This window comes from Schistocerca americana, chromosome 2 (assembly GCF_021461395.2).
Source record: "Schistocerca americana isolate TAMUIC-IGC-003095 chromosome 2, iqSchAmer2.1, whole genome shotgun sequence".
NCBI lineage: Eukaryota > Metazoa > Arthropoda > Insecta > Orthoptera > Acrididae > Schistocerca > Schistocerca americana.
Genome location: NC_060120.1, coordinates 566,973,171 through 567,045,259, shown reverse-complemented (window position 1 = coordinate 567,045,259; position 72,089 = coordinate 566,973,171). Strand labels below are relative to the sequence as shown.

At 40.7% G+C, this 72,089-nt stretch overlaps 1 protein-coding gene across 1 annotated transcript; it reads left to right on the top strand.

The window, feature by feature from the left end:
* Positions 1-21,182: 21,182 nt before the first annotated feature.
* LOC124594180 (ankyrin-1-like) lies at positions 21,183-43,145 on the top strand. Its single transcript, XM_047132537.1, has 2 exons — positions 21,183-21,290; positions 41,930-43,145. The coding sequence occupies exon 2, from the start codon at positions 41,943-41,945 to the stop codon at positions 43,143-43,145; it is 1,203 nt and encodes a 400-aa protein (XP_046988493.1). The 5' UTR covers positions 21,183-21,290; positions 41,930-41,942.
* Positions 43,146-72,089: the final 28,944 nt, after the last annotated feature.

Here is a 72,089-nt window from a genome sequence, read left to right as displayed (position 1 = left end):
TATTTTCTCGACAGCGGAGAATCTCCATACATCAGGTTATGCAACTATGTTATGTCACAAGTTCAAGCCTGCCCATGCAGAGTGTTTGTGACTGAGTTCATGACAGTGGTTTGCAAATGAATGTAAATAATTAAGTATAGAGAATATTCTGTGTTTTGTGAACAAAAATGGCAGCAGAAATCATCCACAAATCTATGCCGTCCACTTATAGAATTTTGGTATGTATTATTGGCTGAAACATAATATGATATCTCTAACGGAATGACTTCCTTCACACCAGTCAGTATCGATTCCAAACACATCGGTCATGTGAAACCCAACTAGTACTGGCTTCACATGACATCACGATATGCAAGATTCAATGCAGTCAATCTGGTGCAGTATTTATTGACTCATAGCGAGTCAGTTATGATAAAATAAATCAGAAATCGTTACAGTTTCTTGATACATACTTTCAACTTACTGTTCCCGGTCAGACGCCATATGTTTATGTAAGTTGTTTCTTTGATGTCCATTTAATACCTTTTACTACTGTTTTGTTACTTTCTCGTTTGCATTACTTCACGTTTACAATGTTTGATGCACTCTCCAAATACCAGGGCTTGTCTGTTCTACGCTTTCGCAATCCTCGAGATTATGGAACAATACTATTCTGCACTATTATTTCAGTATTAACCTTGTCTTGAATATCATACCGAATGTAGTTTATCTGGCAAACAATATTTTCAAACTTTTTCTGGAAATTGTGTCCTACTGTACATTTTAGCACACTTAAGCGACATATTTGAGGAACGTTATATGATGTCACCCCGAAATTCTGCTACTCTATGCGAAACGATAAGGCCAATAGTACGGTATTTCATGGCACTGTTCAGCTGTCAGATGATATTGTCAGTCAGTTCAGTGTACCATGTATCTGACACCACTGAGAGCTGTATCTAAGAGCAGCTTTAGTTATGACTGATGGGTTCACAGTTTGTCTGTGACTACTGTGTGCTGCCATTACACAATAACTGCACTACTTGGAGAATTACCAACTGTCAGTAACAAAGACAACCTAGAACACTTACCTAGTAATAATGAGAAAGACTTTACGCTATTTTTTTCTCGCCTCAAGTAACAAGCAATATGAATTTTTATATATAATGATGTTAAGCACATATAGGAAGACAAGTCATTTTCGTACTGAAATTATTGAAAATATTTTGTAGTACTCTGTGAAGTACAACTTTTTAGCGTAAGTCTACAGCAATAAGATGAACCAAATTTAATAGAAGAAAAAATCATTCTGACCTATTGCATCTTACATTAAGCAATGGATCTATATTTTTATTATTTGTTTATTTTTAATATTAAGCATGAAGAAATCTATGATTCATGGTCATACAATTTGCCAATGACATACAAAAGATTTGAAAAAAACTCATTTATGAAAACATTGAACTTTAAGGTTAGAGACGAAAACAACAATCATAATTACAACAGTAACATAAAGGAGCACCAATAATTAGCAATCATAACAATAAAATAATAGTAATAATAACAATAATAACATTTATTATTATTATACAATAAGAGTATAAGGTTTTGATTCACTGTACAAAGCATAATATTGGGAAAGGAATGGGACAGGATGTCAGCTACGACCTGCAGGAATTGTGTCTCCTCTACCTGGGTAACTTTCATGAGGATTATCTGTTAGCTGCGACAGAGGGCAGCAACTCAGTGGTACCAAAACTTAATATTTAAGAGTAACTTTATTAGAACAAAGGTGCCACAGTAAGAACCAGTTGCACTGGTAGTTTCAAACTGCGACATTTCACATAATCGCAACTCTGTACGCACTGCTAGTTTTTGTTATTATGACTACAACTTACTTGCCCAGGAGAAACACTTTTGATTGAAAATACGTATACAGTTGAGCTTCAGTAGTACTTATTAGCACAGAGACAAAACTTAGATATGTAGCAGCATTTCACAAAGAGTTTTATTTTACCAAGTTATTTAAGTGATTGTAATTACAGAGGTCACTTCAATTTTTTTCTGAGTGCAATGATGCTAAACCAAGAATTTAAATTTTCACTTGATGATGCAGAAGAGACGTGAAGAGGCATCATAGCTGACAATTTTTTTTACATTTAGTAAATCCATATTTGTATGAAATTTTCCTGTGTGCAGCAAATATATTCCATGCTGATGTAAAAGTTTTTCAGAAGTGAAGGCTAAGCACTAAATAAGATGATAGGAGCATGTGACGTACAGTGGATGATGAATGTGGTAATATGTTGTGAAAGGTGTTAAGGTCAGCCACAGGGATAGCGCAGTTAACATTAGTAGCCTGAAAAATAGCTCTATTCATGTTGTGAAGGTAAAAAATAATCAACAAGTTTTTAAATGAAGGACCTTGTTATATCCAGCAGGAAAAGATACAAATAGAAACTGTTCGCCTGTCTTTGCAACACTGTACCCCATATATTTAGACACATGACAATATCTGTTTCACCAAGAATTTAAGTAACTACTTTTCCTAGATTATGTGAGTTTTATCTTGCACATCACTTTAACATACATATATCATATGAGATGACATCAAAGAAAAACCTGCAATCACTAGTTAAAACAAAGTATACACAGGAAATGCATTAACAGGAATTCTTGGGTATTAATATTTGTGAAAAGCTATGTCTGGAAAACTTGTTTGTATTTTGTTTTATGTTGCTATTAAAGTATTCTTACTGCTCCTGAACAAAAAATATTTTGGTCTGAAATGTTTATTTCACAAGTTATGTACAGCTAAGAAATACAGAGAGGCACCCGTTCAAGACACTGGACTGATTTTAGAAGGTTCTTAACGTTCAGACCTTTTCGAGCTGCGGAATTTATTCCCACCTTCTCTTCAGGTGAATGTTGGACAAAAATCTTCCCATTCCCTTTCATTTTAATGTGGGTGGGAGGTTAAGAACATTAGGTATGTTTGTGTTTGTAAGTTTTCTGATTGTGGAGACACAAAAGAATTATCTTATTGAGTAAGTTGTCCAAGAACAATGAGGTAGGTGGCAACAACAGAAACAGCAGACAGTAGCAGACTTTTGTTAATTGGCAGCAGTCCTGATGCAGTGAATCTTATTTGTGGCCCATGCTTTGTCTGCAATAAGAAGGCCTCTGACAGAGGAGCCGATTCTGCCATTCCCACTGACCTGCATAGCACAGATGCAGTTTGAACCTCTTGATCTTCCAGGATGGAGCATGACAAAGTCATCAAAAGTAGGTTGAAGACATGATGTACTAACTAGTATGTACAAAAACTTAGGGATGGATACATCAGTAGGCTCGCCACCTATGACCAGTTCACAGATACTGTAGATGGTCCCCAGGACACTGTACACCACATGGAAGGTGACTGCAGGTGACACGTGTGCCTGTAGCAGCTCTGCAGCGCGCTGCAGCACCAGGTGGGCGTGCTGCAGCCGGCGCAGCCTGCCGCTCTGGTTCTCACACCGCCGCTTCTTCTGCCAGCCCATCAGCAGCTGAGACAGCCGGGGCTCTCCCAGACAGGACAGCGACTCTACCAGCTGAGCGTTCAGTGTCCGGAAACGGGACCACAGCTCCAGTATGGGCACTATGAACTGCTGCATCAGTGCCACATCACAAAGTGTGAAATAAACAAAAATCAGTAGTTCTATTACGCTCAAGCTTCGAAACCCATCAATGGGCATTATCACTAATGAAACATTAGCAGTCACTAAAACTATTGAAATAATTTTAACCAAAAGAGCACCTACCTTATTAGAAGGGCAAATTAGACTTGGAGTTTGCATTTCATCAACAAGATTCAATGACAGTAGGAAATTATTAATATGCTTTAGTCTACTAACAGAACAGGTGAAGAAAACACAGCACAATCTGAGATGATAGATTATTTTCAATAGTACATCGGTAAATACTATTATATTTGGGGTGTCGTAGGAAACATGTTGATGTGTGAAATAAATGTCCAGGAAGCTACAAGTGATGGTGACTAGAAACCATAGCAATGATACACTCAAGTATTTTCCTAACCCCCTCGAGTGTTTCTTGCTGCCAAATTGATCCAAAATACAAGATCTAGGGATAGTTCCTAAAATCAGCCAGAATTTATAAACTGCCGTTGTGCAAAAGCGAAATTTTACTTTTTCCATTTTAGTTCCAAACAATGACGTTTTCTTATGTGAGACACAGACGTCTTACACGTGGGTGATGAAACAGTAAAATCCTCTGGACTAACTAATCTCATATTCAACAGTTCAGCTCATATCTCGCACGGCGTGATCATTGAGAACTATGTATTTGCTGTAGGCACACAGTGTTGCATAGCAACCACCTTTAGAAACAAAAACAGTATCTGAGTGAATTAATGACCATGATAGGACTGCATCTACTAAATGAACTGTGGTGCAAAGATAATGAGATCCTCCATATTATTGAACAGCGTCTGTAAGTAATTGAGTTCTTCATATCCTCGCGGCCCATTGATATCCCTCCGTTTGTATTCTCTCAGTTCATCATTGTGACCTACGAAATTCAATACCTAATCGGAAGAAATTGAAGATTCAGTTAGAGGTACTAGTTGTGACAACAAACAACCCAAAAGCGTTCCCTCTCAACCACGACTGAGAGATACACAAGGGTGAGTCAATAAGCACCTGAAGAGCGGAATGATATGTCCCAGCGTCCTTGTGTACGTTACTGGCACGTGTAGAAACCACAAGATTTGTTTCCATATGTTGCATACCAATGGTGTGTATGGCAAACTCCCACATGAACCAATTAGGCTACATACTTTATACCCATTTTATTAATGTTGACAGCTGCTGTGTTTTCAGCAACCTAACTGCTTGAAAATTACTGATGCTTAAAAGCGATATTACGGGAATTGTAATAAATAGTACAGTCGATGGCGAATATGATGTCATTTAAAACATAATTTAATTTATTAGTGAAAACTGTTTGACTATCGTAAAATTCGTTGTGTATGCAAGTAGCAGTATCGTGCATGTAGAAGAATTTAAGGGCGGGACTTTTCTGCGAGAAAAATATGTCGAATGAACAATAACTACGAATAGTACGATTGCGCACCTAAATTTGACAATGAATAATCTGTCAGTCGTATACCTTTTCAAAATCTAATAAAAGTATTTATTCCTGTTCTTATCACTGACATCAACTATCAGAAAGCGACAGTGGAAAATGGTCCTAACTTTTATATCCTGTGTTTCGATAAATTTCTTGAACTTGTGCCAGGGGGGTCTTACCTCATAGCTGATGCTATAGTATGCAGTGATCGTTCCTTTTAACACATTATTTTCTTGAACTCCCTTTGTAAAACGACTACTCAGGTTAATAACATAAAGAAACTATTGATTTAAATATGGCTGAAACGGAATATACGCTGTTGTTAATAGAGCTACATTTCGTAGGAGGTTAGTGACACATGTCAGTTTGAGTTCAACTAGTAAATGATCTCTCCAATTTTCTGAAGATGTACGATAAAGAAATAGTAAAGTGACAGCTGCTATAAATTATGAATGCGAGACGAACTGCGTGTAACAAAACTGAAAGTCTATTTAAGAAAATTTCATAAACGCTTTTCATTGGGTGAGTATGATGAGTCTTAAAAGGTATGAACAGTTAAGCCTTGCACCAAGTGAGCTTAAAACAACACATCTATGGAGTGACTCGTGAACCTCGTACACTGTTAATATCACCTTGAAATTATTGTGGCTATCTGAAAAAATTACAGTTCCCGACTGGTCAACCAGTCAGAATAAATATAAGTCCCTTCCGTTCGCCAAGTCAGAAATTAACACCTGACAGCGACTAACTCAAAAAACATTGAAAAAACTCTACCAAGATCTACGCCTATGAGTATTGTACCGGTATGTGGGGGCAGAGTAACGAGAAATTAGTAAGATACTAAGGATGTGGTCATTCATAGGAGTTTTGAAATACGAAGTCGGAAATTATATGTTAATATGTTTATAACATATTCATATATTTAACAGACAGAATATAAGGGGCATCTCCAAGGACGACATGCATGCCACCAACCACTTGAAGGAGCCATCGGCGGCCGACCTCATGTGGACCAAAATCCAATAATAGGAAAAGAGCATGACAATAAAGTGTGTTCTGCTGGTTCGGGGGGTGTAAGAAGAGAGTGTCGTTCTCGGACTCACACACTGCTTGCGTCTTCCGGCGCTACAAGTGACACTTCTCACACGCATCCTGTTGGTTACCACAGAGGCGGACAGCCAAAGTGTGACGTGCCATCAACCCTAAATGGAACTACCCACTTATAGTCTCAAACACAGTCCGACTACGGCACGTGGGCCACGGAAAGCGTACCGAGCATGGACTGCACAACTACATATGATACAAAGTTTTAAATTTTCACTAACTCATCACAAACCTTCATTCTCCATATTGTAAGTTTTATTACACGCTACCGCGGAGGTCTTAAAAACTGGGGAGAGGGCAAATATTAGGATACATTCAAAATAACGATGAGGGGGGATTACTTGTAAGGGTTACAAATGCGTAAATGTATGAAGATGAAATTTACATTCAGTACTGCAAAAATATGGGTATTACAAATAATTTGCTTTAAATTTGGGGCGTCTGGCCTAAATCGTCGCCGCTGTTATCCTGAGGTGGCGAAGCCACAGACGGGTGGTGTGCACAGGCCATGGAGCTCCAGGACGGTTGGATTGCAGCGTTCCTAAAAGCAGTCAGATCTCACGAACGACGGTTGTGTTAATTATCTGCAACACTGGCATGGCAGGCACAAGAGGATGTCTTGGCCGGCCGGGCATAAAACAGGGTGACCTTGTTTTTGAGGAAACAATACCTCTTGAAACAAAGGGATACACTTTAGGAAGAACTTTCTTGTATGAGTTTACAAACATTTAAACTTTTACACAGAAAACCCTGTTCATATCTAATTAATTAAACTGGGGAGTATTTCTTATTTCCATGTTACAAAAATCGAAATTTGTAAAATAATTTAAAAGATTAATACAGAAAATTGAAATAATGTTACTTTACAGTACAATTCAGATATCCCACGTTTAGTGGGTTATGCAGAATAAGAATTCTATAAATGATGTGACAAGAGTGTATTATTACAGACTTCATTTCGACGTAATTTTTAATGCTTAAAATGAAATTTACTTTCGTCCTTGCACATAGGAGTCAAAAAATGAAATATTTGATTCATGTATGTGTTAACCTATGAGATACAAACAACAGCATAATCATATTTTGCAATACTGAATTTTGTGTATTTGCACACATGAATAACATCTGCATTTCAATAAGTTATCCAGTAATGTAAGGGTCTTAATATATTGATTTACAATGAACAAACTAAATCGAGAATGAATGCATATTGGAAACAATTGAACTGATACTTAATCTCACGAAAATGAGAGCCAATGTCAAGATTCGTTAACCTTCATCATAAATTCTCAAAGACGTCATAGCGAGTGTGACAAAGATTTTGAAGAGATTGTGTTGACAATATGGTATGTCTTCAGTTAGACGTGATTAACTAGTTATTTAGTCAGGAACAGACAGCCTGTCACAATACTACAGAGTGGTTAGAATCAAAGAATCTTTTGTAATTCAAAGCAACTCACCGATGCTTCTTTCTTTGTATTTGATGCCCTCTACAATTATTTTGATACTATAGAATGGTTTATTTCTGAAATGCAGTAAAAATGGCCCCAACTGTACGACAGTTAGTGAGACATGTTGTGATTAGAATGGGGTACTCATTAGCAGGTCCAGCTAGAAATAACTATTAATATTTTTAAGAAGCGGACAGATTTACACTACAGTTAAATGGAACAACTCACAATAATATTCAGTTAATTGATAAGGACATGTTATATTATTTAACAAAGAATGGTTGAAAACAATATGAGCGCATTACACTGAGCATACATATGTTTTTTTTTTGTCTCAATGAAGTGTCTCTCTTTCAGTCTTCGAGGATGACTCATAAATGTTTACAATGATGCAGGTGGCTATTACAGAACTGTACGTTTTTACACAGTGAAGTGTTTTCAGGTCAAAATTACTGGTGAGATAGATGAAGACAACTGCATGAACATTAGAACCTTCATTAAAATTATTAAAACAATTTAAAACAGCTGGTTGGTATTGAATTACCAATTGCTCGATGTTACTGGAAACTTTTTGTTTTTCCATTACGTGTTTCGGGTATTGCTCATTTTCAGATGATCTGCTAAAAGATATTAACAGAGCTTTCTTTTTAGAAGTATAGACAGATACACGAGAGCAGTAAATAAAATTTATGTGTATAAAAGAGCCAAATTTACAAATGGTTCAAATGGCTCTGAGCACTATGGGACTTAACATCTGAGGTCTTCAGTCCCCTAGAACTTAGAACTACTTAAACCTAACTAGCCTAAGGACAACACACACATCCACGCCCGAGGCAGGATTCGAACCTGCGACCGTAGCGGTCGCGCGGTTCCAGACTGAAGCGCCTAGAACCGCTCGGGCACTCCGGGCGGCCACCATATTTACATTACAGAAACTTCTTGAAGAGTACATACCATGAAGAATCAAGTGCATACAAAGCCTCAGAACCGTTGTCAGTTGTGAATGAACACAGCGTGAAGACACATAATATTCATAGAGAGACTTTTTGTAACCTTACTTGTATGTTTCGTGTAGACTGCTGAATATAGTGGCTACAGCTCCACACAGATAAGCTCGCTAATGCAAGATGGTGTGAGCATATAGCTTCCATCATACATCTATGTGGAAATGTATACTAGCACCTATACTTTTATGCTATCTAGCGTTAGCTATCTTACCTGAGCGGAGCTGTAGCTGCACAAGTGATGTTACAAGAGTCTCTTCATGGTGTGTTTATTCAGAATTGACAACGGTTTTTGAAGCTTTATAGTCACTTTGTTGTCAATGGTATGTTCACTTCAAGAAGTTTCCCTAATGTGAATTCGGCTCTTGTAACAAACTCTGTTACTATTTTTAGCAGGTCATCTGAAGTTAGGCAACAACTGAAAATCGTAATGGTAAAAGAAAAGGTTCCAGTAAAATCAAGTGACCGTTATTTCGCGATCTACCAGCTGTTTTAAATCTTTTAGTAATTTTATTGAAACTGGCCGCACGGCTTCTATAGTGACCTTCAGTGACATTATAAAACCTACACATGATACGTTAGTTTCCAGATTCTAAGCAAACACATGTGTAGTGTCTTTTGACTAACGAATCAGGTTCGTTACCTACGCCAATTATAGATATAATGAACTCACATGATCTACTAACATAATGTGGAAATGCGAAATACAGTAACAGCTAAACAGAGCTGTATCACCGATAAAATGCCAATAAAATAATCCATTTACAAGCTTTACAACAGCTGGTAGTCACCCATTACATCAAATGTACATGAAAAGTGACCGTGATACCACTTTTCAAATAGCACGTATGACTGGGATAACTGAAGTTTTATAAAAGGAAACGGCCTCCTCTGGCATTATTGTGGCGTGATTGTACGACAGAGGATTGTTAACAACATATACAATAATGAAGCAAATAGGTAACTGAGTCTTAAGTACTGAACACAAGATACGAAGTACAAATATTTAAAGCATGATGCTGCAGTTTCGACATGCACGTACTCTCTATTCATGATAATCACCGGCCAGTTGTGGCGCAGGGACAACTTCTCTAGGGGAGTTCTACACTCCCCGACAGTAGCCATTTCTGTACAAGATTTCTGCAACTGATCATAGTTACAGCTCGGATATGAAGGTAGAGACAGAAACAGAAGGTGTTACTGCGAACATGTAGTAGTGTTGTTGGCGCACAGTCTAGATCAGGCTCATCCAAGAATTGCGCCAGCGGGCGCGCCCGCGCCCCGCGGGCGCAAGGCAGTGTAGTTCAGCGCCCCATCCGCGACCGTGTGTCGCTAGTGTCGCCATAGGAGCGAGAGGGAGAGAGGGAGAGAGAGAGAGAGAGAGAGAGAGAGAGAGCTGCAGAACGAGTGAGACCGCACAGCACTGGTCTGCGCTGGACTGTCCCGCGGTCAGATCTAACGTAAACAAAATATTCTATTTTAGAATTAATTTTATGTAAGGGATATAGAGTCTCAATCTTAGTGTTAGTTTGCTGTTTTGTACGTAATAATTTTAAATGACCAAGTTTGAAAACTTATTAAAATAGAATTAAGGTTATAGAACTCTTTAATTCTTACAGTCAACATTGTTAAAGAAGACAATTAACATTTTACATGTTTTTCTTTTTCGAGGAAACGATTTTGTCTAGGCTTGGTACAATATTCCGTGAGACTGCTAACCTCAAAGAATTGGTGAAATTTTTATCGCCAAGGAATGAACGGTTCTTAGTTTTAGCAAGCTTTAAAAGAGAGAAAAAGCGCTCACAAATATATGTGGTACCAAACATTGAGAGAACTTAGGCCGCGTGCGTGTGCAAAAGAGGATATTTCTCTCGTGGAAGACAATTGTAAAAGTCAGCCAAAGTTCTACACATAAGAAAGCGGTCCTTCAGGCGGATATGGCACTGCAGGTCAATCAGCTCTAGTTGAAGCACTTGTGAGACGTCCTCTGCCCGAAGGGAAAACGGGCGAACAAATATATCTATCGGCTGGCGTTTGGGCGGGCTGCACGGCCAGCTAAGCGGCACGGCTCCGCCAATGCACCAACACACGAATTCGCCCGGGGCGCTGGCTGCAGTCGATCGCGGGCACTAGGGCCCCAGGGGCACAGTTTGGACGAGCCTGGTCTAGACTGATTTATGTATTCTCACGAGCTATTAGTCAGTCTGTTGATTGCAGCAAATGGGCAGCAGTGAAACTGGGTGACGCCAACCAGTTATTGTGGCAACGCATCCGGAATGGTAACTGTGTCAAGTAGAGCAAAAGTGAGTTTAAGCTTATGTTGAATGCGTATTCCAGATGGGATGAGGGTCTAATAGTAGCGGTAGTTATATCACAGCTAGAGAGTGAATAGGGCAGAATACGATCAAGAGCTGAGTGCGGCATCACCATCAACAACAGTAATGTAGTGGGAGGTCATGGTATAGCCGGCTGTGGCACGCTGCAATAAGCACACGGTTTTGCTCTACGTCAGTATGGCTGTGCCAGGCTTCTGAGGCGGGGAAAGGGGAAGAGGGTATATAGAGGCAGTTGATTCATGCTGGCTCCGCGTGAATGGGCAGGACAGAGAAAATGGCCACGGAGTGACCGCAATGTTTGCAGTATCTTGCACGTATCTGCCAGAGGGGGGAGAAATAGGAAGGATGTGACTGTCTGTTGTTGTTGGTGTGGTCTTCAGTCCTGAGACTGGCTTGATGCAGCTCTCCATGCTACTCTATCCTGTGCAAGCTTCTTCATTGTCCAATACCTACTGCAACCTACATCCTTCTGAATCTGCTTAGTGTATTCATCTTGGTCTCCCTCTGCGATTTTTACCCTCCACGCTGCCCTCCAATGCTAAATTTGTGATCCCTTGATGCCTCAAAACATGTCCTACCAACCGATCCCTTCTTCTAGTCAACTTGTGCCACAAACTTCTCTTCTCCCCAATCCTATTCAATACCTCCTCATTAGTTACGTGATCTACCCACCTTATCTTCAGCATTCTTCTGTAGCACCACATTTCGAAAGCTTCTATTCTCTTCTTGTCCAAACTAGTTATCGTCCATGTTTCACTTCCATACATGGCTACACTCCATACAAATACTTTCAGAAATGACTTCCTGACACTTAAATCTATACTCGACGATAACAAATTTCTCTTCTTCAGAAACGATTTCCTTGCCATTGCCAGTCTACATTTTATATCCTCTCTACTTCGACCATCATCAGTTATTTTTCTCCCTAAATAGCAAAACTCCTTTACTACTTTAAGTGTCTCATTTCCTAATTTAATTCCCCCAGCATCACCCGATTTCATTTGACTACATTCCATTATCCTCGTTTTGCTTTTGTTGATGTTCATCTTATATCCTCCTTTCAAGACACTGTCCATTTCGTTCAACTGCTCTTCCAAGTCCTTTGCTGTCTCTGACAGAATTACAATGTCATCGGCGAACCTCAAAGTTTTTACTTCTTCTCCATGAATTTTAATACCTACTCCAAATTTTTCTTTTGTTTCCTTTACTGCTTGCTCAATATACAGATTGAATAACATCGGGGAGAGGCTACAACTCTGTCTCACTCCTTTCCCAACCACTGCTTCCCTTTCATGCCCCTCGACTCTTATAACTGCCACCTGGTTTCTGTACAAATTGTAAATAGCCTTTCGCTCTCTGTATTTTACCCCTGCCACCCTCAGAATTTGAAAGAGAGTATTCCAGTTAACATTGTCAAAAGCTTTCTCAAAGTCTACAAATGCTAGAAACGTAGGTTTGCCTTTTCTTAATCTTTCTTCTAAGATAAGTCGTAAGGTTAGTATTGCCTCACGTGTTCCAACTTTTCTACGGAATCCAAACTGATCTTCCCCGAGGTCCGCTTCTACCAGTTTTTCCATTCGTCTGTAAAGAATTCGCTTTAGTATTTTGCAGCCATGACTCATTAAACTGATAGTTCGGTAATTTTCACGTCTGTCAACACCTGCTTTCTTTGGGATTGGAATTATTATATTCTTCTTGAAATCTGAGGGTACTTCGCCTGTCTCATACATCTTGCTCACCAGGTGGTAGAGTTTTGTCATGACTGGCTCTCCCAAGGCCATCAGTAGTTCTAATGGAATGTTGTCTACTCCCGGGGCCTTGTTTCGACTCAGGTCTTTCAGTGCTCTGTCAAACTCTTCACGCAGTATCTTATCTCTCATTTCGTCTTCATCTACATCCTCTTCCATTTCCATAATATTGTCCTCAAGCACATCGCCCTTGTATAAACCCTGTATATACTCCTTCCACCTTTCTGCCTTCCCTTCTTTGCTTAGAACTGGGTTTCCATCTGAGCTCTTGATATTCATACAAGTGGTTCTCGTCTCTCCAAAGGTCTCTTTAATTTTCCTGTAGGCAGTATCTATCTTACCCCTAGTGAGACAAGCCTCTACATCCTTACATTTGTACTCTAGCCATTCCTGCCTAGCCATTTTGCACTTCCTGTCAATCTCATTTAAGTTCACAGAATTGTTTCATCAAGACGAAAATATTGTGCATTAATTTATTCCCGCCTACCCCGTATAGGATTGACACCAAGAGTGTTGGGACAATGGGTGTGCAGGTAGACGAATGGATACTTCACATTCACTGTGTTTGCCACAGCAGGGCGGTGTGACACAGCCACACGAGCCAGCGTACTCCTATCTCATGCAGGAACGGGATAAGAGGTGGACTGGTCGCCAGCGAGCACACTTTAAAGTCCTTGTTGGCCCAAACTCACTGTAACGAAACGATTTTGTTTTGGAAGAAAAAGAAAAGGACGGATCGGGAAATGACCCCTAGCAGTATCAAAACCTTGACTGGGACACAGCACTTCAACCTCAGATAATTATGAGCAAACTAATATATAATTGTTACCCCTCTAGGAAATATATGTATTGAAAAAGAGTATTTATGAACACCCAGTAAGCAGTCACTTCTAGATAATCCAGATTTCTTTACATCTGTATTACTGTAGTTGCCTTACATAATGAAGAAATCCACACAGAAGAATATATTCTAGAATATGCCCCTTTAGCAGAGCCTGCGGACTTATTTTCTTCCCAACAAATTTTAGTTAATTCACTGTGTTTTCTTCTTCTGTCCATCCATTTTTCCCTTGTTATTTCTTTCGTTTAGATATGTTTAAATTTTTTGTTTTGGTTTCACTTCTGAAGTGTTTTCTGTATTCAATTTCTTCTTATGAAATGCTCAGTTGTTGGAGGTTGCGGTATAACTGCAAAAATGGGGATATAAGAATGTTGTCACTAAAAGGAAAAGAAATGAAAATCATTCGCCACTTCGTAATGTTAATGTTCTCCGGGCGGGAAGGAGCGCCTGATCCCCGGCACTAATCCGCCCGGCGGATTTGTGTCGAGGTCCGGCGAACCGACCAGTCTGTGGATGGTTTTTAGGCGGTTTTCCATCTGCCTCGGTGAATGCGGGCTGGTCCCCCGTATTCCGCCGCAGTTACACTATATCGGCGATTGATGGGCAAACAAGTTCTCCTCGTACGCTTACACCACCATTACTCTACCACGCAAACGTAAGTGTTACACTCGTCTGGTGTGAGACGTTCCCTGGGGGGGGTCCACCGGGGGCCGAACCGCACAATAACCCTGGGTTCGGTGTGGGGCGGCGGAGGGGTGAAGTGGACTGCGGTAGTCGTCGTGGAGTTGTGGACCACTGCGGCTGCGGCGGGGACGGAGCCTCTTCGTCGTTTCTAGGTCGCCGGTTAACATACTATACAATACAATACAATGTTAATATTCGCTGAAAATTAAGTTATTGCAGTTTGGCGGGTGTAACTCAGTATCTTCATAATAACAATTAATGTCGTCAGCTTATCTTGCTCTTAATGCTTCGCTGCACATGAGATTTTCTGGAAGGGAAAATGGGCCTGAGAACTGTATGATTCTCAGTAATCCTCTATAGATAGTCGTTGTTTCAGATGTACTATTTAAAACGTGTTTAACAGTTCAGTTCGTATAGACACGTTACATGTATCCACATATCTTTGCAGCCACACTCAATATCAACCTCGACAGACACGAAATTTTTGTCTACTGCTGTTCACACTACTGCTCCTGTGGCCTCTAATCTGTATTGTCGACATACTTCCCACGCCTCACTGAATGTTTTAGACCGTTCTACTTCGGATTTCAGCCTGCTCACGGCTCCGACAACAATCAGAGCTCGACAACTTTCCTGGAGGACTGTAAATTCAGTAACTTTGTCACGAATACTGCCAAAATTGACTATTAAAAATTTTTCTTTACTCTGCATGCAGTCTGATATCGCTCTCTGTGCACTAACTGGATAATGTTCATCAGAGGACCTTTAGCTACCGCCTAGCTTAAGAAAACGCCATGTGCTCCCCCCAAATACTCTTCTACTCTAGTAGCTGCTTTCTTTGGGTAGTGACTGATCAAGGGGGGTCCTATAACTCTCCATTCGATAACGCAGGTCCAGAAACCTGCAGCCAAGACCATCACAGAATCCTACAACCAGTAAATGAATTATCATCCTCGTAGCAGACTGCTACTTGATTAGTCAACAACTGCAACACAGTGGTTTCGACATATTTGTCGCCATCGTGGCACTGACTAACCCAATGCTTCTTCAAATACAGGAACATACGGTACTGACTGGACGCAGTATGAGGCTATACGGAGGGTGGTCAAATTGTTGCCAGCCAGGTGATACGATCTGCTACTGAGTTCGATTAGCCGTATGTGGAAGGAAATTGTCATGAAGCAAATGGTGCCCTTAATCACAATGCCCAACTTTTGTTTTGGATTGCACGGTGCCGCTTTTATAAGGTTTCACAATAAGCTGTATAATTTATGGTTTCACCATGAGACTAAAAATCCACAAGCCACACTCCCTTCCTGTACCAAAAAATAGTACACATGATTTTCCGGGATAAAATTTTTTTATTTTTTTTTTAAACTTATCATTCTTCGCTGATGTTGAATGCCTCCATTCCAAGGATTGCTGCTTCGATTCAGGTGTAGCGTAAGCCATCCATTTTTCGTTGCCTGTGACGGTTTAGCTTCCAAACTCGTCGCCTTTCTCACCGTACCTCTAGGAAAATGTACTGGCTAGAACTTTGCTTGTTATCCACCTAATTCAGCATTTTTGGTATCCAGCATGAGAATAACTTTTGATATTTTAAACATTCTTTAACAGTTGCGTGAAGCACATTTCTTAATACTTGAGAAAATTCATCACATAACACAGAAATCGTCAATTATCTGTTCTCTTTCACGTTTCCGTCAACTTTCTGCACCAAATCGTCAGCAATGACTGAGGTCGCCCACTTCGTTCCTCGTCATACACATTCGTACGGCATCTTTAACTCTTTGATTGCTATAAACTTGCTCGCAGCATTCTTTGAAGAGCGCGGCTTTGTTGTCACCCTATACCACTGAATACTCTGGAATACCGCATTTCGGAAGCTACCGGCATACTTGTTCTGCAGCACGGTCCGGCTCCCCAGTGCTGACTATTCCTTGAGCGTTGGGCCGCTCTGGGTTTCACCGTCCTCTATACAAAATAAATACAATAACTCCAACACCTTAAGTTTTTGACTTTAAAACTCCTTGGGTTTTTAGTAGGAAATTGGAAGCCCATGACAAAAGTGACTTGTCACTTCGGATTCATCTTAAAATTTTAGTGTTCTTTCACAGTTAATCAGCCATAAGCACGTATGTAAATGCGCTTATAACTGTAATTCCTCAAGGAAAGAACGAATCAGTGAGTGATATCGCTGTAATGCATCCTCAGTCTTTGAAAACTACAGTGATAACTTTTCGACTCCACATTTGATGCAGCTCACCAACAGTCAGCGACGCGGTTAAGAGGCCATGTGTGATATTAATGAAATATTTATCATCCGATTTTAAGAAAACTATTTGGTGAAAAACTCTTTTTCTTCCGCATCTTACAGTATGATGCTTTCCCTCGATAAAGGACTGAATTTCTTTTCGTTATTCGTCTTAGATACTGTGCTGCATCCAGTTAAATAAGATATTAAACGGAATTGCAACACTTTTGCAGAGGTCAAAAGACATTGAGTAGACTGTGCTTACAGCTCGTTACAACCTTTAGTTGTATTATAGCTACTTCTAGTGGTAGCTTGCCAGCTAGTCTCTCCAGCAACGCTACTGTAATTGCCTTTCACTACATTCATGGTATCTTCCTCTGTACAACCACAATAGAGTGCTGTTTTCTCAGTCAGAAACAAAGATGAAAACAGCAACTACAATAAAATCACATGAGCAAACTCACACACGCTGAATGTTTGAAAGCTGATGGAAATGTAGATACTTGGCCGCTCTACTTGGCGACTAAGTGCCTCACATTTTCACGCGTCCAGAGCACGCAGAGAGACAAGCGGCTGGCCTAATTCCCTGCTGTGAGTATCGCCTTCTTAATCATTGCTGCAGCAATCTGTATCACTTCTTAAGAGAGCAAATCATTCTTCTTAAAAGCAGTTGTGCAATAAAGTGTTAAAAACAGCTACTAAATGATAGTTGCCACTTCAGGCTTAACAATGTGACTATTCTATTCAAGAGTTCAAAAATGCCTAAGTTAACATTAAAGGAAATCAGTATCCAAAGACACAATGACGCATCGAACCACGGCCACTACTAAACAAAATCACTCCCGTCTTGCTTATTCTTCTCCATCATCAGCACAAGTTGTTGTACTGGAGTACACGCAGCTAAGGCAGAAACTAATACTTACTATTATACAAGCAAACTGGAAGTGAATAATGTTGAAAATACTGTGAATGCATTAGACTGAAAATTTAACTCTGTCAGAATGTGAGTGCTGTTTGTATGCATCGCCTTTAAACTTGCAGAGCCATTACGAAACACAGTTCAAGAATGTGTGAACCAAACTAAAGTTCTTCTTATTTATTTGTGCTGAAAACTTAAACACTGCATGTATCTGTAATATTAAAACTAAATGAACCTTTTGTTGTAAGCCAAAACAATCCTGTTACTAAAAAAATATACTTATAAGCACTTCATAAATGCTATCTGAAGTGAGAAATAAAGTTATGAAAATACCGTTAGCTTCTAATTGTAAATCTTTGTTCACTTTAGCATCACACTGATAAACAAAATTTAAGAAATCAAACCACGACATCTCCATCACTAGAAAGGCTAAAAATGTGTGCAATCTTTAATTGTTTAGTTACATGACTTTAAATGAAAACAAACTACTGCATTTATTGTCAACTTTAAAGATATGTATACTTTTAAGTTTGCAGGAAAAGTTAGACAGTGAAGCTACTACATTTGCTACAAGCAATGAAAGTATGTGTACTTAATTACAGTTTCGTTTAACTGAATTTTAACAAAGTAAAAATTACTTCACTTGGTATCAACCCAGTTCATAATAGTATTGGCACAGAAACTTCCTGTGTGGGATATTAACAGATTGCACAATCTAAGTTGTCTTGACTTTTAAATCTGTCCCAACAGCACTTTAAATTATAGCCTCTTTCATAGTACACACTATCATTCGTAACTGTAAAAGAGTACTGGTATCAAATTGTTTCAAGTACATCAGTGCCACAAGTAATAAGCTCATTATTCACACACACACACACACACACACACACACACACACACACACACACACATAGTTACTCATTGGGATAGTAATATCACACAAATATTACTATATACAATGTTTAGATCCCGTTTTGGCGGTCGAAGTTGATGAACTTTGTGCTCAGTTTGAAATTCCTCAGATGTATGCTCTCACATTATACATATCACGTATTTCTTCTCTAGATGCACTATTATGTACAATCAATATTGGGCAAAATGTACTTGACATAAAACTTCCTTTTTGGGCTGGTAACTGCAGTTTACACCATAAAGCATCCGCATCTTATCTGCTTCAATCTTTTTCTCCCCTCACATTACATAATAGCGGCATCCTTATTAGAGTATAAGGCACTGTACATTCGACCACATCACTCATAGGAGGACTGTTACAGACTAAACACTGTGACTGCGTACCCCACAGATATTAATCATAGCTGGGGTGAGATTCAGTGTGGTGTAAGGAGACAGCCCATTAGGAAGGCGAGAGACGTGATTTCAGTTGTAAACACACGACCGCAAGAGCCTAGGAGACAGTTATGATTGAGGCTCGCGAGTTTGGCAGCTAAGATCGATTTGCCAGGAGCACGAGTAGGGACAGTTCAGACTTCTCTCCACAGATGGCGGTGTCTTCACTCATAAAAAGGCGGAGGACAGAGACGCTCTGCTCTCCGACGGGAAAGACCCAGGGGGCTGAAGGGGAACGATGGAGACCTTCCCACGGCCGCATCTGCGAGACTATGTGAAAAATAAACTTATACAGAAATTGATAACTATTGGTCCATATGCGTAACTCAGGATTTAGTAGGCTCACTTTAAGCAGTGAAGATACACTCTCGAATCTGCATTAGTTTCTGAGTTATTGTAAATTAAATATAGCGTATTTATTCTGAACCATAAAAGCAAATAACTCGGCAATGGATTGTGCAATTACAACTAAAAAATTATAAAAATCCTACAAGTGACGTCTGCACTATAAATTAGGAATTAGTGGGAAATTATTAGAATGTACAATTTAAATTATTTATTAATTCAAAAATATCCCTAAAACCTTGAAAAAGTAACGATAGCCACAAAAGAACGTTATTTATAAAGGAACTATGTCAAACAGAAAAAAATGAAAGCAGCATGAGACACCTCGGAAAATATCCGTATATGCAGATGTACAACAGATATCTTTAATGTTTGAATTATAGCATTGTCTTACTAAGTTGTTGATTTGATTTTAGCGGTCGTAGACGGTGAGTTTGTAAGGGCGACAACCATCTTTAAATAGATAGTTCGGCATAAACTGGCCTTAATGGCAGTCTCTGTAGCTGTGTTTGATAGGCGGTAACATAGCCGCCGTTTATGAGCCCTGAACTCTGAACTTTGCGAATTTCGTGGTGGGTCGTTTGTAAAAATTTGTGATTTTTTTTTTTCGGTTTGCGTGTGAGGAATTATTCTCAGTACCCAACCTGTACTTAGAGAATTTCCTGGTGTGTCGACTGCAGTTATAACAAGCTTGTGAGGACTTTATCAATTTTAGATTGTTGCACCCAGTTACAAGTTGGACTTAGTGTAATTTTAGTGGGAAAGCAGTATTGGACTTGTATTTTGAACTAGCGCTGTGGAACTTTAACGATTTTCTTGCAGAGACCTCACGGGATTTATAGCGAATTCCTAACTGCCTTTTTTTTTATTTAAATATTTTGGATACATTGCGATGGATGTGAGTTGGCGTCCTTATACACAAAACTCAGCTACGCTATGAAATCCAACCACATCCTAAGGAGGCTTATTGAACTGTACTGTACTCTGGTGAGTGTGGGTGATATTTTCGATTGTTATCACATGGAAGCTGGTTTACAGAGGAAAGATGAACTGTCTGGATCTTCATTTTTAGCAAGTTTTTACTATTTATTCTTCACCCACCGAAGTGGTAGCAAAACTTCGTGGTACGGTCACGATTGTATTTTATGATCATAAATTTTTTGGTGTGTTTTTGCACCATTCTACTGCTAGAAATTTAAGTGAAAGAATACGCAACGAAAGTAGAACTTTATAATTGTTACATAACTTGAAAATTACCTTAAACGGGTTTGTATAGAAGTTTTATAAAATATATGACCAAGCAGACGCAAATACATGTTGCATGTTTTTGTATTTACTTAGTGATTTACTGCTACAAACTGTCAGTGGTATCTCTCGGTATGATACTTCTATGTCCTTCACGTCAATGATTCGACATTTTTCAGTGTCTGAAAGATGGCAATACGCTGCAGATGCACGTAATCTACTCTGGGCATGGGCGTTGCTATCCCCACCTGAGAGGTTGTAGAAAGCTAGCCTCACCCAATACCCGTCATGGACGCACACCACTCTTCATATGTAGAAACGACTATTTTCTGTATTGCATATCTTCTCACATAAAAATGAACTTTTAATCATCACGTCCCACATGGAAGTAACTACTGTAGCTTCAGCTTGATAGCGTTCGGTCAAGACGTTCATTGCGTGGCACTTCCCATTTCCGTCGGTCTATAATTTGCAATGAAATGTAAGACCTGGGCTATAACATCCTGTGAACATATGAAACATATCATAACTGACCCTGCACTATCTAACGTCGCTTAGGTACCGGTCACAGCATACTTCGGTGCCAGCAGAAATTATCTTGCCATATCACTTTCATTCCAGAGACTGATAAGATAGATACTTAGCAGCTATCTTAATCTGTTGTATCTTTTCGCAGCTCTGCTTTACGACAGAACGGCAGTAGCAGGCGAGCGATACGGCTGTAAACATATATGTACACTACACGACATGTCGTGAGAACAATAATTTTGGTAATCATAGCTACATCATCAGTTTCCCAGATATTAAATTGGGACACAAAAGAGCGACACGGAGAGGTGGCACACTGGTTACAACACTGCGCGCTCGTATCAAGAGGAGTGGTATTCAGATCCCTGTCAGGTATTTGAGATATGTATTTTCGTTTAACTGTCTTATATGGTGTGAAACACGTCTACAATAATTGTTTCTAATAAGTGCTACTGTGTGCAGAATTTTACGAGCTCATCTAAGTACTGCAAAGAAAAGCAGATGAAAAAGAAGAGAAGAGTTCATTTTGTTGCTCAAAGCATGCTTTTTTTCTGTTGAAATAAGTATGTTATTATGGCGCGAATCTTCAGTCTGTCAAAGATAATATACGTAAAATTTGTGGCGACAAGGGTATGTAATTTACGTATGTACTGACTGAGGAATCTTATCTGAGAAGTATCCGCTTAATGAAATCCAGATATACATCAGGTAGAGGGTAAACAATGAAGAGGTGGTGAACAAAGATGACGGCTAAACATTACTGAATAATCAGAAATCATGTGAAATAAAATGGTGTTCACCTACTGAGGAAAAAAACTATAAAATTAGGATCATGAACACAGGTAGAATCTCTCATAACCAGAGTGAACAAGCAGTTATTTGCAGACAAAAAAATCGATTGGAACAACATGAGAAATCAAATGTAGCATCCTATCCACATCTTTAACAACCTTCTTTCACCATGCTTACGAAATGCTTTCTCTGGCTAAGAAGAGTACTGCATTCTAAATATTAAAGCGTGGATATTAAGCAAATCACAAGTTCCCTAACCATATTCGCATCTTCCTATACATCATTAATACATCGCTTATAAACATATAACATAAAACCAATTAAGTGTACCAAAATAAAATTTCCGTAACGCTGTGTCACAGCCATATTAAAATTCCTCCAATACATCATTCATCTTCAGTTCAATATAAATGTACCTAAAATGTTTCATCACTGCTCAAAAATACTGCTTTTGCCATAATTCGACTCAGTAGTCCGTACAGTTCTTCCAAAATTTTGACATCTCCTTCAAAGAAATGTTACCTGATCTGAACAAGCGTCCAACCTCCGTACCTGTCAAACCATTTCTTTATGTGTTCATCACTTGTTCCATCTATATTTCATTTTATTTTATTCTCTTTGCTATACCTCTAAAAATAACATGCATGAAGCATAAAGATTGACACATAATCTGCAACAGTGAAATAAACTGTATCATGACATCATGACATACATGTGAGGACGCAGTACAAGAAACTGTTCCCTTTGCATCGTCAATATATATATATATATATATATATATATATATATATATATATATATATGAATGGAATAGTATAATGTCATCCTACAAATGTGTTGTCTGGTTCCACTTAAAATTCGTGAAGAAGTCCCCTAATGATTCCACGAATGTTGACAAAAATATAAGAATGCGTTAAAAAATCTACTGTAATTTATGTTTGTCACGGTCAGATGTGGCTTTGCAATTGTCTACTTTAGTCTTCATTAACTCTAAAATGTTTGTTGGCTATTAGTCATCTTTATTTGTGTAAGTATAGTTTGCGTTATTTGACTCTGTCGGGTGCCAATCAATGGGATTGTTTCAAGGTAAACCGCGCGGGGTGGCAGCGTGGTCCAGGCCGCCTTGTCACGGTCCGCGGTCCTCCCTCGGGCATATGTGTGTGTGTGTGTGTGTGTGTGTGTGTGTGTGTGTGTTTCCTTAGAGTAAATTAGTTTAAGTTAGGTTAAGTAGTGCGTAAGCTTAGGGATAGATTATCTCAGCAGTTTGGTCCCATAAGACCTTATCACAAATTTCCAAAATTTGAAGGTAAGAAATGTGGTCTGTTGATGTCCTATTACTATCTAGACAAGTTTTGTTCAAAGTTTAATTAAATCTTGGCATTGTTGTTGTATATCGATATGCAAGAATTGTTGAAATCAAATACTGCTTTGTGTGTGTTCAGAAAATACCCAGTATTGCTTCTGTTGCAAGCAGAAGTACGATCAGAAAGTTTGGAGAAAAAGTGTCATCTTGTATCATGAATTCCAGATGTAGTTGTGATTTGACATCAATTCCGTTCCTGCAACAGAACATTTTAATTTTAATTTTGTGTAAGTATAATGTAGGACAATATTCGTCTGATTTACATTTCTTGAATGCTGAATCACTGACAACTGTGACGGAAAACCGGAGTCTAAAACTGTATTTAAAGTGTGGGTGGCAAACTATTCCGTTGTTCTTCTTTCTCTCGTAATGACAAATCTCTAATGTCTTCTAAACAGAGCATATTTTCAATAATGTTTTCCGAATCAGTAATATCCTGTGTTGTCTCACCGAGCGCATCTTCTGGTGTCTGCAGTTCTAGTCAGCTTCTACTTCCGCTGTCGCATATCTGTGTGTTGGATGATGAAACTTCAGCTATCTGTACTGTTCTTTGTTGTTCCGGATTATTCAGATAATACTGATGTGGATGGAAACTGCTGTCTGGTTCATTTAAAGAACGATTTTGTTGGTTACTAAAGTTTCCTTTTCTCCAGTTTCGTTATTCCTGTTTCCATAACTGTTATTTTGATTCCGGTATTGTTGTCTGTTGTGTGAGTTTTGATGGTATGATTATTGTCTGTGATTGTGTTAATTACTATTCCTCCGTACGAAATTATTTCCTGAATTATTATTGTGTGTGTGTGATTTTGATTATGACGGTTGATGTGGGGAATGGTTCATGTTGCCCCTGTGTTGAATGTCAGCTGGTTGTTGCGATGAAAATTACGATTATGTTGGTAATTGTTCTGATATGATTCATTAAAGTTCTGTTGGCTATAATTTGGGCTTCGATATTTTCTGTCGTTCCAAACAAATGGTTTAGTCTGCCGTCATTAAATGACCCTAACTGACCTCTGTTTGTTCTGTTCTGGTAGTTACGGTTTTTTATAAAAATTGTTATTCTTGTATTGAATGTATGACTGCTCAGTCTCTAGTAATTGTAAATCGTCTAGGAAGGTGTGAAAATCGTCTTTCTGGTATACTGTCAGTAGCGAAATACGTAATGATCTTGTAAGTTTCGAAATGCAAGGTTGGATTAACGCTAATGGGCTGTAAAGTTCTAGCAAATGTTGGTTTTCTTGTATCATGTGTTCAAAAACTTGTGTGAACCTTTGAAATCGCGAGTTTTCAATGTTTGGTAAATTTAGAAGTTTGTTCTTGACCTTAAGCTGTATTGTCTTAGACCTGTATGCTGCAAGGAATGCGCTCTGAAATTATTCAACTGAAAACCATTGCGGTGCAATCTATCTCATTCTCACTGCTAGTCCTCCTTCCAAGAAACTGCAAATAGATTCAAATTTGTGTGACCAAGTAGACCCAGTCTAACGGATGTAACTCATGCTGTAAATTTATTTACTGATAAAAAGTGTTTGTACTGCGTATTGTAAGATTTTTTTCTATTGGAGTAAGTGCGAGAATGATCGTGTGTTTCTATAAAGTCTCTTCCTCTCAAAGGTTTACTTAAATGTTGCTGTTGGATATTTTCTAATTCGCATTCGTTTTGTTCACTTCTTGTTTGTGCTGCCTGTTGAGTGCCTTCTGTCCATGTTTAAAATTTTATAACAATTGGTATTCCTCTGTTTCTGTAAAGTGTACCGGTTGACTTCCATCTGATTGATTGTCCGCATTTAACTGTAACTGAGTTTCTACTTGAAAGGCCATCACCCTCAGTTTTCAGTGCCTCGCACTGTTCTTTCATTCTGGTATCGAGCATTTTCTTGTCTGTTCTTTTGCGTGACTTCTTTTGTTCTTTGGTTACTGATATTAGCAACTGTAAAAGCTTTGTCTTGGCGGTATGTGTCAGTGATGGCTTAAACCCTATCGTCTACCTCAGCATATCTTTGCCAGAAACATTGTTCTAACTGTATGTGTGTTGCTGCAATTTTCTCAGTGCTAGAAGCTACAGTCTGAATTCATGTTTTAAATTTTTTCGTTCAATTCCTTTCAAGTAATTCTGCGTTTCCTTATTTTTTTCTTTTGTTCTTATTGTTCGTCTTGACTGGATTTGAGTAAAGTGCCAAATTCTTTTGCCTCTTTATTTCTAATTTTCTTGTAATAATTGATGAAGCAGAAGACCAAGGTCATTGTTCTGCAATGAGTTCGTGATGTGTGCTGAGTGATGAACCAGCTGTATGACTGTAGCGTCTGAAAACATATGCATTGTTTGCGTGCCTTTGGTTTTCAACGGTGCTGAATTCGCAACATTTAATCTCGAGTTTTGATTACTCTCAGAGAAAGAAATGTTCGTATTTGCAATTATTTTGTTCTCTGGATTTTGAATCGTCTCTGATTCATAAATGTCGGTATTAATTATATCCTGAACGTGCGGACGGGACGTAGCAGCGTCCTGCATAATCGTATCTTAATTAGGCTCTCTGTTATTATCAGCTATATGGTCTGAAATCACGTTATTGTTGTCTGCTGAATTTTGCACATCACTTTTCTGCGAGTTGATTGTGGTATGCGTCTTACTACTTCCAATGTTTCGTGGCACGTTAGGAAAAAAAAAATTGATACAATGTTCAGATCAAATCATCAAAAATGTACCTGTTTTACTCTCTTACGGTTGGAGAGAAATACAATTTGTTAGTAAATGGCACAGAAACAAAGCAAATTGGATCGAGGGCAGTACACTATAAATTTCAAAATCAAAAACATTCCCGGCTTGACCCCCCCCCCCCCAAACAACTCTGAGGGATCTACGCCGAATCGTCGTTGAGGAGTGGAACAATCTGGACCAACAGTGCCTTGATGAACTTGTGGATAGTACGAATACATTCATGCATCAGTGCAAGAGGACGTGCTACTGGGTATTAGACTTACCGGTGTGTACAGCAATCTGGACAACCACCTCTGAAGGTCTCACTGTATAGTGATACAACATGCAATATGTGGTTTTCATGAGCAATAAAAGGGGCGGAAATGATGTTTATGTTCCTCTCTATTCTAATTTTCTGTACAGGTTCCGGAACTCTCGGAACCGAGGTGATGCAAAACTGCAGAACTTTTTTTGATGTGTGTATTTGATTACTTGTTTTCTGTAAATATCTACATTGTGCAGATTACAGTCGTGTCTCTATAGTTTTCCTTTCACTAATATGTAAACTGTTTTGTCTGGACCACGGCGAACTTGCTTATCAGGCACCATTTCATCCTGCGCCACTACTTTGATTTCCAGCTGTCTTCTTGAGTTGCCTGGCAGCACAATCAACAGATCACCAGCGTATGTGACAATTCATTCAACGAATGCATATCAATTCATTTCTGTGTGGAGGGGCTCTATGGGATATTTCCAAAAGATGAGTCCATAATTTGTACCCTGCTGGCCTCCATTTGTGAGTCTCTTGATCACCTTCAGTTTCCGATTCGACATTCATTTCATCTTTTATTAGAGTAGATTCGTAGATTACTATACTGAGTTACTGGTGTAGTTCCCGGAGTCTTGTAACTATCGAATGTCACCAGAGGTTGTCAAAATCTCCTGTGATGTGTACGAGTGTGGTTATTAAATGCGTGCGGCTTACACTGTGTACTAATTTGAGTGCCCGTAAGTTGTATCATCAATCGACCAGCTCGTTCCCCAGAACTTTCACCCACTGAAAACATGTCACAGCACGCCACTGTAGTATGTCAGTGTACCCAAGACGGCTTGGCTTGAAGAGCACCAAAACGGAGCGCAGATTATGATGAACACACCGCTGTGATCTAAGGGTTCCACAGATGATAACCAAAAGGGTCCTGCCATGAAAAGAAATGGAACACTAGACCATCAATTCTGGCTGACAGGGCGTATACCAGGCGACAGTCAGGATGGTATTCCCCTGTTGTCCGTGGCATCTCCAGCCACGTCTAGGCCCAGAATGTCATTGACTGGACTGTAACAGTCTTCAGTGATGAGTCACGCTTCGAACTGAGCCACCTAGCGAGGTGGTGCAGTGGTAAGCACACTGAACTCGCATTCCGGAGGACAACAGTTCCAACACGCCTGCAGCCATGCAGATTTAGGTTTTCCGTGATTTCCCTAAGTCGCTCCAGGCAAATGCCGGGATGGTTCCTCTGAAAGGGTGGGTCCGATTCCCTTCCCTGTCTCTGACACAATCCGAGCTTGTGCTCCATCTCTAATGACGTCGATGTCGACGGAATGTTAAACCGAATCTTCCTTCCTTCCTTCGAACTGAGCCCCGATGACCTGCGAGGACGTGATTAGAGATGGCCTGGTCAGCGGTGGGATACCAACCTGACTGTCACCCACCATATTGCCCGATCGCCAGAAGTTATGGTCTGGGGTCATTTCATTTCATAGCAGGGCACCGTTGGTTGCCATACAGGGAATCCTTAGAGTATACCGGTACGTAGACAATATTCTACGCTCCATTTTGTTGCCTCCATGGCAAGCCTCGTGGTCTTACATTTCAGTGACATAATGTCCAGGCGAACGCGACACGTCTTCGTGTTTCCCAAACTCCACCCTGGCCTGTGAGGTCCCCGAATCTCTTCCCGATTGAGAACGTTTGGCCAGGGCAGGGCCATCTTACCAGCTTGTGATTTTGAAGATCCACCAGATGGACAGAATCTGGCATGACATCCCTGAGGAGGGCAACCAGTGTCATTGTCAAACAATGCCAAGCCGAATAGTTGCTTGCATAAAGGCCGTTGGTGGATTAACGCGTTATCGACTTCCTAAATTGTTGAATCTGTTTCTCTTGAATAAAACATCCAAATTTTCTAAAACTATAATGATATGTGTGTCTGTACATGTACATCACATCTGCCGATCTCCGTACCATTCGTGTAATTCCTACGTGGTGTGTCGTTTTCTTTTATTTTTTTGTCTTTGAGTGTACGTCCATACTATACTACATATGACGAATAAATAAAATTTCGATGTTTTCAGTCCCTCCTGGCGTTACACCTTCAACACTTAACTTTGTATTAGGACACTGTAGAAGAAAATACAACAAAAGATGTTACAGACAATTTTCTGTACGACTTAGGACATACATAAACTGACACCAGCCACTGTATTAACGTTAAATTTACTACCGCTCCTGATTAGTCTTCACGGATTTGAGCGTATCATATTTTCAGTGGTACTTTCCCTGTAAATCAGTGACGTAAAAATTTGTGTACAGAGGGTGGTCAGAAACAGTCTCAAAACCTTGTAAGGGTGTTACAGGGTTGGTTGTGCTGAGAAATAATTGTTAAGAACGAAATTGAATATGTTGCACCATTTCCGATTCAGTCAGCACTGACGTTAGCCAATCAGGTCGTTGCACGCACAAACTTAAGTACTTGCACACACTAAAATGCGGTAACGCACTGACATTTGTGGGGTCGTTGGTTACCACTATTTAAAGTGCTCATTACGAGTTAAACTATGCCTTTTTCGGAAATGGTAAATTTATGCTAGGTGAGCAAATGCTAAGTTTGTTTTGTTTGTGGAAACTAAATGAAGAACATGTTTGGGGACACCACATCTGGCAAGGGTGCTTGAATTTTCATGCGTGGCAATCTGATTGGCTAACTAACTTCAGTGCTAAATAATTCGGAAATGGAGCAATGCATCTAATTTTTTTCTTAACATTAATTTCTCAGCAGAACCTCCCCTGCAGCATCGTTACAATCTCTTCAGACTGTTTCTGGGCCCCTGAATATAGCGATGTGACACGAATCTCTCCATATAAAGTAGCAGAGGATTCTTTCGATTCGTGTATATGTTTTCTCGAGTTAAATGGTATACACTTGTGCATGATTGAATGAAGTAACAATTCGTGACTTCTGCTTCCAAAATGTTCTAGAGAGCTTTTTGGCCTCAGTGTTGTATGTCGTGCACATACACTAGACATTTTCCACATTAATAACCAAAATGGATGCCAGAAACGGAAAACGCAGATGCAATCTTCCTTATGAGGTTCTATGTGTTTTCCAGTGAAAAAAGATATTGTCTTTTACAATGATTTCCCTAGAGTTAGGATTCGTCATTATTTTCCTATGACAGTCCAAAGATGGTGAAACACGTATGTAACGCAGCAGCGATGGCGAGGCATTGTAGCATCTGTGACCAGAGAGTATGCGCTTGACCGCGCGAGTGTTGCGAGCGGTTCTCAGTCAGTAGTAGTCTTTGCGAGTTAGTTGTCGCTATGCAGAGTAGCAGTCAGTCTGTCGTTGCGAGTCTGTAGCTCTGTCTAGTTGAGAGCAGTACTCAGTCTGTAGTCGTCATGCAGAGCGGTCGGTCAGTAGTAGCAGCCCAGTGCGGTTGTGTGATGTAGGCGGTCGGCAACAATGGTCAAGATGAGGAATGAGGTATACTGTTAATTAATATAATCATTAGATAATGAAAAATTTTATTTATTGTAATTATTCTCCAACAAGTCTCCCAATAATAATTTTTTATTTCAAAAGCATTTTCTCAAAAGTTTAATTTTTTTGAACTAAAGATCTCGTTGCACTTCCCATTTCATTCCACTTCTTTTTGAAGAAAAATTTCACTAGAATTACAAAAAAAAGGAGAATATTATTATTTGCAATGTAGTTCCTCCAAGTGGTGCGCAACAACAAGAGCAGATATGTGACATCCATTTATCCTGAGGTAAGACTTTAATTCTGATTGTTTTTACACAGGGCCAAAAACCGATATTTCGGTTTAATTGAATTTTCTTGTCACTGAATGGACTTTAATTTTTTGAAGGATTTATAATTGAGTCAGATTGCGAATTTCACATTTGTTGCCATTGTCAGTACATTTGATTGTGGGCAGGTTACGCATAGAGCCATGTCCATCAGCATTTCTAATTAGTATCGTTATTTTCTTTTAAAATTTTTGTGGGGAGGTTACACTTGGCTCCCATTTCTATTAAGTATTGCTATATTTTCTTATAAAAAAATTGCGGTGGGGAGGTTACACTTGGCGACACCCAGTCCAGGATCGTATTTCGTTGAGAGTCTTTTGAGCGACAGTCAGATATCTGCTCTTATTTGCTTAGATAATTAGGACTTGGCGCAACGCTTTTAATAATATTGTGACTTTCTTTCTACAGGTCAACGGCAATTTGCTGCTTTGTTGTATTTGTGTGTTGCTTTTGCATTGTGCTTATTTGCTTTGTGAAAAATTTTGACTATTGTAAAAATGCCGCGAAAGACTGTGAATAGTGTATCGCGAAGTATTGTGAATGAAATTACCGACTTAAACAACGTGACCGATAGTAATTGTGATACGCAACGTAATGATGACAATCCTGCGTTCACTAACAATCAGTGCATTCCAACCACTAATGATGACTTTCACCTTAATGATGAACAAACGAACTCAATTGTCTCGTCTGTTAACTTGACGACAATTGATGACGCAGAATGCTCTATGGTAATGAGCGCTGTAGAGCTTAACACACCCGATTTGGAAAATTCAAGTAATGTACAGTCAAATCTGTCTAATGAAAATGAACAGATCACACAAAGTAGGACAGATGTATTTAATTCCGAAACAATGACTGATAGTATACATTTGACTGACAAACCTTTTTGTAAATTTCAGAATGACCAAATGGTTACAGAAAGTGAAACAATTCCAGATCCACTATTGAACAGTACAGATAATAGAAATGGTAATTTTGGCTCGGATCCAATTATGGCATTTTTGCGGGAAAATTTCAGACAACAGAGTGAAGATTTTAAACAACTTAGGGAACAGAACAAACAAGATAACGAAAATCTTAAACAACAACTCAATGAACAGGTCAAACAACTTAGGGAAGATAACAAACACTTAAATGAAAAACTTGACAATAATGACGAAAATTTCAAACAAATTAGTGAACAAATTACAGCCGTTGCCGCGCAGTGCCATGACACTAAGGAACAGTTGCGCGCGGAAATTGAGGCGTGTTCACAAAAAAATAGCGAAGAAATTAAATCTGTTGCGCAAGAATTAAGAGAAATGCAAACAGTCGCAACAGAAACACTCAGAGACGAAATTAGCGGAGTCGCTAAACAATGCTCTGAAAAAGCTGCACAATTAAGGGACGAGTTTAAAGCAATGACGGTAGAACTTTCGCGCACTATGGACGCAAAGATAGACGCGAAATTCGAACAGCAGAACACACAGATTAACGAGCGCTTTAGTCAGCACATACAGAACAGTGATACGCGTTTCCGCAGATTTATTCAAGATCAAAACAAAGTAAAACGACAAGTCATGGAAACAATCACTGCACAGAGACAAGAGGACAAACGTAAAATATTCGCGAAAGCGAAGACGTATGTAGACAATAATATTACTACAGTGTCCGACAAAATTAATACCATAGAACAATTGAACGCGGAATTACGGGATGAAATTTCTGATCTTAAAGCAAAAACGGATACACACACAGTAAATATTCAAACAGTGACAGATAGATTCGAACAACTAGATCTAACACAGGATTGCGATGTCATCAAAGCTGATGTTAAAAAACTGAGCGAAACTACGCGCAAGTTGCAAAAACAGATTAATGCGTCTGATTCTAAAACCGATGATCAGGTTAAAATACTGACTGAAAAATGTGATGAATTGGCCAGTCGTATTGATGTTATCGAAAATACTAATGACAATAAATCAGACGATACTGCACCGGTTTCTTTTATCCAAACACCTGAATTTCAAAATTTACAGCTGACAATTAATGAAATCGATTCATCTAACAACACGTTACGTCGGAAGTTATCAAATTTACAACAAGAAGTAACAGAGATGAAAAACATTTCAGTTAATAACATACCACAACAGACGCCACTTTATGAACATGTGTCAGAGTCACGCAGCGTGTATAATGTGAGCAATTTACAGCAACTACGCGACTTAAAATCTGAAAAGCTACGCAACTTGAAATCCGAAATGACACAGACGAACAGATTCACACACAAACCTGAACGTGTTATCAAACTGAGTGACGAGAACGTAGATTTCGAGCAATTTGCATTTGTAAGCAAATGTAAAGAATTTAATAATGACAGAACACAGATACACGATTTGCACTGTATACGACAATTTATCTTTGTACATTCACCGCTATTATCGGTAATGGAGAAACTAGCTTTGAACCAGATGCGACAATTTATTTTTGTATTTACAACAGCATTGCCTGTAATGAAGAAATTTGAATTAGCACGAATACAACAATTTGCTTTTGGAATTTTACCGCCATTGCCTATAACACAAAAGCTGAAATTTATTTGCAGTGCGTAATCGACCTCAGGGGATTCATTACGCTTTAATGAATATGTGCCGTAGCGAGCATAGGGCCCCGAGCTGTAGTAGTGCTGTTTCATCTTTAGTTTTCTGCACTGCTGCCTTTTCTTCTACTATCCTTTATATCTATCCAAACTGCTCTTTAACTATTGCTCTACCTAGTATTAAGAAACGAGTAATGAAAACCCGATGTGACAAACTTTTACCGAATGTGACAATTTTCAGTAGGCACTCCAGAACCAGCGTAATTTTAATGACAGATAAAAATCGTAATCATCAGTATGTGTAAAATTAACAGCAAACGCATTTTTTGGTAACAATAGACGTTTTCCACCACAATAGCATGAAAGTCAGCCGCTTAGCATACCTAACCAACAATGCAGTCTACAAGGTCAACCAAACTTTAATGTTTCGCCGCGTGCACGTATAGTCCCAGCTCCAACAAATAGTAACGCATGGCAGCAAAGAAATAACTACGTACAGACAACACACTATTTCAACTCGCATCGCAATGCGCCGTATAGAAATTACTATTATGACAGACGTAAAAATGATGAGCACAATTTTCAGCGTACATTTAATAACAGTCGATCTTATGAGCAGCAACAACATCAGCAACAACAAATAATCATGAATGGAACAGACAATAGGTGTCATCCATAGCGTAACACGTCAGTAAGAAATAACAAAGCAGTTCATATAGTGGATATGCCACAACATTCTCCCGTAAATAATAATACGTACGATAGTTTTTAACCAGATATAGCACAGATTGCATATTACAGTAACGCAAACATTACTTTTGACACGCAGAATTTTGCTCACGAGAATGTTATTTGAAACATGCTCTGTTGAATGCACCACTATTATCGCACCCAGATCTTACTAGAAATTTTTCCATTGCCACCGACAGTTCCAACACCGCCTTAGGCGTACACATTTTCCAGGAAATAGAAGAAGATGGTTCTACAGTAATTAAAAACATCGCATTTGCAAGCCGCATTTTGTCACCTGCTGAGCGAAATTACTCCGTTACAGAATTAGAAACATTGTGTGTTGTATGGGCTTTCACGAGATTTAGGCACTTTCTTTACGGCAGACATACCACCGTCTACACAGACCATAGAGCGATACAATTTTTACTTTCAGCTAAATTCACTCACGACAGGTTAAGCAGATGGAAACTATATTTACAGGAATTTAATTTTACAATAGTTCACATTCCCGGTACGCAAAATGTTATAGCAGACGCACTATCGCGTTCTCTCAGTAACAATCAGCAAGACGTAGCAACCAACTTCTGCAAAGCAAATTTCAGTGTCATGTACATTCAGCAGGTTGCATTTGAAAATTTTATTTCATCGTCATTACAGGACATAGCACAAGAACAAAATAAGGACAATGTGTGGAAAGAAATTAAACACCTTTGGCAAGATAGGAAAAATGTTACGATTAGGAACCACTACACTGTACGCAATGACATTCTGTTTCGCCGCTCTCATCCTGACAGCAACATTTGGTTATTATGCATTCCTGACGAACTGGTTAACAAACTAATTTGGTACACTCATTTAAGTTACGCACATTACGGAGCACGAAAATGTTTTCTTATACTGAGACAGAACTGTTATTTTACCAACATGGAAAAACGTATACGACGAGTTTTAGCGTCTTGTAAAATTTGCCAGAAAGCTAAATCAGACACCACTTCACATATTCCTCCTTTATATCCCATTATACCTGTGAAATTAAGACACATGGCCGCAGTAGATATTTTTGGTCCGATTCCGAGAACTAACAGAGGTTTTTGCTACATTTTTGTCGCTGTTGAACTCACTTCAACATTTGTTACTTTCACTCCGTTACGCAAAGCTACTGCTAAAACTGTTTCGAAAGCATTTGTAAAACATTTTCTATTTCATGTAGGGCATGTAATGAAAGTAATTTCTGATAATGGATCTCAATTTCGTAGTAGTGTATGGACACGCATGTTACGAGCTAGAAACATTTCTTCTTCGAACCCTTGTGAAAGATTAATGAAGGAAATTGGTAAGCTGTGCAGAATATACTGCCACAAAAGACATATTGATTGGGATACACACATACTCTCATTCCAAGATGTAATTAATTCCATTCCAAATGAATCCACTATGCTATCTCCGACTGTTATACTGAAAAACGTTGAACCACCGAACAAAATTAAAGAATTAATAGAATTCCCCAAAAATCGTCGCCTACGACACCACGAAATAATTGACATTGCGCTGAACAACATCAAACGTGCCGCAGAGCGCCGGAGAAGACAGCAAAAACAGGTTTGTACACGCCGCGACTTTCACGTTGGACAGAAGATATTAGTACGTACACACTATTTATCCAGCAAATTAAAAGGTAAGTGCAGTAAATTTGAACTTCTATACGCAGGTCCGTATCGGATTCGCAGCATCCCTCACCCCAATGTTGTACACGTCGAAACTTTGAGAACCAGAAAATCGAAAGGCAATCACCATATCTCAAACATTAAACCGTTTATTGAGTGAAACCACTGTATGATTCAACACACTATGATGCCATTTACTAATGCAATTAATTCACCTGACTAATTATTGATGATTATCGTATTTTTTTTCTTGGCAAGTGCCCGGCAAGGTAAGGTTAGCAGGTCGCTCTTCTTGTCGTTACACATCAGACCGTGCATATTTTTCCAGATGAATTTACACATTTACGACTATTTCTGCAATTATACTTATGTGACTACTTATTGATGATTATCGTATTTTTTTTCTTGGCAAGTGCCCGGCAAGGTAAGGTTAGCAGGTCGCTTTTCTTGTCGTTACACATCAGACCGTGCACATTTTCCATTTTTTTGTGTATATGACTGTACTCCAGTTTTGTTTGTATGCACTATGAAATAGTTAAGATATAACACACACCAGTCGACTTTGACATTTTTTTTTTTTTTGCCTTATGACATCTCAACATCGTGACTGTTTCACATTTTTTTTTTGCTACTGCATTGTATTATTCTGTGTACATTTTTTCGCATCCGAACACTGTCAATGTCTTGGACATATTACGTTTTATGTCATGTTATGCTGTATGGTTAATTGTGTCACCATAAACCAGTCATTATTTAGTGGGTATAGGATTTAAATGCAAGACATTAATCTTTGTTCATCAATTTCAGAAAGGAATGATGATTCTAAGAAATAAATTTAACATAAATGGGAATTTCACCTACGGAATAAACGAAAGGAGATGCAATAACTTTATGAGGAAGAGTAAAGGGATCAGGATTAACAAGCATTAACAAGACTATACTATACTCATCACAGAATAGCAGTCTTAACTAATTTTTTCTTTCAGATTACAAGGTGATTGATGCAGGCTGTCAGACTGAACTACACATCTTAGTTTTAGTGATGAAATATGCTAGAGATAAGGAATAGTTATGAAATGAGTAATGAAGTGATTTTTTGCAGATGATAGTGAATACTGATGAATAATGATGAAGGAAATGGTATTATGAATAATGAAGTTTTTCTCTACAGGTGATGATAATGGTGAAGTTATGATGATATGGATAATGAAGTTTTTTTTTCTTTATGCCACGTAGTTATTTAAGTATTTGTTGCGGTTTGCTTTGACAGCAGGTGTTACATTGCATAGTAGGATGACGGAAAGTTTTGGAAAGGACAGCTATGGAACACATTTTATACACATTTCACTACTTGTTAATTCGAAGTTCACTACTTTTCAGCATAGTGTGCGTTTCTTCTTTCAGGTCAATAATCCGTTTTTGTATTTTTTCCAGGAGAAGTTTTTCATGACACTTACTAAACCTGTTACTTATTATACCTGTTCTAGTACTTGCATTTTTATATTTTTTTACCCATTTGTGTTTATCATTTATAAATGTGATCACATGTACTGCCTTGTTACATAATCTTGCTACAGCTGACTCATGACGAATGACGTTACCTATCCTCATTTGCAGCAATAGGTCAAAAGCAAAAAGTATTATGCCTCAGCAATTAATTATCGATCCCAACGCAATGCATTGCTACCAAAAAAATGTATTACCAGTCCCACATAATGTCACTAGTTTATGATAATTCTGAATAATACTGATCAACTCTGAATAGCATGTCACTCGAGTAATGACCTCTTAATGAGACTATATTCAAAATAATGCTTTGTCACTAGCTAATAACTGCCACTGTTTATTGTAATGCCTGTGATTACTAATGATTTGACTGTAATTAACTGATTTTTAATAATGACTTTGTAATGATCTGAATAATACTGAATGATGAACTATGTTTTATTCTATTGAATACTTGATGGCCACTGAGTGCCAATAATTAATGTCAATCAACGAAATTGTTATTAATTATGCCATTAATTAACTCTTGTTTTCAATGTTCATACTTTGTAATTGGAAATAAATGTGATTGTTTAATAATGCTTTGTAATTAGAAGAAGGCTAATGATTCTTCATAGATTGGAATGACAAATGAATAATTAACTGTAATTAGGAGAAGGTTAATGATTCTTAATTATACTCTGTAACTGAAAAGAATGCGATTATTTCATAATATTTTGTAACCAGGAAAAGAAGGCTACTGATTCTATGTAAAACAATTAATGAACATTTTTCTGTAATACTACATACTTGGTACAGAAATGTTCAATAACTGGGCTATGAATGCCACGAACTATCAATGAAGACTGTAATTGTCAATATTATGTGACTTGATGTCCTTCACCTCATAAGCTGACTACCCTGAATTACTGCAATGTCCATTTGTCCTGTTTATCCCAGTGATCATGGAGCACTATATTTGGTTTTGCACTAATTCTACGTTGGTGTGCCTTGTAAGAGTGTGGTGTTGACACGACATGCTGTCCACCACCATGAGCGATGAAGACATTATTATGGTCCCACTGTTTGGTGTACCTAATGTACTGCCAAAATGAAAACATGGAACATTACTACGGCAGTTCAGTGTCTTGGCTACACTGATAAATTCTGATGGGAAAAGAACTTCAAGTTGTGTCACTTGGTGTTGTACTACTGTGGAAAGATATGGACTTTCAGAGCAGCTGTGTGCAATCTAAAGTGCTACAACCATGATGCAATCCTTCCCTTTCCTATCCTGATTCTTGTCACATAAAGAAAAAAATTTTTTTTGGTAACATCATTTATGTTCATAGGTTATACATTTTTCGATTCGCTAAACTCCAGTGTGAGTACACTTATGTCACTGGTCGACATGATGTTTGCCATTATGTTTATTTGTTGTGAAAATACTAAAGACATTTTTCAGTGCATGTGCACTTTGGACATGAATTTTTTTTTTTGCCATTATGTTTATTTGTTGTGAAAATACTAAAGACATTTTTCAGTGCATGTGCACTTTGGACATGAATTTTTTTTTTTTGCCATTATGTTTATTTGTTGTGAAAATGCTAAAGACATTTTTCAGTGCATGTACACTTGTCAACATAATATTTTTTGCCAGTCTGTTTATTTGTTCTGAATATGCTAAAGAATTTTTTCAGTGCCTGTGCACTTTGTTATCTGTCAAATAATTTGTATATACTTTTCTGATTTGCTACTATGTTTTGTACTCACATTTTGTCTTTGTCTGATATATTTTGTACTTAGTGCGTGTGCACAACATTTACTTTATGTACTACATCTAATTATTCTTGCCAGTCTGTTTATTTGTTCTGCATATGCTAAAGAATTTTTTCAGTGCCTGTGCACTTTATCTGTCAAAAAGTTTGTATATACTTTTTTCTGATTTGCTACTATGTTTAGTATTCACATTTTGTCCTTGTCTGATATATTTTGTACTTAGTGCGTGTGCACAACATTTAAATATTCTGTAAGTTGTAGGATTTTGTTAATTAAAGAAAAATTTTGCCGCGCTTGGCAAGTCCAAATGACTCACCATCGCTGCCAAATTTTTGCCCCCCGAGTGGAGGGTTATGAAACACGTATGTAACGCAGCAGCGATGGCGAGGCATTGTAGCATCTGTGACCAGAGAGTATGCGCTTGACCGCGCGAGTGTTGCGAGCGGTTCTCAGTCAGTAGTAGTCTTTGCGAGTTAGTTGTCGCTATGCAGAGTAGCAGTCAGTCTGTCGTTGCGAGTCTGTAGCTCTGTCTAGTTGAGAGCAGTACTCAGTCTGTAGTCGTCATGCAGAGCGGTCGGTCAGTAGTAGCAGCCCAGTGCGGTTGTGTGATGTAGGCGGTCGGCAACAATGGTCAAGATGAGGAATGAGGTATACTGTTAATTAATATAATCATTAGATAATGAAAAATTTTATTTATTGTAATTATTCTCCAACAAGTCTCCCAATAATAATTTTTTATTTCAAAAGCATTTTCTCAAAAGTTTAATTTTTTTGAACTAAAGATCTCGTTGCACTTCCCATTTCATTCCACTTCTTTTTGAAGAAAAATTTCACTAGAATTACAAAAAAAAGGAGAATATTATTATTTGCAATGTAGTTCCTCCAAGTGGTGCGCAACAACAAGAGCAGATATGTGACATCCATTTATTCTGAGGTAAGACTTTAATTCTGATTGTTTTTACACAGGGCCAAAAACCGATATTTCGGTTTAATTGAATTTTCTTGTCACTGAATGGACTTTAATTTTTTGAAGGATTTATAATTGAGTCAGATTGCGAATTTCACATTTGTTGCCATTGTCAGTACATTTGATTGTGGGCAGGTTACGCATAGAGCCATGTCCATCAGCATTTCTAATTAGTATCGTTATTTTCTTTTAAAATTTTTGTGGGGAGGTTACACTTGGCCCCCATTTCTATTAAGTATTGCTATATTTTCTTTTAAAAATTGCGGTGGGGAGGTTACAATGGTTATTATTAGAGACGGAGCAAAATCCTGTTTACGTTAAGATTATCGGAGGGTACCTGATTTAAGGAACCATCTACATCTACATCTACATAGATAGCCCGAAAGCCACCGTACGGTGCGTGGCGGAGGATATCCTGACCTACTACTAGTTATTTCCTTTCCTGTTCCAGCGAGGGAAAAATGACTGTCTAAATGCCTCCGTAAGAGCCCTAATTTTTTGTATCTAATCTTCGTTGACTTCACGCGCGGTGGTTGTTGGCGGCTGCAGAATCGTGTGGCAGTATGCTTCAAATGCAGGTTCGATAAATTTTCTCAATAGTGTTTCTCGAAAAGAACGTCGCCTTCCCTCCAGGGATTCCCATTTGGGTGCCCGAAGCCTCCCTGTAACATTTACGTGTTGTTCGAACCTACTGGTAACAAATCTAGCAGCCCGTCTCTGAATCGCTTCGATGTCTTCATTCCGTCCGACCTGGTATGGATCCCAAACACTTGAGCAGTAGTCTAGAATAGGTGGCACCAGCGTCCTACATGCTGTCTCCTTTACAGGTGAGCCACTCTTTCCTAAAGTTCTCCCAATAAACCGAAGTCGACCATTCGCCTTCCCTGCCGCAGTTCTCACATGTTCGTTTCATTTCATATTATTGTTCAGTGTTACGCACGGATATTTAAATGACTTGACTGTGTCATGTAGGACACTAATAATACTGTATCTGAACATTACAGGTTTGTTCTTCCTACTCACCAGCATTTAATTGCTCTTTTCCTCATTCAGAGCTAGCTGCCATTCATCAAACCAAATAGAAACTTTGTCTAAGTCCTATTGTATCTTCCTATTGGCACTCACCTTACTGTACACTACAGCATCGTCAGCAAACAACCGCAGATTGCTGCCCACCCTGTCAGCTAAATGACCGATGTACATAAAGAACAACAGCGGTCCTATCACACTTCCCTGGTGCACTCCTGACCATTTCCTTGTCTCTGATGAACATCCCCCCCCGTCGAGGACAACAAGAAGTCTTCTACCCAATCACATATCTGTGAACTTATTTCATATGCTCATACCTTCGTTAACAGCCCGCAATGGGGCACCGTGTCAGATGCTTTCAGAAATCTAGAATTAGGGAATCTGCCTGTTGCACTTCATCCGTAGTCCGCAGTACATCACGTGAGATAAGGGCAAACTGAATTTCGCATGGGCGATGCTGTCTAAAATCATGCTGATTCGTGGACGTAAGCTTCTCAGTCTTAAGAAAGTTTAAGGTATTCAAACTGAGAATATGTTAAAGGATTCTGCTGCAAACAGAAGTTGGGATATTGATTTGTAGTTTTGCGGGTACCTTCTTATGCACTAGTGTCACCTGCGCTTTTTTACGGTCACTTTGGACTTCGTGCTGGGCGACAGATTCACGATAAATTCAGGCTAGGTGAGGGCCCAATGCCGTAAAGTACTCTTGGTAAAACCGAATTTGGATTCCATCCGGAGCTGATAATTTATTTGCTTTCAAATCTTTCAGTTGTTTTTCTACGTCAGCATGCTTATTACTATATCGTCCATACGGAAGCCTGTGCGATAGTCAAATGACGGTATATTTGCACTATTCTCCGGTACAAACGATTTCTTAACCATGAAATTTAAATCTTTGGCTTTCGTTTGCCTATCTTCAACTGCCACACCACACTGGTCAACAAGGGACTGAATAGGATGCTGAGATTTTACGTGAGACCAGAACTTTCTCTGGTTCTACACATATTTTCTGGACTGGTTTTGAAGTACAACAGATAACAGAAACTCGAATGGCTGTAAGGCACGCAACACCTCACAAATGCGTCAGATATCCTGTCCACTGTATCACAAATAAATCAGGGACTGTTGCCTAGGCGGCCGGAGTGGACGAGCAGTTCTAGGCGCTACAGTCTGGAACCGTGCGACCGCTACGGTCGCAGGTTCGAATCCTGCCTCGGGCATGGATGTGTGTGATGTCCTTAGGTTAGTTAGGTTTCAGTAGTTCTAAGTTCTAGGGGACTGATGACCACAAAAGTTAAGTCCCATATTGCCCATAGCCATTTGAACTCTGAACTGTTGCCTAATTTTTAGATGTATACCTGGATTCTTCAAGTTCTGCAACCAAACAGAAGTATATGGATGGCTTCGTTGTGTAAAATTTCATTACATCTGTGGAACTGTGTGTTTGTTTAAAAGTGTGTCAGCCATTTTAATATAGCTGTGTGTAATGAATCAGTCCAGATATTTAATATGTGGTTTGTTGGCAGAAATTCCAGCTTGATTTTTAAATTTCTCACCTGTAATCCACAATGAACTTAGTGGGCAAATGAATGAAGTTGAGGGAGTCATATGTTCTGATAACTGTGAGAAGAAAGTGTGTCAAAGGATCTGTATTAGTGTGGGTAAACGTAAATACTCCACCCTCAAAGTCGAGTTTTCAGTGAAACGCTTCTGTTGACACAAGTAATAGTTTTTGATTTTGTTAGTTTAGATAAGCCCTCAAATATATTAATTATGTGAACACTCAGATTCTTACTTAAACGAATCTGTTAAAATCCATTATTTTTTTCAGAAGCCCCAGAAACATGGAGGCTTCAGAGGGTCAGCTGACTGCAGCTGATGTAAAAGGTTGGTCACCACTGCGCTTCGCTGAAGAAACAGGAGCTTGGACGTGGGTCGAGAGATTTCTCCAAGGTGGTATTCCACTGAAACATTTGGAATCAACGAGAAGGATGCTGAAAAGCGTCGACTCTGCAGCAGATATAATTAGGACAGCATGTGCTGCTAGCTTGTTACAGCTCCTGCAGTTTGTCCTCTCTGTCGATTCGTCTTTGGCTAACGTCAAACTGGATACTGAGGGGACGACTCCTTTACACGTGGCTGCAGCCCACCAACGCCTTGCAGTAGTGCGTGTGCTTTTAGACGCGGGAGCAGATGTCGGGTCTAAGACTAACCGGGGTCGCTCAGCACTGCACACCGCGGCAGCTGTGGGTGCCGAGAAAGTCGTGCACATCCTGCTGGAATCTGGGGCGCGGATGTGGGAGCTCGACCGGGAAGGTAAGAGCGCTGTGCAGCTGGCAAAGGAGGGAGGTCATTTGGGCCTCTCCAGGGTGATGGAAATCCGTGGCGGCAATGTGCAACTCGGTCTGTGGCGGATGATAATAGCAGGGTCGGCAGGTGACGTGGAGGCTGTGCGGAACTTACTGCCATTACTTCCTCCAAAGGAACCTGGGGAATGGACAGACCTTCACTGGGCAATGATAAGGGGCAATCCAAATCTGGTGCGCACGTTCCTCGCTGCGGGGATGGACCCGAACGTGAGCGACAGCCACGGCAACACGCCACTGCACGTAGCAGCCGCCAGGCGTCCACCGGCTGTCAGTGCCGCCCTCATCGATGCCGGCGCAGACATCGACGCCGCAGATTCCACTGGCTCCACGGCGCTGCACTACGCGGTGCGCACCGGAAATGTGGATACCGTTCGGCTGCTGCTGAAGTCCGGGGCTCGCCACGACGTGCGCGACAGCGACGGGAAGACGCCGCTGCACCACGCCGTCTCCAGGGGGTCGCTGGAGGCAGTGAACTCGTTGTTGGAGGCTGGAGTTCACAGGGACAATAAGGACGCGCGCGAGGAGACGCCCTACGACCTCGCACGGAGGTTTGGCTACACTGACATACTGCGAATGTTGCGGCTCACGCCGTGTGCGGGAACTCCAATGCCAGCGACGAGTCACAGCTGCTCGGACACAGCGACGTGCTGCCAGTACTGCGCCTCACATTACGACTGAGGGCAGGAGGAAACATTTTGCGCTGAAAGCATATTAGTTAACGGTCATTTAACAATGAGGACACACACAACCCAAATTGTGTTCTTTAAGAGATATGTGGTCCTGGACTGAAGATGTTGTTATCCAAATATATAAGACAATCAGTCATTTGCCAATTAGTAAGGTTTAAAAAAAGTTATCCATTTTTAATAGCAGCCATAGTGGCTATCCTTCAAACTGAGATAGTGTAATAAATGGGGCTCCCAATAATAAAATCCGTATCCTTATATATATATATATATATATAGAGAGAGAGAGAGAGAGAGAGAGATTACAGCGTGTCCAGTGTACATTTAGAAGTCACAGCTTCATCATAACGGGTTCATTGCGAAGGTAACACCCTAGAATCTACTTTCTTTTGGCCGGCCGGAGTGGCCGAGCGGTTCTAGGCGCTACAGTCCGGAACCGCGCGACCATGCCTCGGGCATGGATGTGTGTGATGTCCTTCGGTTAGTTAGGTTTAAGTGGTTCTAAGTTCTAGGGGACTGATGACCTCAGAAGTTGAGTCCCATAGTGCTCAGAGCCATTTGAACCATTTTTTCTACTTTCTTTGGGAATTAGTGCGTGTTCTTAATTACAACTGTCTCACGGAAAAGTTATCAAAATATTCCTAGCCCTAAAAGTTTTTATACATCGTCCACCACAAGTTTATAAATTACATTTAAAAATACACTTTAGCTCCCACAAAGACGAGTTTACGGCACAGTGACGTCGCAGTGAAAGGCTTTATATACACTATTGGCCATTAAAGTTGTTACGTCAATAAGAAATGCAGATGATAAACGGGTATTCATTGGACAAATTTATTATACTAGAACTGACATGTGATTACATTTTCACGTAATTTGGGTGCATAGATCCTGAGAAATCAGTACCCAGAACAACCACCTCTGGCCGTAAGAACGGCCTTGATACGCCTGGGCATTGAGTCAGAGCTTGGATGGCGAGTACAGGTACAGCTGCTCATGCAGCTTCAGCACGATACCACAGTTCATCAAGTGTAGTGACTAGCGTATTGTGACGAACGAGTTGCTCGGCCACCATTGACCAGACATTTTCAATTGGTGAGAGATCTGGAGAATGTGCTGACCACCGCAGCAGCCGAACATTTTCTGTATCCAGAAAGGCCCGTACAAGACCTGTAACATGCGGTCGTGCATTATCCTGCTGAAATGTAGGGTTTCGCAGGGATCTAATGAAGGGTAGAGCCACGAGTCGTAACACATCTTAAATGTAACGTCCATTGTTCAAAGTGCCGTCAATGCGAACAAGAGGTGACCGAGACGTGTAACAAATGGCACTCCATACCATCACGCCGGGTGATACGCCAGTATGGTGATGACGAATACACCCTTCCAATGTGCGTTCACCGCGATGTTGCCAAATAAGGATGGGACCATCATGATGCTGTAAACAGAACCTGGATTCATCCGAAAAAATGACGTTTTGCCATTCGTGCACCCAGGTTCGTCATTGAGTACACCATCGCACACGCTCCTGTCTGTGATGCAGCGTCAAGGGTAACCGCAGCCATGGTCTCCGAGCTGATGGTCCATGCTGCTGCAAACGTCGTCGAATTGTTCGTGCAGATGGCTGTTGTCTTGCAAACGTCCCCATCTATTGACTCAGGGATCGAGACGTGGCTGCACGATCCGTTACAGCCATGCGGATAAGATGCCTGTCATCTCGACTGCTAGTGATACGAGGTCGTTGGGATCCATCACGGCGTTCCGTATTACCCTCCTGCCCCCACCGATTCCATATTCTGCTAACAGTCATTGGATCTCGACCAACGCGAGCAGCAATGTCGTGATACGAAAATCGCAATCGCGATAGGCTACAATCCGGCCTTTATCAAAGTCGGAAACGTTATGGTAGGCATTTCTCCTCCTTACACGAGGCATCACAACAACGTTTCACCAGGCAACGGCGGTCAACTGCTGTTTGCTTATGAGAAATCGGTTGGAAACTTTCCTCATGTCAGCTCGTTGTAGGTGTCGCCACCGGCGCCAACCTTGTGTGAATGCTCTTAAAAGCTAATCATTTGCATATGACAGCATCTTCTTCCTGTCGGTTAAATTTCGCGTCTGTAGCACGTCACCTTCGTGGTGCAGCAATTTTAATGGCCAGTAGAGTAAAAACTACATCCCTGATGAAGCAGGTGAGACTTTGACATGTACAACGGACATAGTAAAGACGCTATGAAAATGCAATAGATGGATTTTATAGTAAGGTATTCTAGGTTGTCCATGTTTTTTATGTCTAAATACCGAGTCGCATTCAACACACAGAAGTTAGCAAAAAAAATAAAATATGCGTATTGAAACAGACCACTTGGAATACTTGATGGTCCTCCAGAATTATTGAGTTCCTTTCTGGCACAAGCCATGACAAAACTATTCCATCTGATTAGCAAAATACATATGACTTTCTTCAAGAAGAAAGTGATAATTCGTATTTCAAAGAAGGCAGGTGCTAACAGTGTGAATATTACCGAACCCTCATGGTTTCAAACTATTATCCTGAATTATTTACAGAAGAATGGAAAAGCTGATAGAGACCAATATCAAGGAAGATCAGTCTGAGTCCTGGAGAAATATAAGAACACTCGAAGCTGTACTGACCCTACGACTTGTCTTAGAAGATAGGTCATAAAAAGGCAAACCTACTTTTATAGCGTTAGTAGATTCAGAGGTAGCTTTTGAAAATGTTGACTGGACTGCACTCTTTGATATTCTGGAAGTAACAGAGATAAAAGAAAGGGTTCGGAATGTTATTCACCTATACCCCAGAAATGAGACTACGATTGTAATAGCCGAAGGGTATGAAACGCAGTAGTAGGTGAGAATAGAGTGACACAGGGTTGTAGCGTACCTCCAATGTTACACAATCATCTCAGTCATCAAGTAGTACAGGGAATCTAAAAGGAATTTGTTTGAACGAGAAGCAATATTTAGCGAAAATAAATGAAAATTTGAGGTTGGCTGATGGTATTGCAGTTACATCAAAGGCGGCAAAGAACTTGCAACGACAGTTGAACGGAACGGACACTATCTTTAAAGGTGTTCATCAGATAAACAAAAGCAACACATAGTTGATGGAATGTAGTCGACTTAAATCAGGTGATGTTTAGCGAATGAGACACTGAAAGTAATAGAAGAGTTTTGATAAAAGAGCAGCAAAATAAATGACCATCGCAGAGTCATAGGATGAAAAATGCAGACTGGCAATAGGAAGGAAACCGTATCTAGAAAACTAAATGTGCTGAAATCGAATGTAACTTTAAGTGATAGTAAATCTGAGGGTGTTTCTCTGGAAGTAGCTTTGTACAAAAATGAAACGTGAAAGATAAACAAGGAAGGTAGGAAGATGAATGTTTAACGGCCCATCGTCAACGACGATAACCAGGTCAGACGAGAAGGGCATTGAGGTTATTGATGTGCGCTGCTGTGGAAGAATATTGAGTATTAGATGGGTAGATCGGATTGCTAATGAGGAGGAAAAAAGAAATTTCTTGAACAAGTTGATTAAAAAAAGTGATCGGTTTTTGGAATACACCTGGAGGAGTTAAGGTATATTTAATATTGAAATTGAGGGAAGGGTGAAATGTGTGTTGGTGGGGGAGGAGGAGGATGAGGAGGAGGAAGGCGGGGGGGGGGGGGGGGGGTTAGAAATTGACTGCAGTAAGCAGGTTGAAATGGATGTAGGTTTCAATATGTGTACAGACAAGATGAGGCTTCCACAGGATAATATACGATGGACAGCTGTGTCAAATCAGTCTTCTGATTGAGGTCTTCAACAAAAACATTATTCAATTGCTTTGCTAGGTGTAACAGGCAGTGGGTTACAGTCAAGTGAAAGTTACGGTTTAACCTTTGTTCATTCAGCAACAATTTGAGACTTTACATGTAATGCTATTATTGGTTCGTAGCGTTGTTGTGCTTAATGGTGTTGTTCTGGTTTTCGTCAATGGGGAATAGCTGATAGGTTTGATGATGATGTGAATACGCAAACAGTGGTTGTCAGACTATATGAGGCATTTACACTGAAGAGCCCAAGAAACTGGTACACCTTCCTAATATCGTGTAGGGCGCCCGTGGCATGGACTCTACTAATCTCTCAAACAGTACTGCAGGGAACTGACGCCTTGAATCCTGCAAGACTATCCATAAATCCTTAAGAGTACGACGGGGTGGAGGTCCCTTTTGAACAGCACATTGCAAGGCATCCCAGATATACTCAAAAATGTTCAAGTCTCGAGAGTTTGGTGGCCAGCGGAAGTGTTTAAACTCAGAAGAATGTTCCTGGAGCCACTGTGTAGAAATTCTGGACGTGTGGGGTGTACCATTGTCCTGCTGGAATTGCCAAATCCGTCGGAATGCACAATGGACATGAATGGATGCAGGTGATCACGCAGGACGCTTACGTACGTGCCACCTGTCAGAATCGTATCCAGACGTATCGGGAGTCTCATATCACTCCAACTGCACATACCCCACACCATTACAGTGGCTTCATCAGTTTGAACAGTCCCCTGCTGACATGTAGGGTCGCTGGTGTGAGATTGTCTTCACACCATCCGCTCTCAGTAATTTGAAACGAGACTCGTCCGACGAGGCAACATGTTTGCGGTTTTCAACAGTCCAGTGCCGGTGTTGACGGGCCCAGGCGAGACGTAAAGCTTTGTGTCGTGCAGTCATCAAGGGTACACAAGTGGCCCTTCGGCTCCCATACCGATGATGTTTCGTTGAATGGTTCGCACGCTGACACTTGTTGATGGCCCAACACTGAAATCTCCAGCAGTTTACGAAAGGGTTGCACTTCTGTCACGTTAAAGATTCTTGATAACGTGCCATTATAGCAGGAGTAAGCGATCTAATAACTGAGCCAGACACTTGCTGTCTTAACATAGGGGTTGCCATCGCAACACCGTATTCTGCCTGTTTACATAGCTCTGTATTTGAATACGCATGCCTGTACCAGTTTCTTCGGCGCTTCAGTGTATATGAAAGCGTGGTTTATGTTGTTTTGGACATGTCTGAAATAATAGACACCACAGTTTACTGTAACTGATCCGCCTCGATGGGCAGAGAATCCACAATTTTCAGTGAGGATTAAAATTAAGTGAAACTTCCAGTGAGAAGCTAATATTAGCGACTATAGAGGATATGGGCGGGGACTGCGGATGGGAGGCACTAAGTGAGAGTGTGGGTCGGCGAGGGAGCCTGCTAAGATAGTCCGCGAATTTCCGATGAACACTGTGCCCAGGCGATGCAGTGGTTAACGCAGGTGCCTAGTAACCAGGAGATCCTGTGTTCAGATTACAGCCCAACACACATTTTCACTCGGTGCCGCTAATTGTACGTAAAGTCCAGATTCAACTGATTCATTAGTTCCTTCTCTTTCCTCCACCTTCAGTTTACATAATATGTGAGACATGTTCTGTGATTGAAAATAAAATTCCTCGATACTATACAAGCTCGCATACTGCAGCCTGCAACACGTGTAGTCATAGCAGAAACTGAAGGCTGAAATCATAAGAATTGCATCTAATACGGGTGTGCATCGTATTGTTAAGCATATACCAATACGATCTACAGCTTGTAATAAAAATATCCATCGGCCCAGACTGAGCTAGTAAAGCAGGACATTACACCATGTGCTGTTGCAGCTTGAAGACTTAAGTACCAAGGAAAGGTACCGTCACAAATTAGGCGTCAAGCGGTTGTATGACCTAGATATGGATCACAAAAATTGAAGTGTCCTGGAAGCGTCGATAAGCATAAGCCACTCACAGGTCAAGCTGTTCCCCTTAATTACGGGTCGATGGTTTGTGGGTACGGATGGAGCCCGATACTGCCACATATATGTTCCATCTGTTTCAAATCAAAGGAATTTGGTGATCAAGGCATAAATGTGAATTCACTACAATGATCCTCAAACAACCGTTGTGACACAGACATTTATCCTTATGGAGTATGCCGTTGTAATACTACACACATCAAAAAAAGTTTTGCGTCACTTCGGTTCCGAGAGTTCCGGATCCTGTACAGAGAATTGGAATAGACATCAACATAAACATCATTTCCGCCCCTTTTATTGCTCACGAAAACCACGCATTGCATGTTGTACCACCATACAGCGAAACCTTCAGAGATGGTGGTCCAGGTTTCTGTACACACCGGTACCTCTAATATCTAGTAGCATGTCCTCTTGCGCTGGTGCATGCCTGTATTCGTCGTGGCATACTATCCACAAGTTCATCAAGGCATTGTTGGTCCAGATTGTCCCACTCCTCAACGACGACTCGGCATAGATCCCTCAGAGTGGTTGGTGGGTTACCTTGTCCATAAACAGCCGTTTTCAATCTATATGAGGCATGTTCGATAGTGTTCATGTCTGGAGAACATGCTGCCCACTCTAGTCGAGAGATGTCGTTATCCTGAAGGAAGTCATTCACAATATGTGCAGGACCGGGACGCGAATTGTCGTCCATGAAGACGAATGCCTTGCCAATATGCTGCCAATATGGTTGCACTATCGGTCGGAGGATGGCATTCACATATCGTTCAGCCGTTATGGCGCCTTCCATGACCAGCAGCAGGGTACGTCGGCCCCACATAATGCCACCCCAAAACAGCAGGGAACCTCCACCTTGCTGTACTCGCTGGACAGTGTGTCTAAGACGTTCAGACTGACCGGATTGCCTCCAAACACGTCTCCGATGATTGTGTGATTGAAGGCACATGTGACACTCATCGTTGAAGAGAAGCTGATGCCAGTCCTGAGCAGTCCATTCGGCATGTTGCTGGGCCCATCTGTACGCTTCATGGTGTCGTAGTTGCAAAGATGGACCCGCCATGGACTCGGGAGTAAAGTTGGGTATCATGCAGCCTATTGCGCAAAGTTTGAGTCGTAACATAAAGTCCTGGGGCTGGACGAAAAGCATTATCCAACATGGCAGCGTTGCTGTCAGGGTTCCTCCGAGCCATAATCCATAGGTAGCGGTCATCCACTGCAGTAGTAGCCCTTGAGCGGCCTGGGCGAGGCATGTCATAGGCAGTTTCTGTCTCGCTGTATCTCCTCCATGTACGAACAACATTGCTTTGGTTCACTCCGAGACGCCTGGATACTTCCCTTGTTCAGAGCCCTTCCAGGCCCAAAGTTTACAATGCGGACGCAATCGAACGCCGGTATTAACCGTCTAGGCACGGTTGAACTGCAGACAACACGAGCCGAGTACCTCCCCGTCTAGTAGGCGCTGCTCATGCATGGTTGTTTACATCTTTGTGCGGGTTTGGTAACATCTCTGAACAAAGGGACTATGTCCGTGATACAATATCCACAGTCAACGTCTGTCTTCAGGAGTTCTGGGAATCGGGGTGATGGAAAACGTTTTTTGGTGTGTGTAACATCAAAGAAGGATGTAAGTGGTCTGCAGCCTCAACGTTGCATTCGATTACCACCATAGGCCGCGTGAAAGCATCGGTCTGCATCCGTGGTGCAGCGCAATTTTCGAGCAGCCGTTCGCCTGTATTGTCGCGTATGCAAACATGACGATCCGCCGGGTGTATTTAAGGGTCTTGTGTTTCAGAGACCCATATTTACTAACGTACGCTGAGCGGTATGCTGCGAAATACTTGTGCTTGCACCAGTATATCTGCTACAAATCGCCGGCCGGTGTGGCCGTGCGGTTTCGACGCTTCAGTCTGGAACCGCGTGACCGCTACGGTCGCAGGTTCGAATCCTGCCTCGGGCATGGATGTGTGTGATGTCCTTAGGTTAGTTAGGTTTAATTAGTTCTAAGTTCTAGGCGACTGATGACCTCAGCAGTTAAGTCGCATAGTGCTCAGAACCATTTGAACCTTTTTTTTGCTACAAATCGCCGTCTTTCCTGCCGTATGGAGTGAACAAATACCTTCGACCTCTACATTTTGCGAGCAGGTGAGACGTTGGTATTATAAGTGTACAACTCACCACAGCCGGCGGTTCCGCACCCTTTCTTTCGCCTCTGAACTGTAGCTAATGTGGCCGATAGGCATTGTCTGACATAACGGTGTGGAGTGTGTAGAATCTGGGGCTCGAGTATGGACATGGGACGCGTGGTACCATTAAAGGTATTACACTGGAAGTAAAACAGTTGGTTGACAAGAGACACATGAAACGACATCGCAAGTGATTTACACTAGTTATTTTATAATTTCATATATATAGTAGAATTACTGCTCTTAAAGAACTTACATACTCGCATACGAGAAATATAACTGTCATTTCTACAGTGTGGATGCAAGAGTTAGGGCTCATAGTGACTGATATTTCATAGTAAATTGCGAAACGGTCTTGAAACTTGTGTTGTTATTACTGAATATTTTCCCAGTCAGTTGAATCGGAAAATATACTACGATGTTGACTTTAATTGTACTCGTGTTGATTGCAATAGCTAGTCATTGTTAGAAGCGAGCAGAACCAGCAGATATGACCTCTACTACCGATTAATAACAGTTTTACCACAGATTCTCACTTCAGAAGTCGCAGAGCCGACCAGCCTCGCTCATTCCCAGACGTCGGGCCATAACAGCCTGTCCTTTGTCAAAGCCACTCTTGTCAGTGGATTTCCGTATTTGCGACCACTATTGTCGCTGCAATAGTTCCCCATTCGTCTCCGCTCAGCTAATACTCTTTCCTTACAGTGTCATGTGTCCCCCACGCCACCAGCGGGCGTTCAATCTCGCTGTGGGTAAAATTTTGACTCATCAGTAGGTTGCGTAATGGCGGTAAGTCACAAAAGATACAAAAAAAATAAACTAACACGAATGATAGTAATAATGTTCCACTTCTAAATAAATAATACCGCAAAACAAAAACATGAAGCGACACAACTAATAGTAACAATAACAACTGCTGTGATAAATTACTAAGCTAGTAGTTCAAGTTCACTGAAACACAAAGAGAAGAGAAATCATTAACAAAAGAACGTTAGTGATCTGCCAGAAGCAAAGTCGATATACAATGCAAGAAATTAATATCTGTCTCCAACATTAATACTCGCACAAAGCGTAACGTTGAGTTTCTACATTTCTAAAGCAACGTTGGGTATGGACAGGAAAAACCGTTGGAATCAATTATTCACTGCATGATTTTAAACTTATACACAGCACCAGTGATTGATATACGTGTCATGTACATTGTGCAGGACCGTGGCTGTTGTACTCTGTAAGTCGATGATGGGGGTTGAAGACGGCAGTAGCAGAGTGAAGGGGGAGGCGATAGATTTCTGGCAATGTTGTCGACAGTCTCTGGCGATTCAGCATCCCGGGCGACAGGTTCGTCGGTGGAACCAACACACGATAGCATAAATAGACCAATTGTCAACCATGCCTGACCGTGGGGAAAGAGAGCCCTACTGTGGCAGTCATGCGTCGGCGGACGTAGCGATGAGCACTAGACATATGCTGAGAGACAGTACAGTAACTCCAGCACCGCGCAGACAGGTGCAGCGCGAACAGTGAGAACCGAAGACTGCTGTCGTCCTGAACGACGATCTCTCCGAACATGACGGTAACTTCTTTCACTGGTACAATTATCAGGCAGGGATACGTCTGCCATTTCAACGCCTGACGATCGAGATCCCATCAGTGCTACAACGCCGCATGCGTGGCACCTGTGTGGTCCGGCGAGGCAGCAAGCAGCGGAAACGATGAGGAATCTTGTAAAGCACGGGATGGGATTGCTCGGGGATTCTTTTTTACTTCGTGGTGGGCCACTAGTTTTCCTCGTAAAAGGCTTGGTAACTCAGTCATTAGAACACTGGACTCGCATTCGGGAGGAAGTCTGTTCAAATTCGTGACCAGCCATCCTGATACAGGTTTCCCATGATTTCCCTAAATCGCTCCAGCAAGTGCCGGGAGCTTTCTATGTAATGGCACAACTAATTTCTCTCTCCATTCTTGAAACAATCCGAGTTTGTTCTCTGTCTCTAATGTCCTAGACATCGACTGGACGTTAAACACTAATCCTCCTCCTGCTCATCCTCCTCGTGGTGTTCATATTAGTATATACGAAAGTAACTAGTAAGAAGTTTTAAAGCAAAAGGGATATCCTACCTTTCGATGTGTTTTCTCTTCCCATTAAAATCCAGTCACTGTAATACCGTATTAGCTAAATGTCGACTGAATATTTACACGAACTGTAGACGAAAAGTCAGCAGATGTGATGTGCATTTAGAGTCAAACAAATGATTATAATTTCAGAAAAATTGGATAATTTATTCAAGAGAAAGAGCTTCACAAATTGAGCAAATCAGTATCGCTTTGGTCCACTTTTGGGCCTTATGCAGGCAGTTATTTGGCTTGGCATTCATTGAGAGAGTTGTTGGATGTCCTCCTGGATGGTTTCATGTCAAATTCTGGCCAATTGGCTCGTTAGATCGTCAAACTCCAGAGCTGCTTGGAGGATCCTGCCCATAACGCTCCACATTTTCTCAATTTGGGAGAGATTCGCCTACCTTCCTGGCCAAGGCAGGCACTGGCAAACACAAAGACAAGCATCTCGAAGTGTGCGGGAGGGTTGAAATGTAAGCTAAGGATGTTTTGCAATGAAGGGCGACAAAATGGGGCCTAGAACACCATGACGTACCGCCGTGCTGTAAGGGTGTCACCGATAAGAGCCAAAAAGATCCGGCAATGAAAAGAAATGGCAGCCCAGACCATTACTCTTGGATGTTGGGCCATGACGCGGGCGATAGTCACGTTGCCACTCCACCGCTGTCTGGGGATGTTCAGACACGTTTTTAGTCTGGAATCGCATCGCCGGGATTGGAATTCTCTTGACTGAGAGTCCCGCTTCAAATTAAGCCTCTATGACCAGAGAAGACATGTCTGGAGGAGCCGCAGAAAGCGCTGATACGCCTTACGTTCCGACAGCCAGGACTGACGGACTGGGGTGCCATTACTTTTGATAGCTGGACCCCTTTGGTTGTCACCCTCGGCCCCTGTGTAACACAGCGGTACATAGACGATTGTCTGTGCTCCGTTTTGTTGCCCTTCATTGCAAATCGGCCGTGCCCTTTCAAAGGAACCATCCCGGCATTTGCCTGGAGCGATTTAGGGAACTCACTGAAAACCTAGATCAGGATTGCCGGACGCGGGATTGAACCGTCGTCCTCCCGAATGCGAGTCCATTGTGCACTGCGCCACCTTCCTCGGTGGAACATTATGTGCAGAGCCTTTCAACTATCTCGGGATTTTGCCGATCTAACGCGCGAAGTGGACAGAATTTGGCACGATGTCCCTCGGATGCACGTACAACAACTCTATCAATACCCAGCCGAATCACTGCTTGCATAAGGACCAGAGGTGACCCAACGTATAACCGACTTGCTGAATTTGTGAAGCTGTTGCTCTTGAATCAGCCAACCATTTTTTCTGAGATTTTAATCATCTGTGTGTCTGTTGATTTGCATCGCGCGTACCGATTTTTTAATCTTATTTCTACTTCTTCTTGGCTGCACAAAAGGCCACACAGTGAAGATTAGCCGAAAGTTTCGATAAAAAAGACGTAATCCCGTTTAAAAACAGTTGCGCATTTACATTGGTGCGAAGTGCGAAAAGCGATTGTGGAAGAGGAACTCAGGCAGCTAAAGCCGTGTTTCCAGAATCAATACTGGAGTGTTTTCGTGACTAACCAAAAGCGGTAAGGAGAAAACGGTGTACCAAATGTAATGAAAGTATGGACAAATAGCGCCAAAGCGTTTCAGAAGAAATATGTTTCCTTATTTTTCACAAAGTAGCAGTTTAGGTTCACTATATCATCAAGAAGAGCGGACTGCAGCCTTGTTGGAACATGCTTGTGATTCTGAACACTAAGCCTTTTTCGAACAACACTCACAAAGAAATTTTAGAATTTAGCGTCTCGTAGGGAACGAGGTCCATACGGACGGACAACTGGCTTGGGTTTGACAAGGTAAACAGCCATAGTCTTGTTTCAGAAATCATTCTGTTACCTATTCGGAATTATTTTGGTAAATTGTGGGAAACGTAAATGAAGACGCAAAACAGTTATTTAAAACCGCTCCTTCCAAATACGACAGCAGTGACCTACAGAACCACAACCATGGATAACACTCGAGAAGTTAGTTTCACAACACAACACAGCTCTTATTTGCGTCAATTACAGTATACATATGGCTTATTAGACTGAACAGTATACAAGAAAATTCAATCTGATCCACGATAAACTATGTTGATAGAGAAACATAACGGCATAAAGTCGTGGCAGTACTGTGATCAGTCGTATCTACTGGATGGACATCAGAGATTCCGAAACTTCTTCGTGTGATTAATAATGTTTCCACAAATATCACCTGTATATCAGTATATAAGGTAAAGGCGGGACAGACGCAGCACATTTTTTCAAATTAATTTTTATCAATATATTAACACGTAAATCGCAATAAAATTAGACAAGATTGATGGTTTGAACATTGTATTTTATTATAGATACCATCGCATTACAAAAAACTTTATAACAAAGGAACATTCTTATGATGTACAAAGGCTTGTAAATTTCACTTAATTATTAAGTGGCGGGCAAGATGCAGCAGAAGGGAGGGACAGATGGACAATGGCAAAATACATTGAAAATGACATTCACTTTGATTTTTCTTTTTCAAGTTTGTTTTTAAGTCTTCCACACAAACAACACATAGAGAGTGCATGATTCATGGGGCACCCTAGACCATCCTACACACTGAACCCAGTCAGAGGTACACGATTTTTCTTGATAAAGTTCATGGGGCTCTACACATTCGTTTCCTTCGAAATTTAATTCATCGGAGGAACTACTATGGGGAAATATCATCATCATCTTCTTCTGAAACCGCGTCCTCAAACAGACGCCTCTTTGGCGTTTTTTCCCTCTAGTTTTGGGGATTTTATTTCTTTTAGCCGCTACATTTTTGTGGGCAAAAGCTTTTCCTTTCTTGTTAATTTCGGTGATTTTCTTTCTTTTCGTTGTTATAAAATCGTCGGATGTTATATTTGTTGCTGATTGCTTTCTTTTGGATTGATTTCTCTGAGGCATTATAGGAAGAGGCGAAATCTTTTCCAGCAATTCTTATGGAGTCTCTCCATGAGGTGTCACTGAGTTGTCGTTTACACAACAGCTGCCTTGATCAGTGGCCAAATTTGTGCAAGGTTTGCAGGTAGGAGGGTGTTCTATTAACACATTTGTTTCAGACCTTGATGTTGAAGGCTCATCTGGGGCCAAATCATTAGAGACATCTGCAGTAGTTGGGAGTTCAGTATTATTAATGTCTGAAACAAAGGCATGGTTTGGAATTACTGCTTTGTCAAGCGGGATAATTCCAGGAGCTCTAAATCCGGATACACCAATCTGGACAGTAGCAGCACGAGTCCATGCTTTGAAGAGCAACTCTCCAAATTGATGCCTTGTAATTCTTCTGTCTTTGCGTACATTACCTACAATCCATGAATGACAAGCCTATTTAAAGTAGGATTTCAGTGGCTTGAAAAATGATCGGTCTGGTGGCTGTATAAAGTGTGTCGTATGGCTAGGCAAACAAATTATCGACACTTCATTTTCAACAGCTATATCCAAAAGGGTGACACAATTCATATGAGAGACACGACCATCTAACAGAAGAAGAGCAGGGTCAGGCGCCTTTCTAGGAAGGAAATGGTTTTTGAACCAATCCATGAAAAATCACTGTTGACATAAGCGGATTCTCTCCTGCATAACAACAACTGATCCTGGAGGCACATTGTCTTCAGCGTCTTGTTTTTTATTCACTCCTTTGTAAATGCAGTAAGGTGGTAAGAAATTTCCCTCAGCATTATAGCATGCAATAACTGTTATTGTCTCTCCTCTTTCAGCAGAAGTAATAACATGGGTACCTCTGCTTCCTTTTGCCGCAACAACCTTCCCATGCTCATTGTTTAACTGTAGATCAGTTTTGTCTACGTTGTAGATACTACCTGGTTTATCCAAAAGCCCATTTTCGGTCAACGTGTGTGTTAACATATCAAAGTAAGAATTGACTTCGTCTGTGTTCATTCCAATCGCTCTGGCTACAGAAAGCCCTGCTGCTTAAGCCCTCATTGCGTTCTAAAAATTAGAGAAACCAATCTTTCCTTCAAGTTTCTTTTCCTTGTTGAATTTGTTTTTCAGTCCCAGCTAAATTGAAAGCCATCTGACGTCTGACGGTTTGGGAGCAAAGCCACATGATTGCAATTTCTTTACATGGGCAACTAATTTCCTTTCTGCACCTTCACCCAAGTATAATGATGGTCCACACAATGCATGTTCGTTATGGTATATTTTTCATTCGAGCTGCTTTCCTTTTGGCATAACCTTCCTAGTTCACTACCTATAATAGATCTTATACAGTCCATTTCCCCTGTCTGTTGCCCTGACGTGTTTCCTCGGCATTTTTCTGTAAAACCAAAACATATGGATTCCTGTTAGCATTGCAAGCATTGCGGCATCTGTCCCACAGTAATGGTGCGTCATCTGTCCGTTTTCGTAGGGACAGATGCCGCACCCCCATTTTCATCAAAGATGTTATCGGATGAAGCCACTACTCGATCGACATAACCTACAATGTTTCCACTGCGCAATCTAAATACAAGTTATAAGCTACAAGGAGCTTATCTACTAGTACATACTATTAAAAAGGAATCGTGTAAAATTTCCTTGACTTACCTTGGTCTCGAAATGCTATTTTCTGACATTTCTCCTCTATTTTCCACTCCTGAAGTACAAAAACTTGGGAGTAAACTCATCGCACTAGCGGTTACAACAACAATGAGCGTCGCGCGCAAAACAATGTCTGCTGACGAATTTCTTGGAAGTGCGGCGTCTGTCCTCCCTCGACATCTGTCCCGCTTTTACCTTAATACAGTGATGTGCCAAATGAAAATGGAAATTTTAAAATATTGAAACCTGATCATTAATTGACTGTCTGCTGCCCCCAAGATTTACTTGCACATACAGAGTCATGTCGGTCAAGCGATAGGGGCCGATCCCAGTGTTGTTCAGTATTTATTTTATGGGATACGTGACCAGTCATTGAACTGATCTTGAATTCATTGTTCATTGTAAACATTTAAACTAAGAACAGCAAAACTCCGTATTAACTGGAAGATAATGTAATTGCGTATTTACTGCAGATTAGTTCAATATGTGTAACAAATACTACGCTTTTGCTTAGCTTGACAGGTGCAAGCGAGCTATAGCTAAGGATGTGTCAAAAATCTCCCTTCTAGCTGTCTCATAAGTTGTGCTACCAATTCCAACAAACTTTTTACCTTTACCCAAACAAATAATTAATATATCCGTTATCTTGGCAATTGGAACAGAAAAAGAATTTACTGAAGTAAGTAATAGAATGAAAGCACATACTAAATCACGGTCAAATATGAAAGACAGATATAGCGTTCCAACTGTACAGCTGGGTAAAAGGGCGAAAGGGAACTAAAAGACAATTACATAATACGGTACAAAACGAATACTGTTTATGACTCATTGGTTAACAGCGTTGTACGACGGCCTGTGCTTCGCATTTCGTAGCGACCATCTACAAAAGCATGATTGAGACTGGAACACAAGTAACGCCCAAATGTGTTGTATGATTCAGAACAAAAGTGGAAATCGCTTTGTCTTTTGTCTGATTAAAATTACTTGATAGTTGACACTTAACGCATTGGAGATGGTGTCCCCTAATCAGAACGCTCAACGTCACGACCTAGCAGTTGGTCAGTTCACTTCCAGTTTCTCATCGGGCACTCTTTCTTGATGTGTATACATCACGAATCATGGGTCTGGCACTTTTATTTCGTGTTTAATCACAAATGATGACACACGCAGACACAACGATACAAGTACACACGTTTCATACACAACACTAACGAAACATTACTATACAATTCCGCACAAGACGCTATTAAGCGTTACATATACAGTTAGTATCATTACCAAGACCTGATAAGCCTCGCACGAAAGCCGAGTTTTTGAAGGCTGCAAGTCATTGTTACGAATGGGCCATCGTAGACATAAATGGAACAACGTCTTTCAGTGTAAATATCCTTTTTTTATTTCTAAAGTCTTTGACTAATTGATTGAAATGTATTGTTTTTATTTCTAATTCTTTGCCACGTCATTATCGTATTGAGATTTTTGTTTACTCTTATTTTTTCCCATCATTCTTTTTTTCGTCTGGAATCTGCCTGTGTTGGTGTTGCCTGTAATCCGTAATCAAGTGTGAACAAGGACTGCTCATCGGTTGGTAACGCTGCAGCTCGTCTAGCCAGTGTGTCGATGCTTTCAGGTGACCAAAGACAGCGAGAAATTACAGTTTGCTCTTAGTGCTAAAACAGTTTTCTCGTAAAGATTAGCTTCACTAGCCGTGAACAAAGAGATCTTGATTTTAATTCTGTCTCAGACAGTTGACCGCCTTTTCCTCGGATACATAGCGTATTACCAGGTTGTGTTTGTCTTAAGATACCAGTTTAAATTCAGGGCTACACAACGTGTCGCCCGCTGCTGCTAAGTCAGTCATTACTTAAAATCAGCTGTTAACAGAGCATCGCGCGTTTCCGACATACCTCGCAGTGGCCACTACCAGTACTGCTTGGCGTTACACGTTAACAGCATTTGTGAAGTGCCCCGCAGTGTTGAGTATCACCTGTAACTGAGCGGTAGCCGGCAGCTGACTTGGCAACACTGTAGCCGTAAGTGACAGACACGAACAATCCATTAATTTTAAACGGACTATAGTGAAAAATGTTCCTTTGAGATACTTGCTCTTACTGATTACATGTTCTGTTTTTCTTGTGCCTTTATCCCTCATCAAAGAAGGGTCGGCATGCTTAGAAATTGATTTAGCGTTGTTAATTTAAGGGGTGGTCGGATGACCTTCTAGTCTCCACCACGTTACCCTCCAGGATGAAATACGGTATGGGTACCCTATCTGACTCATGTGAAAGTAAGTGCAACTTTTCAAAATATTTACGAATCGTGTAACTGCACGGGGACTTTGGTACCTGTATGGTATTCACCTAGTGGGATGTGCGAAACTGCCTAACAATCACATCCAGGCTGGCTGGTACAACGACGCTTATCACTAACCCACTGGGCGGATTCGACCCGGGGCGAGCGCTTTAACATGCACAGCTGTTCGGGAGGGAGTTACTGATTACATGTTACTGAAATAAAACAGCATTCAGCAGTTGCTACTGGTTTGACAGGTAAGGTTTCTGGAGAGTGGACCTAAAACGTTGATAGTCCGATATTTATTCACTTTTACCGAATTAGGTATAGGGGGTCCTAATGCGAAGATAAAAAGTTTCACTGTAGGACTGGAACATTTAAATCCGATTTAATAAATGGGACAATTACTTATAAAGGGAAAGTGAAAGAATGGGAATGTTGTACAGCATTAAAACATTTAGCTTAACATGTTTCGGCTTACAACAAATCATCACCGATTGTTGTCACCGTTTCACAGAAGTGCACTTGCGAAAAAGAAGGTCTTTATTTATTTATTTGTCTTTTGTTTTGCTTCAGAGTAATGATTTTTTTTTGTTTGTATTGCAAGGCTTATTCTTTCATCGCTACTCTAATTGCATCTAGTGTCATACACGTTCATAGATATACAGATGGGACAAAACATTTCTTCCACTTTCTTTCTTTTTTTTGCAGTAAATAACTGTTTCGTATCAAAAAGTGATGTTTGGCTATTGCATAATTGAATATTTAGTAACTCATGATTAAGTAACGAATAATATATTTGGTATTTGTGTTTATGTGAGAAGTGTAAAACAATTATAGTGTCAATCCTGCTAAGCTTCTTACATCAGTGTATGTACCATTTAACGACGTAGCAAGCATATTTTCTTCATGTATTCTTACTTCACTAATTCACTCCACTCTTCACCTAGCAGTTAAACATTTGTTATGATGGATTTTTAGGCCCCACATTGTTAAAGTAATTCGTCTTCATTACATTTATTTATGAAATAATTGCACTAGAGTCCAGAATGTGGAATTAATATAAAAAAACGAGATTGGGAGTGCAAGGAGCAGATATGTAACTACAAATCATTATAGTTGCTTTATTTTCACAAAACATGTAGATTTGGGACATTACTGACACTTTACAGAATACCATTGCACATCTCCAGAACAAATGATTAATTACATTCCCATCACTATGATTCATGTACAAAAACAATAATATGCTCATTATTTTAAGGCCAGTCTCAGGGTGGTTATCACTATGTTTAACACATTACTCAGGGACGGATGAAACATTGACATGCAGACTATTACCGAAGTGCTTCAGTGCATATCATCAGGAGGCACTGCATGACGGTGACTTGACAGGGTGAATTCGTTTAACAGTTTTTCCCAGATACAGTAGCCAAGACAGTGGTAGCTGTTGTGGGTACGGCCACGTAAAATAGAAATGAGCGTTTGGCGTCATTGGCTGGGAGGAATAGAAATGAGCGTTTGGCGTCATTGGCTGGGAGGCCCCTTAACGGACAGGTCCGGCCGCCTTGGTGCAGGTCTTATTACATTCGCCGCCACATTGGGCGACCTGCGCGCCGGATGGGGATCAAATAATGATGAAGACGACACAATTCCCAGTGCCTGAGCGGAGAAAATCCCCGACCCCGCCGGGAATTGAACCCGGGCCTTCTAGGACGGCGGTCAGTCACGCTGACCATTCATCGATCGGGGCGGACATGGCCAGGTAAATGTCATGTACCATTGACTGCCAGTCATCACTAATGCACACACTCTAGGTCTTGGACGATTTCCCAGAAAACAGTGAAATTAGTCATTGGAGTGCAGTTCTGGCATGAAATCTAGCAATGAAGCATCAAACACAATGAGCATCTCATCCTAGAATTCCAAATAATTTTGTATGGCCATGCACATGTTTCCGTGAATTGTTCAGAAAGAACGAAATTCAGACTTCACTTGCAACTAAAGGCTGAATTTCTTAGTTTCACGCACATGTTTGTTTGGCAAGCTCAGATTCATTGTCTCGTCAGTCGAATTACCTGTTCAAAATTTCTCGTTCTGCAAAGCTTTCGATTCCCATGTTGAAATGCACACACAAGACATGCCCATGTCCCAAACACACACAAACACAAACACACAAACACACACACACACACACACACACACACACACACACACACACACACACACACACGCCAAGACAGAAACTCACTGCAGTCATTCCAACATTATCTTAAGATACGTCCAGTTTTGCCCCATCACCAAAACTTCGTGTCCTATTGAACTGTCAATTTGTGAGGTGCTATTAAGATTTTCAACTGTAATACTGTTGTCGACATGGGAATAACAAGTTACGAGGTCATGAGTGGGGTCACTCGAAGCTGCATCTGCAATGGCCTATCGGGAACTATCCAATTTATTACTATCGTGCGAGGTGCCTCGACCTAGGGCAGTAGCTTCCGCATTAATTTTGTGCCATGTGAGGCGCCCCCCAGATGATAAATTACATGCTCGGGAAAAAATCTTCTCCAGCATTCCAAACAGCTATAGCAGTGGAAAGTGCGGGCCGCGACAGACTTGGGTATTCCTGAACGACAGTCCCTGCTTGTCGGCAACGTTCGAAACGGCGTGCAAAGATATCAAGAGGTTCAAAAAGACATTTTTGTTTAGCAGGTGGTCATCCAACGAAAGGGGTTGAGGCAACCGACTTTCAGAGTATACAGTACCATCATCCACGTACTGCTTCCTCTGGACTGCATCCTTCATTGGGCCAAATGGATAGAAGTCCAAAGGTGCGAGATCCAGACTGTAGGATGGTACAGAAAGAAAAGTCCAATGAAGCGATGACGTTTTGTGAGCTCCTATGTGAGGCCTTGTGTTGTCATGGAAAGGGAGAAGTTCGTTTGCATTTTTGTGACGACGAACACGCTAAAGCCGTTGTTTCAGTTATCTGAGCGTAGGATAAAATATTTCAGAGTTGCTCATTGAACCAAGAGTGAGTACATAAAGCGGAATAACTCCTTTAGAGTCTCAGAAGACTGTCGCCCTGACTTTACTGACTGAGAGAGCGGATTTGAACTTCCTCTTCAGGGGAGAGGTGGTGGGGCACCACTCCATGAACTGCCATTTTGTTTCCCGTTGGAAGTGATGAACCTATGTTTCATTGCCTGTGACGATGCTCGACAAAAATTGTCACGATCAGCCTTGTGACCCGCAAGTAACCCTGGTCCTTCGTTGCTGTTTATGGTCTTCTGTTAGGCAGCGGTGAAAGCAGTTGGCCACACCTTTGAGTACCTCATCTGGTGGATGAGTGTGTCAGCAGTACCAACAGAGACGTCCAAATGTGCAGCGAGTTGTTTGATTGTGATTCGTCGATCACCTCGAATGAGCGCTCACACTTTCCAACATCGCCGGAATCACAACCTTTTGCACCCAGTTAGCACGGGGGAGATCAGACAGGTTTGCAGCGACCTTGTTGCGCCTCGCCCAACGACTTGCAGTGCTTTTGTTCACAAACAGGTATCCTTAGACACTCTGCAAGCACCTATGAATATCTGCAATGCTCTGGTTTTCTGACAAAAGACACTCAATGTCGCGTGTGGAACACACCACAGTTACAGACACAATTTTGCAGGCTACGTATAGTGCCGCAAACTGTCAGGACTTCATGAAACTACAAGAAATGAAGCGGGAATATTCCATGATGTCGCACAACAAATTCCGCATTTCTTTAACCGAAAGTGACCGAGGAAAAAAGTATACTGTGTTACTTATTGAATGCCTCTAATATATTTAGAGTGTAGGGAATACAGTAACAAATTGTGCCCCCAACCCACTCTCCCTCAGCAGAGGCAAACCATGGATCCCATGCTGACTGTTAACGAAATCCAGGCTGCTTTAGAATGACTCGGTATGTGGCAGAGACGACGCCTAGAAGCAGCCTCCTGTCGAGAGGAAAGAGACCAGAAGCTGTGAACTGCAGTGTGGGTTGTCGTTCCAGTTGTCTCAGGAACGCCCCAGTTTTGATGATGCCTCATGATGGCCGAGGACCCCTCCATCAGCAGCAGCGTGTGACTAGTGTCGCCAACCAGCGACGAGCACGACAGAGTTAGCGCCAGCTTGATGACCAGGTGGCACACCTCACCAGCACAACTAGTAGGTTTTGCTCGTGGCTGTCAGCAGGGGTTGCATATTGTCGTCCGGTGCCTCCAACATGACGAGCATGTAGTACCTACTGTAGTGCAGCCGAGCAGGCTGACGGTGACCGAGAGCGAGACGTGCGCCTGCAACAGCTGCGTGGCGCAGTGCAGCAGCAGCTGGGCGTATCGCAGATGACGCAGTGCACCACCACCTTCCACTCGGTCCACGCTGCTGTTCCAGCCAGGCCAGGGTCGCCCAGACCAGACAGCAACTCCACCAGTAGTTTGAAGCAAGGCCGAAACTCTAGAAGCAGCAATACCGACTGGAGTATCACAATGACGTCAAGGAGTAGCAAGTACGATGACAGGAGGAAACGAACTCTGGGGAAGGTCTCTGATCTGTTCTTGTCCATTAGAACATATGCAACGACACTATTTGCAGCCTAGTTAGGAGCAATGCTTCAAAATCCACTAACTGCTGAATGGGATACAGGGCAAGGAGTTCATTAGCGTACTCCTGTACATTCAAGAAGTCAATTAAATTCTGGAGTTTACTGACAGAGCACCAAAGTGCCGATCACTCTGACACTTATCATTGACTTTTCCAATAATATTTAGAATTCTTGGATAGATACACTGTAATAAAGCCACTGAAGTTTCTGAGGTCACTTCCACTCCACTGTTCATCACCAACGTGTGATGGATCAACTGGTGCTACACCTATGAACTGCCACAACATATAAAGGGGACGACTTGTGACACAAAAATGAAGATTAGAAACATGAAAATTAGGTGGAGTAAGGCAAGGCATTCTCACATATGTACCACACTGAAATTCTAGAATATCATTTGTGAATGATTCACTGTCTTCAATAAAGAGTCTTTTGACATCAGAGCCTGTGTGCGGTACAGGCACACCTTGCTAATACAGACGACAACTAAGGTACTAACCAGCTGTCTATCTGGTGTGTCCAATAAAATAAGTTTTTTAAAATTTCATTAACGTAGTGGATGTAGGAGCATAGTGATATTTCCATACGCTGGTGACTCTTTGGACTGCTAAGTATTTAGTTAATGGTATGGTCTTTCTAACTGATGAGCTGTGTGTAGCTGCTAAAGTATAAACAGGGTGTGGTGTTTAAATCCAGACAAATTTCAATATGAATTTCCCTCCATATTGTTGTTACGCTGGAAGTCGCGATTCGCATTCGTGAAAGCCAAACGCATCTAGTAAACAGTTAAAACCTCAAAATGGTCGAGACGTTACGGACAAGTGCTGAGCATAACCGAAGAGCAGCGATTATCGAAAATCTTCGCCAACTGAAATAGTTCCAATTTTTCCAATACCCGGTATCAACTTTCTACGATATTGTGGCCAAGTATGATCCTTCGGAGAAGTCTGGGGAATGTTACGCTAGCCTCGCGAGGAAACCTCATTCGTAGAAACGCATGTCATGAACTGCAGCGGCCATCTAAAAGGCTTTGGCGCTGATTTCGGAGAGGAAATAGGCGTCAGTATTGAATGTCAGTGAGCGAACAATGCATCGGATAGCAGCAGAGGACCTTATACGAGCCATTTAATCATAAACTGCCTCTTGGATAATGTTGACATGTTCTGGTCAAAGGAGTTCTGGCCCCGAATAGCGCGGATTTCAACTCCCTCAACTACTACGTTTCGAGCATAGTCGAAAGAGTTAGCAATAACTCGAGGCATCCTAATGTCGCATCTTTACGCACCACTATCGAAGCAGCATTCGAGAAAATGGACAGCCCAGGTTTAAAGAGTACGTGCGATGGCTCCTGGAAGAGATTAGAGGCTGTTATTGCGGCAGATGGAGGTTACATTGAGTAATGTTACTCTTGAAAGATTTCATTTGTATTTTGTTTTGATAAACTTGCTTTTAAAAAGTTCATTTGTCCGGATTTAAGCTCTGAACCCTGTAGATAGAATGCTTCTTTTGTTTGAATGCTGTCAGCTGGGATTTTTTTTTTTTTTTGTTTTTTTTTTGCTCGTAATACTTCACTTACTACGACTATAATTTTTAGAGCATCGTTGTCGACATTGCTACTAATTTTAATACTTACACATAGGACATCCATAAATATCTTTTGGTTTGGGTATCAACAAAAAATATGGTGGCAACAGTATTTAACTTGCGTCGCTCTGTGGAGATGTAGAACTTTTACTGCCAGTTGTGGGTGTCATTTATCAGAAAGGAATAACAAATATACTGTAAAGGCACATTTGCTGGATGTATTGCAGGATGTATTGCAGCCGGCCGCGGTGGTCTAGCGGTTCTGGCGCTGCAGTCCGGAACCGCGGGACTGCTACGGTCGCAGGTTCGAATCCTGCCTCGGGCATGGGTGTGTGTGATGTCCTTAGGTTAGTTAGGTTTAAGTAGTTCTAAGTTCTAGGGGACTGATGACCTAAGATGTTGAGTCCCATAGTGCTCAGAGCCATTTGAACCATTTTTGATGTATTGCAAAAACGTAGATATAAGTGCAGAATATAAATAAATAATTGATTAAGATATTGATTAGTATAAGCGGTTGTATCAATTGTGGTGTGCAACCGCTGAAACATTAGGATAATTACGCAGTGCAGTTATCTTGCCGAGAAGACACCTATTTCTGTTACTGATGCGGTCCAGATAGGATGAATATCTGCCATCGCTGCAGATAAATATTTGTCACACCGCCAATTTTCTATTTTATTGAGACGCAATCTCACCAGGCGTACTCATAGTTGCACACAGCATCAGAATTAATGCGTCTATGTACTTTATTTTAGTATAATATTCTGTGAATACAGTGATATTATTTAATATTGTGTTTCATCTATGTTCCAATTAGACGGCGTCTTGCCAAGGCTACAGATTCCGTGTTACAAATGGTCCAGCACGAACCAAAACTTAGGAATTATTCAATCTACGAAGTCTAATAAAGAAATATTTCAGAAAAATCACCCACAGCCAAACTTACAATGAATGGACCATACGCAAAAAGCCATTGTCAAGCGCCCAAAGTTTGTATTAACATACTCTGATCACATACTATTATCATTACCTACTGTTATTTGTCTGTTATCTGATATTGTCAAACCAGACAGGAAAGCTACGATAAATCTACATACCCTGATAAGTAATAACAATTTCTTTCAAAGTGTTGGTTACAAAATTTTATTAATTTTCATAACCCAACCAAATACTGTAATCCCCTTATCTGTATAGACAGATATGATCACTTTACATTTTTTTCAATGAGACATAGGGACACTTGTCGAATATTGACAAAAAATGCACACTGGCAGTTATAGCACGACACTGTGGTTCCCGCTGAAGGCTGAAGAACTTTTTTGTGTCATATCTATTACTTTTTACGTGATCTGCCTGTATCTTATTAAAGAAACTGGAAAACTTCGCCTACTACATTCATAGTCCCAAATTCTTCTCCATTAGCTTATTAGATCCTTCAGGTCAATTAAGATCTGAAATTGCAACTATAAGCACAGTTTGGGACAATATGTAATATATTTCGTCTGCGATTACTGATCACCAATGTGAAATACAGAAAGCACCACTGCAAGAATGTGTCTTAGGGACATATAGTATCCACAGTATTAAGACTGTTACTAAAGAGGCGTTTTCTTTATGTTGCAAAGTTATTTCTTTAACATAGCGCGTGTTTCTAATACCTTAGGTCAAAAGCCTTTAATAGCGTGTAACGTCTGTAAATTGAGGTAGAAAACAAATTTGGGGAATCTGTAGCTCGACTTCAACAAGATTGGAAATAAGCAACGTTGTGTTACATTTCATGTCATAAACAAAGCAACGCCTGGCAGTGTATCAAGAAGTGGTAGTAGAACATGTGCAATGAGTATGATAATGTAGATAAAAGCTAGTGAACAATTCTAATACACTTTCTGAACATTTGTTGGGTGCCAAATATTACCATTTGAAGCTATTATAGGTTGAATGGTTTGATTATTTAACACGCTTCAGAAATATACCTTCAGAGTCTAGTATGTGAATAGTTTCTCTCTCCAGTACCTTCCAAACGACGTATAACATATGTTTAACTCAGCTGAAGTACATTTGGAAATTTCTCTCCACGTAATTCTTCTGGCCGAAGTCTATACTTATCAGCAGAATGTGAGCTACGGTTTTCTGAGGAAGAAAAGTCGCCACTCTTGAGAGGGACGCTGGAGATGTGGGAGGCACAGGACATGAACCTCATTTTTACAGTGCTGTCCTGCTGAAATGTTGGCATATGCATGACTGGCCAGTAACATTGCACCGATTAGGAGAAGATCAAATATAGAAACTTTACTTATTGTACGTGTAAAGTACAGTAGCAGAAACATACGATTAAATTTGTAGGTGATTTGGGGTACATTGCTGGGAGTACCACCTTTGACAGCAACAATGGCACTAGCCTAGAGGGAACTCTAGTCGAACTAAGCCTGGACGAGTGATGTGAGTATGTCATTCCATACTCCTTCACCTCAGTGCCAGTGCTCATCAGCCTTAGTGGCTAGCCAGTCACGGTATGCTAGTCTCTCAGCAACCCAAGACTCCATGATTACAGTCGATGGGAGATCTGAAGAAGATGCTGGTACGGCAACAGGCAAACACTCTCTGTAAAGAATTGGTCAGGAGTGCATGAGCAACACATGGTCTTGCGTTGTATTGTTGAAAGGCAACGTCACAACCGCTAAGAAGTGACACTCCAACCAGCCTCAAAACCTCAGAGATATAACCAATCGCATCATCACAATGGGTTCTGGGCCGACATACCGATGGCGAATGCAGTCAAGCAACAACTTTCGTCTGCCTCGGAGCTTTCGCTCACAGATATCACCTACATGAAGCAGAAACGAGGCTCTTCTGAAAATGCCATGTGGTAAAAACCACTGTCAGAGTGTCTTTCTCTTACCCTGTGTCAAGGTCGTGTTAATAATTGAAGGACATTGATCATGATCCTCTTAAACCAATCGATTCCATATTGGCATGACAGGTACGGAATCCCGACCAATGCTAGCAGCAATATCGCGGAACAGTAAATCGCTTTATCGATACACCATGAACGACGGTGTAGAACAGCCACTCGTGCTGGCTGACATTTCTCCTTCTTACACCTCGAATAATACAATCATCTGACAGCCAACCATCATGCAGAAGCGTTATCTGAATGAGACTCCAGCTGTCTAAGGTTTCCTTGTATACATAATGTAGACTGCGTTACTTCTGTGTTGGCCAGCTGCAGCGAAATTCTAGGATATGCAAACCACTATCATATCGTTGCAGCTGGACAAAACAGAAGTATCGCAGTCTACATTCTGTATATAAGGTAACTTTAGACAGCTGGTGTCTCATTTAGATATTGTGTGTGCATATTGGTTGGTTGTCAGATCATCGTATTATGCGACGTGTAAGAAGGAGAAATGTCAAGCAGAATTAGTGGCAGTTTGACGTTTTTTGCATACTGCTTTCATAGAGTTGCAGTTTTAATGATGAGCGGTGTATATCTATCGTTTGCAATTAGGTAGCTAGCAATAAGGTATTAGCTACCAATAAACGTGCAAGTTTAACAATGCTCAGAATTTTTAATTTTGCAGTAAATAGTGATGCATTGTAAAAAGTAAATTTGGTTAACTATAGCCAATACTATGGTAGATGGAGCAACCAGCTTTCTCTCCTACATCTACACTCACATTTACACTGTACTCTCTGTATCTCACCTTAGATTTTACGATCAAACCAAACGTAATCAGTGGCATCGAAAAGCGGGGAAAATCTTGCACACTGAATTTAACGCATCATCAAATCAAATAATTTTTCTTAAAGTAATTAAATATGTTAAAGCTAGACAAAACAGAAACTAAATATGAAAGAGGCAGGCTATAACTCAAATATCATTATTATTAGAACATCCAACTTATCAGATTTCACACCCTCTGATTTGCCTGTATTCCCAGCCTGAGGAGGGGGCCAATGAAACAATTGTGGCAGCCTTTGCGAAGTTCAGCTAATCAGAAATCCCGTTTCAGAAGATCAAAATTACTCACTGGAAAAACGATGGATTATGTTGAATCGACTGAAAATGCGCCGATATCGAAAAACGAGTGTATTTTGACACAAAGACACAGACTTTACCTCCCAGTTTGAAAACATTCCACTTTGATTTTGAGTAACCCTTTCCTTTTTGAGTATGATCCTGCGAAAGGCAGCTCAAACGCCTTGCTTTTGATCATCATCTTCCTTTCCATTTCGTCTTTATCATGTAGATCAGTACACATTCGCTACCCATATACCTTTGTCCAATCAGTAAAAAGTAAATTTAACAAGCTCAAGTACTAATATACTTGTAATATGTTGTCTGTTCTATCTTAATAACTATTACATAAACACTTAAGGCAGTACTTTAGGTCTCTACTTATAACTACCACTACAGCATAGATTCATGTCGTGAGGCGCCGTGTGTAGTACTCCGGGCAAACAGCGCCCATGGGCTGTGTTTCAGGACGATTCCGTGGTCACCTCAGCAGCCTCCACATGCGGTGTCCTGAAGTAGAACACATTATGTCACTTTCCCTGACGTCACAGCAGCATCGAAAGGGTAGCTTTCCCTCTTTATTGACGTAGGTCATTAGAGTATTATCTGAGGCTTACAGGCTACACGCTTACATTATACATATTTTAGTTGTTTTCAGTGCCAAATATCTAAATGACTGGCAGCCTTTACGAAGTTCAGCTAATCAGAAATCCCGTTTCAGAAGATCAAAATTACTCACTGGAAAAATATTTTCTGTTTGGAACTCAAGTTTTGATAATTTATTTAGTACAAAAACACTAAATTTAATAATTTCATGCAAGGATTAACGCAAGTGAGAGATGGAAGGAGCAGTATATTTACAAGGAATCCGCCACAACCAAAGGACAACATTGTATGTTGAAAGGTGGCTGCACTGTGCCACTGCGCCAGAGATTACGCCAAAGAGTACTATTAAGCCGCCTCCACAGTGCGTGTTAAGAGTTCAGGGCAGTCAGTGCTTGTTGAGAGTTCGTGAAAGTCAGTGCTAGTAGAGAGCTCGTAGAGGACAGTATGTGTTAAGAGTTCGTACCGAGATGTGCTAGTGGGCACTGCTTGTCGTGAAATCGGAGGGATATGTTGTAGTAAAGAGTGTTGTTCCATGTTGTATGCAGTTATTTGATGGGAGAGATAGCAGATGTTATTGTAATGAGTGCATTTCGTCAATATATATGAAGGTAAAAAATTCAATGTTCTTTTATTGATTGTGTGTCTGAAATAATGCGTCACTACAGGTTCAGTCAACAAAGCATCTGGCTTGTGTTCTTGTATTAGAGTGAATTTTGGTTTTCTTGCGTAATTATAGTTTTTCTAAATTTCTTTTGTCACGTCAGTATAGTTGGTATTTAAAAATTCTTGTGTTGTTGGAAAAGAACCGTGCCAGATGCGTACGTTGAGTCACACTCCACATACAGAACAGTTACATTTGTGCTTGGATTTTGTAGGTTTTATAGTTGCTGGGGACTTAATTAATTAACTGTGTTCACGAAAATCTTCTTACATTGTTTGTTGCAGTCAGATAGCGTAATAATACTAGTCAGGGCCAACCGTTTACGAGACACAGCGTAATCGGACATACAGCTATCAAAATCATTTTCTATCATAATATTTAATTAAGCCCCCATGCACG

Excerpts from the sequence above, each read along its gene's own strand:
- LOC124594180 (XM_047132537.1), top strand. The coding sequence starts at position 41,943 with ATGGAGGCTTCAGAGGGTCAGCTGACTGCAGCTGATGTAAAAGGTTGG.